Here is a 72,089-nt window from a genome sequence, read left to right on the forward strand (position 1 = left end):
GAAAGTTCTTGGGTTTCCTCTTAACGAAAGAGGAATAGAAGCCAACCCTGACAAGTGTGCCGCCATTTTGGCGATGAGGAGCCCGGCCACCGTGAAGGAAGTACAACAGCTTACGGATCGGATGGCCGCCCTGTCTCACTTCGTGTCGGCTAGCGGAGAGAAGGGCCATCCATATTTCCAGTGTTTGAGGCGCAATAACAAATTTCCTGGACGAAGGAGTGTGAGGAAGCCTTCGTCAAGCTTAAGGAATATCTGGCGAGCCCGCCGGTTTTGTGCAAACCGCTGGTGGGAACCCCTCTCAGGTTGTATTTTGCTGTAACTGAGAGGGCGGTGAGTGCGGTGCTCGCCCAGGACCAAGATCAGGCTCAAAAGCCTATTTATTTTGTTAGTAAGGTGCTGCAGGGCCCCGAAACGAGGTATCAGGCCCTGGAGAAGGCTGCACTGGCTGTGGTATTTTCGGCGAGAAGGTTGCGCCACTATTTCCACAGTTTTACGATACTGGTGATGACCGACTTGCCCATCCAGAAGGTCTTGAACAAGCCTGACGTTGCTGGGAGGATGGTGAAGTGGGCAGTGGAGCTGTCGGAGTTTGATATTAAGTATGAGCCCCGAGGTCCGATTAAGGGACAGATCTTCGCAGATTTCGTGGTCGAGCTCTCGTCTGAGCAGCACGACTTGAGGGGGACGACTTTCGTTAGGTGCTTTCAGTGGATGGATCGTCGAACCAGCAGGGTAGCGGTGCTGGGGTCATCTTGGAGGGACCCAACGGCGTGCTGATCGAACAATCTTTGAGGTTTGCCTTCAAAGCCAGCAACAATCAAGCAGAATATGAGGCGCTGATCGCCGGTATCTTGCTGGCTAAAGAGATGGGAGCTAAGGTGCTGATGGCTAAGAGTGACTCGCTGCTAGTCACGGGGCAAGTAACAGGCGAGTTCCAGGCTAAAGATCCACAAATGGCGGCTTACCTGGAGTATGTACGGGAATTGAAGAGTTCCTTTGTCTCCTTCGAAGTAGTGCATGTGCCCAGAGAGCAGAATGCCCGAGCTGACTTGCTGGCTAAGCTCGCCAGTTCAGGCAAGGGGGGTAGGCAGAGGACGGTGATTCAAGAAACTCTGAAGACGCCAGAGCATTTGTGGCAGATCACCTGGTTCTTCAGATAAGCAAGTCGACGGAGAAAGCGGCGAGGAGTCACAGATCCTGACTCAAGAGACCTTGAGGTCGCCAAGAATAAGGCATGTCGGGGAAAAGGTGAACATGACGCAGGTCTGCACGACCCATGAGCCAGACACCTGGGTAACACAGTACAAGCGTGCCTGGCGATGGCCTTCTCCCACTGGATCCGACAGAGGCTAGGAAGTAAAGAAAAATTCTAGCAAGTTACAATGATTGACGGCGAGTTGTACAGGTTTGGGTTCACTCACCCACTCCTGGATGTGTGCACGGGGAAAAATGTACAAGAATTATGGCAGAGCTCCATGCAGGGATATGCGGAAGCCACGTCGGGGGTCGAGCTCTGGCCGCAAGGACTCTCCGTGCAGGTTACTATTGGCCAACAATGAGAGAAGATTGCAAGAGGTATGCGCAGTGCTGCAAACAATGTCATCAGCACGCCGATTGGCACAAGGCGCCTCCTGAGGAGTTGAAGTCGATTTACAGCCCTTGGCCGTTTCATACATGGGGAATCGACATCTGGGACCATTCCCGCTGGCGATCAGGCAGATGAAGTACTTGGTGGTGGCATCGAATATTTCACCAAGTGGATCGAAGCAGAACCAGTGGCCCAGATCACCGCACACAAGATCGAAGGTTTCGTGTGGAAGAACATTGTGTGCCGGTTTGGTGTGCCCAAGCGCCTGGTGTCGGACAATGGGACTCAGTTTGCAAGTCACTTGTTGAAGAAGCTGTGTGAAGGGGTGGGAATTCAACAAGTGTTTGCATCCGTCGAGCACCCTAGACGAATGGCCAAGTAGAGTCAGCCAATCGGGTGTTGCTAAGAGGTTTGAAGAGAAGACTAGAGAAAGCCAAAGGAAGTTGGGCTGAGGAGGTACCCCGTGTAGTCTGGGCGTACCACACCACCGAGCAGTCAGGAACCCATGAGACCCCTTCAGCTTGGTCTATGGATGCGACGCAATGATTCCAGTAGAGATCCAGGAGAGCTCGCCGAGATTCCAAAACTTCGTGGAGGAAGACTCGAATGAGGAGCGAAGGTTGAACCTGACCTACTGGATGAGGTCAGGGAAGAGGCGAATTAAAAGCTGAGGCGGTGAAGAGAAGGATTGAACGAAGATATAACTCGAAGGTGATGCCAAGACAGTTCAGAGAGGGCGACCTGGTGATGAGGAAAGCCCACCAGTACGAGGTGGAGAATAAGCTGTCGCCTAAGTGGACGGGACCGTTCAGATAACCGAGGCGCTCGGGAACGGCGCCTACCGCTTAGAAACATTGGAAGGAGGGGCGATTCCCGCACTTGGAACGCCACGCACCTCAAGTTATATTACAGTTGAGAACTTTGTAAGTAAAGACGAACACGAAGTTATATTACAATGTTTCTGTTAAAACAGTTTGGAGGGGGCACTCTTTTTTCCCTAAGGAGGGTTTTTAATGAGGCCACCCAATAAAGAAGAGTTTTCGAAGTTTGAAGGTGTTTCAGATTGCCTGCTTGCTGTTTTCCAAAAGTTTTGAAGAAAGACCTTGTCACTTATATGTGATTTAAGGCAAGTTGAAGTTATTTGCATGCTTTCTAAAAAGTTTCTAAGTCCCCATCGTCTTTCGGCGATTGGCGGCATCAGTTAAAGTTAAGTCCTCATCGTCTTTCGGCGATCGGAGGCACCAGTTAAAAGACCTCAACGCCCTCGCGCGTTCTAAGGAGATAAAGACCTCCTCGCCGTCGAGCGAGTGCAGGCGAGGAAGAGTAAAAGCCTCAGTGTTCCGAGGAGAGAAGATATAGCCCTGGGGCAATGTAGAGGCACCAGTGAAAAGTCCTCAGTGTTTCTGGGGGAGAGGAGATGTAACCCCTGGGAAAATGTAGAGGCACGAGATAAAGACCTTCTCGCCGATGAGCGAGTTCAGGCGAGTTAAAGACCTTCTCGCCGATGAGCGAGTTCAGGCAAGATAAAATCCTTCTCGTCCGAACGAGTTCAGGTACGGTGTAAAGGGTGGAAGAAGTTTGGAGGGTGGCTAAGGTAGGCTCGAAGAGAACGCCTAGCCACCCGGTCTCTTGTTCTGAGCTCAGGGAGGTAGAGAAGGATCCGAAAGGCGCCTCTACCCCAGATAAAGGAACAATGGCCAAGTTGTGAAGCCAGGAGAAGCTGATATCGCCAAGAGTCTTTGGCGACCAGGAGAAATTCAAGCAATGCGAAAAGTCAAGACCCATTTTGATAAGGCAGATCAGATGAGCGGGTCTTAAGCCATTAGTTGAGTTGAAGTTCGTTATTTGAAAAGCGATTTTACGCTAAGGTTCATTACCTTGAGGTTACAAGTTGTTAGAGTGTTATTGTTCGAAAGCTGATGGTTCGTAGCGGGTAGATATAATTGCGCTTACGAAGTTATAAGTTAATTTCTTTGAAGTAAATTATACAAGAAGAGATAAAGCAGACAGAGAAGTTATAAGAAGAAGTGCAAAGACTTTATCATAAGGTACATCAGTTCAAGTACATATACAGAAAAGAGAAAGTTTATTACAATTATATCTAAAGGAAAAGCATAAGAATCGTGGATGGAGGGAAGCAATCAGTCTTCAGAAGGAACAACCTTCCCGTCCACCACCTCGTTGTTGAGAGACACCATGGAAAGATCCAAGTCGGGGTACAGGCAGGCGAACTGTTCCCGGGCGGCCTCAATCCAGCAGCGAGAATCTGGCAGAGCTCAACTCAAGTTCTTCAATCTGTTTCTTTAGCCCCTCGTTCTGCTGCTTCAGCTCTTCAGCTTGTTTCTTGAGTTCTTCAATTGTTTCCCGAGCTTGAAGAAGGTCTTCAGTAACCTTCTTGGATTCCGCCTGCACCTGGGCCAGCTCTGCGGCGATCTTCCCGTTTTCTTCGTTGGCTTCGGCGAGCTTGGCCATGGTGTCGTCTCTCTCCTTCTCCACCTTCCCCAAGAAGACATCCCGATCAGCTGACCTTTTCTCGAGGTTCTTTACCTTGGCGGCGTCTGCTTTGATCAACGCCTCCAGGTCAGCCACTTTGACGCGATAGGGTACCAGCTTGCTCTCCAGCTCGATCTTCTCTTGAGCCAAGAGCTGCACCTTATGGCGTAGATCAGTGGCCTCCTTGCGTGCCACCCGGAGCTCAGTGCTCATAGCATCTTCCACTCGGGAGTGATCGATCTCGGCGAGCGTTAGATTGCAGGATAACCTCTCCGCCTCAATCCTTATGGTGCGATTCTCCGCTCGGAGTGTGAAGATGTCATCCTGGAGCTTCTTGGTGGAACTCTCCACAGCTTTGGATATGATGGAGGGGAAATCCTCCGCCATCATCTTCAGTTTTGCTGAGAAGGGCTCCCACACCCTTTTGACCTCAAGAGAGAGGTTTGCTTGTGGAGGCACCGGGGGGCTTGTTGTTGGTTCTCGTCGCCACCTTCTTGAGTTGGTTGTGGAGTGAGTGCTTCTTGGCGTGGTGGCGACGTCGGGGATTCAGTGATGAGGATAGGCGAATTATGAGCACCCTCATCCCCGACTGGTGCAGCATTTGCGGTTGAGGCGTTTGAAGGAGGACCCCCTCCAGCTGATACATAGGGCGTGGAGGCGCTCGGGGGGTTCTCCATAAAGTTGGGCTCGGCAGCCTCAACCACAGGAAGTGCAGACGCCAGAGGAACTGCTTGGACTGGCGAGGTGGGAGCTGGGGCAGGAAGCAGTGTTGGAGGTGGAGCTGGTGTGGAAGGTGGTGTTGATGTTGGAAGAGGAGGTGGAACAGATGGTGAAGAAGGCGCCACCCTCTTCCTCTTGGTGATAAGGCCATCTCCAGTCGCCTCATCGTCTTCTTCGTCATCCTCTTGGACCACCTGAGGGGTTTTCCTCTTTGGCTTCCTGAGGATGAGCTTTTTGCGCTGATTGGCGGGCTGGGCCTCGGAAGGAGCTGGGCCTTTGGGGGGCGATCTGCCCTGTGCAGCGGCGATCTCCACCACTGAGTTTGGCATGGTTTGGGAACCCGACGCCAACCCATGGGTTCGGGCGAGTGCCCTCAACTCAGCCAGCTTTCCCTTGCCCAACATGAGGTCTGCATAATGCAAAGGAACATGGGTCAGCTTAGAGAGAAAGAAAAACGCATAAGTCAGTATGCAAGAAAAGCAGATAAGTGGTGCAGAAAATAAAACCAAAGTCTTGTGCACGGCAGACAAGACGCCCAGCAACAGTTAACAGAGGAATGGCACAAGGCAAAGACTTAAACATTGAGGCACTAACCTATGCGAGTCTCGAGTTGATCTTCGAAGAACTCGAAGGAGATGAGCGCAGTGGTAAGGAAAGTGATGTTGAGATCTGCCACGCTCTTCCAGAAGAGGCACAGATCTTTGTCCAAGGCTCCCATGTTGTCGGGGCTCCTTGGCCTCCTGAAGCTTCCCTTGGACTCTTTATTCCCCTTGTTTACCCAATACAAGAGGAAGTCGTCGAGCAGCAAGGCGTCCTTGTCGTTTGGGCGCACCTGGACAAACTTGCCTTTCCAATCCTTGTAGGATTGCTGGAAGATAGAGAAGATCGACCTTCCAGCAATCTCGTTCAGACTCACCCACAGACGATCTCCCGGGTGTTTAGCTTCAAACAAGAAGAGGAAAACGTCCACTGACGCTGGCAGCCCCAAATGTGCGCACATGATTTGGAACGCCCGCACGAATGCCCAGCTGTTGGGATGGAGCTGGGCGGCGGCGATGTCGAGCTCGGTGAGTAGTTCCCTTTCAAAACGAGTGAAGGGAAACCTAAGTTTCACCTTCTTGAACAGGGTGGTGTATACGAAGCAGAACAACCCGCCGTTGTTCCCTTTGTCGTCGGCGCACACTGGCATGTCGGGGGGGCAAGGTAGCACCATCACCTGGTCGTCATGCTCCTTGTGGAACGACAGGTGAGGCTCGTCCCCTTTCTTCAATCGAAGAACTGCCCCAGCAGAGTTTACTGAGGAGGTTTCCTTCAACAAGGTCGGGGTGGCCCATGGGTATAATTTTTTGAAGTCCGGGGAAGGAACGGAGGCTCCTCCGGCGACAGGTGGAGTAGCCTGAGCCAGGTTAGGGTGGGAGGTTGCAGGCCTCTCAGCCTGGGAAGAAGAAGCACCAAGTGCTCGCGGTGGGTTGTGAGCTTGAGATGAAGGGTTTCGTGACGAGGGAGGAGGATTTGGGGTGATCTTTGAGCGAGCCATCGCGGAAACTGCAAAGGAAAAAGAAAAGAAGAGGTGATCAGGGTTCGCAGAGGCTAACTCGATCGTGAAAGAAGGGTGAAAAACGAACGAACGAAGGTTCGTTGTAACGAAGACGAAGCCCTAAGTTACGAGAAAGGAGAAACAGAAGAAACAGCCCACAGCGTATGCACCAAACAGTTAATGGATGATGCGAATCGGTTAAAATGCAGGAAAAATCAGCAGAAGAAGTAAAGGGAGTACCTTTTATCATCGGAAGAGCGACGAAGGAAGTTGAGGATTCAGGAGGGTGAAGAGCGTCGTGAGCTTTTACAGAAGGAGCTTGAAGCGTTTGAGAAAGCAAGAAAGTGATGGAACAGTGGAGTGAAATGGGTTTAAGGGTTTTTCAAATGGGTTTTGGAAGCGCAAACGACAATTAAAGGTAACCGTTGATGAAGCCACGTGTCGAGCGATTGGAGGAGTGTTTGGTGGAGCGTCAGGAAAGCAGAAAGTACAACCGCTTGGAATTCTGCGCCAGCGCCACGTAGATCGGTATTGACGTGACTCCTTTAGTCTTTTCGCTGGACAAGTCTTCGCTTAATACTGGGGGGCTTGTGTACCGCCCTGGTAGTCGGAAGTGATGACGTGGCATCAAGCTATTGTATAGGCGTGTTGATGGGACGCCTGGCTGGCAGAAGGGAAGGAAGTCGGGGGGCTCATGTAGTCGCCAGTTATTAAGTTGGCGTGCTCCGATCTCCAGCACACCAGAACCGGCGGTCACCGGGTTAAAGATGAAGTCGCCAGATGTAAACCCAGGCGACCAAGTGATTAGAGATCGCCGAAACAAGGACATCGCCGAAGATGAAGGCAGATAGACATTTCCCAGCTGGCCAGAGGATGAAGTCGGGGGACAGCTTGCTTGAGCATACACGGTGAAACAGGTGGTGCAGATCATGAAGGCGGCCGGCGAGACCACAGGGAAGGTGTCTACGAAGGCACCCTAACTCGCCAATCCAGAAGGGATCGCCCTCCAAGACAACTATGCACTGAGTAGTATCATGCATAAGTAACTTAGCCAAAGGAGAGTCAGAAGTAGCGCCCAAGTCAAGGATGCTCCAGATGATGGCACGTGTACAGCTGGATGCGAGCCACGTGTCCAGATGTGTAACTGCCAGGAGAGAGAAAGTGTCCAGGTATATAAGAGTTTCCAACGAACTTCTGAGGTACGCACGTTCAAATTGTCTTCTTTACGCTTGCGAGTTCTTGAGTATACTGAGAGAGAACTGGTTCACGGTTCCTTAGAGTTCTTGAGTGTTACTCTTAGTAATTGGTGGTTCAGTCACTGACTTGGGCGTTGGAGTGCGATCGGCCGCAGCGGCGTCGTTTCGTCTTTTGCAGGTTCTTGAGGTGGATCGCGGCGAAGGACGGAGGCAAACACGGCGCATACGTCGATCCAAGTTTGACGAGGCAAAACTCCAGCGTTTTGATCAACAGGCAGGATCAGATACAATTATGTGTGGATCCAGCGGGTGATTTTAGCTGACAATTTGAAACTGACTCCTTGCATAACTAGGGATTAGATTAATACGCAGATGTAAGGCAGGAAAGTAGAAATAAAAGGATTTTAGATGACTACTATTCCTTCCAATTCATAATCAGAAGTGTAAATTAATTGGAACAAACTGTTAGGTGAGAATATGTGCACGTGAGCATTAATATATAGGTAATTTAACAATAACCATTTTTTACATTCCATAGTTAGTGATTTTTAATTATCATTTTAAAAACTATATTTAATATAACATTTAATTTACTCATAGTATAATTTTGTTGGGTTTGGGGAATTTATTTCATGTTTGGTAGATAGATAGGGAATAAGCTGAGCTGGTGTTGGTTTGCCTCTCATGATGTCTCTGTTTTCAAAGTTAAAATTCAATTTGACTAAACGTGAATGAATTCGGAAATAGAGATTATGCAGAACACAAGGTTAAGAAAACTGACGGGTGAGGTTACTTTCCTACTTATTTAACTAATTATTTATTTAGATGGAATCAAATGTATGCCAAAAAGTGGAAAAGGTGGATGAGTTATATAAACAAAATAATGAGGAAGGGTTAGTTTCATTCACTCATTAGGTGTGCAGCTACATGCAGCTACATGCATCATTTTGAGAAACTTGAGGAGTAGATTGAAGAATATGCATAGGGTACGGTTTTAAGTTTTATTTCTTTAATTTATGCTTTACTTAATATTTTTATTAAAGTTTTATATTTCTAAAGTGAAGTAAATCAATGACTTATATTATGTTAAAAGAGTAATCAATGACTTGATAATTAATATATATAAAATACGTTGTTGTATTAAGTTTAATGGTTGAAAATAAAATAACTGCATAAGTTTAATAATGTATTTGTGCTTTATTTATAAAAATGTAACATTCAAAATTGAAAATATTTCAGATTTTAAGTCTAAATAAGTTATTTTTACATATATGAATATTTATTTTCTTTTAAACTAAGAATTTGTTTTTAACTATAATAAATTTCACCGAAAACAAATGAGCATGCTTAGTGAGATTTGTATTTTGTTTCTAGCAAGATATATAAAATGGTTAATTTAGTTTTTAAATATGTTACAATTCAAATATTTCAATGTGCCGAAATAAACTGTTTCAATTTTTTTTTTAAATTAACCAAGAACAGAACAAAAAAAAAGCTAAAGAATAAAAAATAAAGAGAGTTACAATGAAGGAATAAAAGGAATATTTTATTCATACAAAACATTAACATCAAAGCTGTTTAATTAATAATTAATCATCATGTATATATTTAAATATTTTTGTCTACATTCTTCTACCTCAGTCTCTCTTAAAAAATAATCTATATCATTTCAGTTTAACCCTAGTTTTATGGATAATTGAAATTAATGTAGAGTAAAAATCATAGGTTTAAGTTGTAAATATAATTTTAAACTCAATAACCTAATTTCTTTAAGAATTAAAAGTTAAAAAAAAATATTCTAATCATTAGCGACAAAAAATGGTGGTCGCTATCACCTTTCATTTCAGCCACTGATTTAGCCACCGAAAATAGTAGTCGCTAATTTGGTTATGAATTTTGGTGACCAAATTTTCTGCGACCGATTTAGCCACCGAAAATGGTGGTCACTAATTTGGTTCCTGAATTTTGGTGACCAAATTGTCTGCAACCGATTTAGCCACTGAATATTCAGTCGCAAATGTGCGACCACTTTATAATTCGGTCGCTAAGATGCTTTGTGACTAGGGTTTTCGCTTCCAACTTTATTTGGTGGCCGTTTCGATCGCAGATATGTTTAGCGATCGATTATAGTGCTTTTAGCGACCGAATTTGGTGGTCGCTAAAAGTGATTTTTTTTGTAGTGACGTATCTATAAAAAGTATTTTAGTTGAATTTTTATTTTTCAGTATCAAATTAATTTTCATTATTAATAAATTTTAACATTTTCTCCATACCATTAATTAATACAAAACATAAATGCTCATAATATTTAATAGAGATAAATCAAGAAAAAAAAATTAAGTTGTATAAAACTTATAAAATAGATCAATAATTTATTTTAAAATGTGTTTTATATTAAGAATAGAAAGAAGCAGCTTAATGTGATCACTTATTAGTATAGAGTACATCTTTTGGATATTGCTATTGCTGCTATTTTGAATTCACTGCAAAATAAGCTTTGTTTATGAATATCTTTATGTGTATTATGTGATTTAGAAGAAGCTTCAATATATACAGCATGGAGCAGCAGCTAGCAACTAACTTGGAAAACAACTCATCATAAGTATAACCTAATGTTATCTACAATTCATCATCTGCATGATCCACACAGACTGTATAAACACAGAATGATTTATGCAGTGTACTTGAAAAATATACTTCTAAGTTTTAGCATGTGATTTGGCCAAAATCTTATTTCTTCATTTCTCATTATTTTCATCCCACATGCAAAGGGATATAGTACTTATATTCTAACCAACCAAGCGCCAACATTGACAATGGTGAAATAACTTCCAAATGACATTCAAAGGTTAATTCACTATAACACCAAGGGATTATATTCATACTTGTATTTTTTCCTCACACTAAGGTGAACACCAAACACTTCTTCCGATGTACCAAACATTTACTAATTGTAGTCACGTTCATCAGGTCATGCTTTAGCACCAAAAAATGATTGCTGGAAGAGCAGGGAAACAAAAGAAAGATTGTAAACATATCGCAAAATATTGTTCAATGTTTTATAGATAAGGACATGCTCTGTTATTGGCTACAAAAAGAATAAAACACAAGAATCTTCATAAGTTTCAATTTTGTTTTTGATAAGGGACATCAGCTCCACTATACATTAGGTAATCCCAAATCCATGAAAAGATCAACTATTTAAACTTATAATTATAATTAGGGAGTTTTTCTTATTTATTATTACAATCCTGATATATTGACACCCTCCGACAGTAACACACATTTGACGCTGCAGATAGTAGCGGAGTGAGATTGTGTGTGAATAAGCAGCGCGAGCTTATTACATCGGTTATTAGTAACAACTGATGTAATATATTTTTTTACTCAGAATAACACATATTACATCGATTCTTAGTAATAACCGATGCTTTTTCTCAAAATAATGCATATTACATTGGTTAAACCATATAACCGGTGTAATATATGACCCATATTCAGAAGACGTGGAAGATTGTTTCGATTGATGGTGGTGTTGGATCGAAGTGTTTCGTCTTCGATCCTCGCGACGAAGAACCTTACACCGGCTTTTCCGATAGACAGCGTTCTAAGAGTATTGTTTCGACGCCGACCAGTTCTGCGCTATCGTCCATGACAACAACCGCACGCGATCCTTGCTGTTAGCGCCAGAGTTGTTCTTGGTGCACCGTCACATCGAGTGCGGCAACGACCATCTCGGTGAGGCGCTGGAGATTCTTGACTGCATAGCGGTCGAGAGCGACGACATTGGCGATCTGGGAGGAGCTTGTCGAGCGACGGCTTAGCGATTCAACTTCACACACTGTTTTCAAACCCTACGTTCTTCCTCTTTCTATTTCCCAAAGTCACATCACCATCATGACATTTACAACAAAATTCTTGTCACATCATCCACCGTTTCCACGTTTGCAGCGTTAAGAGTGTATCACTTGACCGAAGGTGTTAACAAAATATTATTCTTATTGTTAAACATAGAGACATTACTTACTAGTCAAATATTAACATAATATAGATTTGTGGTCTTTTGTCCATGTTATTTATCTTATTTATCTCTACCTTTTGTCACATTGAATTCCTGTCAGACGAGAGCTAACAAATCTGCATAAAGTTGCCATTCTTTCTCTGTAAATATGGCTTACCAAAAATAATCATATTTTTTTGTAAACTCTATAGATTTGATCCATATATTCCTAATCTTCCAAGGAACTAACGCTACATTCTTAAAAGCTTGAATTTATGACGTAGCAAACGTGTTCAAAGAATCTGAGTGTGACATACAATGAGCTAAAGACACTGGGTTTGGGACTAACATTAATACCGCACCAGCCGTTAACCTAAATTACTGACTTAGTCCTTTGAAAAAAATTAGTGCATGAAGCTCCCACAAATTTAGGGTTCTATAAGGTTAGATGGAGACAACCTTATCCAAAGTGAGCAGAAAGGCTATTTCCACTTCTAGAATATAATAATACACTGAAGAAAAGATATTGTTATGCCCCGCCCTTAAGAATCCTGTTTTACACTTGAACTTGATATTACTTAATAGTCACGTTTTAACTATTTCCTCAAGGTTTTCAGCACATATCTATGCTTCAAACTCAAATTAATTTCTGCTACATTAATTTACCCTTTTTGTTGAATAGTTGCAAGGTATGGAATGGATTCAAGGAATCAAAATACCTGGGCTTTTGTTGGAGTACTAGGCTTAACTGTGGTAGTGCTCCCAAAGCGAAATATACTATAGGCTTTTTATCTACAGGCTTCAATATTTGAAAAGAGGAAACGAGTGACTCATCAACAGTCATCATTGCACCAGCATTGTCAAACTCTCCACAGTACTTAGGTGCCGAGAAGATAGTTACAAGTTGTCTGTCAGCAAAGAATTCATATCCGTCTTCAACAACCTGTGACATGGAACATATATAATCAGCATATTGTACATTTTGGATTTCCAGCATTATAATCACACATTGGAAAAGAATATGAAACCTGATGGGCCCTGCAAATCAAATCAAAATCATGCTTCTGAAGGAATTCTGTCACCCTGTCAACACCAAATGTATAGGAAACTCCACGTTCATTTTCTCCCCAACCCCGAATGTCATTGCTAGGATCAGACCAAAGGAGGTCACATAGTAGACCAGTTTCAGGCACTTCAGAAGGACGCGGCAAACTTTTTATCTGATTTAAATTGTGTAACTCAGGAGAGAGTCCACCTGCATGCAGAGTATTTTTTCATCAATTAGAGCTGCCACTGGCAAACAGTTGAAGCATTCTGTGAACACTTTCCAAAGCTTCACATTGAATCTTCGTTTACACTCGGCATAAAATCCAAAGAGTCACATTCATATTGTTAGCATTAAACTTAAAGTCGTCAGCCGTCTTCAGTTTTATTTTAACATTTGAATAGTCAATAATTATTATCTTTAATTCTAGTTTTGAATGTCATTTATACTATGATTTAAATGTAAATTATAGTTAGGTTTTATGAGAGAGAAGTTAAAATTTGAGAAGTCTATTGTAAAACTATTTAAAGAGATTGTATACTTATATTCTCTATGCACAAATATCTTGCTCTGTTTTATTCCCTCAACACCAACACATATCCCAAAATATGCGGGAAATATTTAAATATCTTCGACAAATAAGCTAAATACTTATTAACTGAAAGATGTTTACGAATATTCTCTAAATATTCTAATATACCGATATACCAATATACCTCCCTATTAGTCAAGGATCACGATGCATATCATTCAATAACTGATATCCGGCCTATCATGGTAAGGACCCATAACCAACACTATAAATAAAAGCCTCTGCGGAGGTGTAAGTTACACTTTAATTAGCTTTAAAGAATATATGAAAATCATAGCACTGACTTGAGCGTGTAATCGCAGGTACCTCCCCCGGCCTGACCGAGCATCAACATTGAAGGAAGGAGACTTGAAGAAATCTGAAGATCACCAACACGTAAGCAATTGTGCATCTAATTATAGGTACTATCTAGACCCCTCTTAAGTACAACATCAAAAATATAAAATTTATTATATTTTTTTTATCATCTTTTATTTGAAAACTAAAAATATAATTAATTTATTTTTATTAATTAAATAAAATATTTTATTATCAAAATGAGTTCAAAAGTAGGGAAGTAAGAGAATGTCAAACATCTTTATCCATATTAATTAAATCTGACTTCCACCTTGCATCGCTCGTGTTCATTGTCAGTGTCTGGATCCCTACCATACTCTTTGATCAGTCTCTTACGGCACAACTTCTTCATACGACCGCATAATTTCCATCAGTAACATCAAACTCACGCAATCGCCAATCTACACGACAACTTTCATTTTGATTATGGCACGTGTTATTCGACCTAACTTTCAGTTTAACAGTGAAAATTTAATTCCAATTCCTACTGTTCTGCCAACAACCACACCGCGCCATCAATTCCATCAACCCAGACATTCAAACCCTAAACCGGTAGATATTCTGTCTGCCATGGTTGCATTCATGAAAATGTAGCTTTTCGGTGTCAGTGAGCATGCTTCGTTGTTTCGCGTCAACTTCTATGGAATAGTCTCGTAAATTTCGGCAACAAATCAAGAGTTGTCGACATTCTTAGAGTAATTCACCACCACTATTACTCAATCTGACGACATTTTGACTTAACAACGATGTTCTTTCTTTAGTAAAAAGGAAAGAGAAACGTATTAATAAATATTTAGAGTAAAAAAAGTACATATTCCATAAAATATTATTTCATCATCATCTTTAAAATAGACCAAGTAAAACATGTTAGTGAATCTTTTGGATACAAGAATATAAAAAATTGAACTCAAAATAATATATTATTTCTTTATTTTTATATGTGTATTGTTAATTCTTATCAACATTATTATATATATATAAATATATTAAAATATGCTAAAAATAATTGATTATTTTATTATTATTATTATTGTTTAATTTTGTTTTTAAAATTGTCTTGAATAATCATGATGATAACAAAATTATAATTTGATAGTTCAATAGATTGTTTTGAAATATTATTAAGAGAGAAGAGTTGTTGGTAATATATAATCCTCTAGATATAGAAATTGAGAGAGCTTCAAAATGCAGTCAGCATTTATTTTCCTTCTCTCGTTCGCGCTCTTCCGCGTAAAGTCATATTTGACGTCGTCGAAGTTGTCGAAAAACTTATAGAGCAGTCTCCTTCAGCCACCACTGTCTTTGCTTTCTCCGATTCCTTGTTAAAAGAAATCTGGCCGACCCTCTCTTAACCTCTTTCGCTTCCACCTTGCGTCGTTCCCGCTCATCCTGTCTAGAATTCGACTCCTCACCATCGGCGCCAAGATCCCATCTTCGTCCGACCACCTAACGTCGATCAAGAACATCAAGCTCACCCAAACCCCAGTCTACGACGACGACTTTCTTCTAGTTTACGACGTTGACAGGTTCTTCGATCGTGGCTTTCCGTTTATGAATCAAAGACTTATTTCTTCCGACCACATTGGCAGTGCCTTTGATTCCTTCCACCAAGCGATTGAAACCCTAAAAACTGGAGTATCCACGGGCTTTTAGGGTTTGAATAACTTGGTGGTAGGAATCGAAGGTACATGCCAATGTTTTCTTGGTTTTTACATACTAGAGTCACTTAGCCCACTCAGGATGAGTGGAAAATTAAAAAGGCCTACGAGTCCAAAGTTAGAAAATGCTTTGTGACATGTTGACCAAAGCCAGGGCAAAGTTCGTTCGACCTACTTAGATAAGCGAACAAACATGGGTTGAACTTCTGAACTATTGGGATACCCAAAAGTTTAAAGAAACATCAACTCAGAATAAAATGAATCGGGCTTGAGTTTGGAGTGAGGGCATTGCACTCCACAGGTCAAAAATCACATTCATATATTGCAGTGACCTTGGTAAGTACTCGTCACTTTCTTACATGTAATTCATTTTACTTTTACAACATATACTACTTCTAATTGTACAACATTATTAGGAACATAAATATGGTCGTCCCTTGAACCCGATGAACTTTTTATGGCCACTCACACAAACAAAAAGGGTGATTGGGTTGATACTCATGAAACTTATGTAAGTTCTTGGTATAAATTTTTTTAATGTAATTTCCTAACATTTCCATCTCCTAATGAATATGTAGAAAAACTACCATGAACCTTCAAGAAAATAGTTCTCAGGGATCAACCTTTGATTTCCACCAAGTAGATCCAACAACCAAGCTTTAGGATTGAAAGGAAGCTACTAGAGGGAAGAGTAGATGTCGAGTTTATGGTATGGCAGACTTGGCTGGTAACTTCCGTTAAGGAGTCTCTTCCCTCACTCAACCCTCCTCCTTTGCTTCCACCACTAATCACTCTGATTAATTAGTTGAAAATCAACAAGTTCGTGCAAAAATTAATATGTATGGTCAAAAGTATGCATACTTGGAGGACGAAATGAAAGCTTAGGATGCAAGCTTTGTAAAGCTAATGACCGACCCTTACTCCTATAAAAGGAGGGCTTGGGTCCTTCATAATTCAGAATTGGAATTTGTACTATCAAAACTCTCCCAAATTGGTGATTGAGTGTAGTGAGAACTTGTCTTCTCCTCTTCCTAGTCTCATCTTGAGAGCCTTGGTTCCCTCAAGTGGCGGCATTTCACACTTATATTGGAGCATTCACACTTCAAGTGGCGTGATCATCAACCAAGAACTACAACCACATAAGTCTTCTTTCTTCTCCATCTTCTCCTTCCATTTTCGTGCTTATATGAACTCCTAAACATGTCTTAGGTTCCTTTCTTGCATTTCTATTCGGTGCTTTTGTTTTAAATCTTGTTTTGTTCGGTTCATCTTCTTCCTTGCTGGATTTAATCGGTTCTTCTTCATTTTCCATTGATTTGTTCGATGCATTTCATTTGTTTTGCAATTTAATCGGTTCAATTACTTTCCTACATCTTTTAATCGGTTCAATTGACAAGAAATGGGACTTCCATGTGAGTTTTGGTGTTTGGCGCAAGTTTTGGTGAGTTCTTGAAACATAGAACATTGATCCATTTCTATAAAAGTGCCTATTCAATCTCCAACTCAAGTTGATTCCATAAAATGTCAAAGAATCATCTATATCTTGCTATTGGAATCATATCAGGTTATCACCAATAATTGTTTTAAAATCCAAATCTAAGTAAAGTGTCACCATACAAATGAACAATCCTAAAATCAACTCACATCATGTGGTTATCAGAGCTTAGGTTCTTATGCTTAATTTGCTTGAGTTGATTTGAGACTTTACAATTTCTTTACATTCTAGCACCTTTACTTCTTGTCTTTAAATTCAAGTACCTTTACTTTCTTGTCTTTAAATTCAAGCACCTTTAAATTCTTGTCATTATTTTCTTGCTTTTAATTTTCCAACACCTTATTTTTTGCAGATTTTTTTTCGACCTTTCTTTATATTCATAGCATTTTTTTGTTTTGAATATGTTTCTTGTTATGTATTTTGTTGTCTTACGTTTTCCTTTGAGTCTTATGTTCATTAGTGTTCTAGGTGTCCTTGTTTTGATTATTCTTACTTGCTTTTAATTGTGAAGTTTACAAATTAATTAGAAACTTGTTTTAGTAGAAGTAGATTTAAAGTTCCAAACACATGATTTCAAGTGTTCAATTATAAAAAGGAGCTTGGCTCTTGTAAATACACATTAGATATTGAATTTTAAAGTAAAGTTACTCTTCTCAAATTGAGAGAGATTTTGTGAGACTTGTTCTCCTTCTCCTAGTCTTATCTTGTGAGTCTTTGGGAGCTCTCAAGTGGCGGCATTCCTCACTCATCTTGGAGCTATTCACTTTCCAAGTGGCGTGAACCATTCCCTTGGCATCAACCACATAAGTTTTCTTTCCAACCATTCATATTCTTCTTCCATTTCCATTCCATATCAAACTCTAAACATGATTTGTGATTGTTTCTTAATTTCTATTCGGTAGAACTTATGAAATTGTTGTTTTCAATTGGCAGTTTGTGGTTATTTCTTGTTTTAATCGGTTGGAATTTTTTGTTTGATGTTTCTAATCGGTTCATGGATCCTTAATTGTTTTTCAATGGGTTCATCTTCTTGATAATGGGTTTCTATTCGGTTTAGTGTGTTTGTATCATAGTTTCAATTCGATTTCTTGTTCTTGTTTGTGTTCTTGAGTTGCTTGAGAATCTTGATCCTAATTCTTAAAAGTGCCTATTAATGAATCATCTCCTAATCAACTCACATCACAAGCTTCATCCACATAAGCTTTCCTATCCTTCATCTATTCAATTGCAATTCCATTCCATTTCAATTCCTAAATATGTCTTGTGTTTGTGTTCTTGTTTCTATTCGGTTCATGCTTATTGTTTAGTGTTCTTCCTTTGAATTGTTGCGTTTCAATTCTGCAATTTACCACACCTTGTTTTGTCATTCATAATCACCTATAATTGTGTTTTTTCTTTGGTCTTATGGAAACAAACCTTCACATCTACTTACCAATTGGTAAGTTAATGTCCAGTGGGAATTTTCCTTAGACTTGTCACCTTAATTGCTTAATCAATCTCAATTCTAATTCTAAAAGTGTCACCTAAATGAATCAACCTAAAATAAACTCACATCATGTGGTCTCAAGAACTATGGTTGTGTTTATCTTTTTGAGTTGATTTGGCACTTTACATTCAAGCAATTTACATTCTAGCACCTTTAATTCTTGTCTTTAAATTCAAGTTTACTTTCTTGTTTTTAAATTCAATTACCTTTACTTTCTTGTCATTATTTTCTTGCTTTTAATTTTCCAGCACCTTAATTTCTTGCAGAATTCTTTTTTAAGTCCTTCTTATATTCATAGCATTTTTCATTTTGAATATATTCTTGTGATGTCTTTTATTGATCTTGCTTTTTACTTTGAGTCATATGTTCATTAGTGTTCTAGGTGTCCTTATTTTGATTTTTCTTACTTTGTTTTAATTGTGAAGTTTACACATTAATTAGAAACTTGTTTTAGTAGAAGTTGATTTAAAGTTCCAAACATATGATTTCAAGTGTTCAATTATCTGAATCCACCAAATTTTTGTGTGAAAATTGAATGTTCTTGAAAACTATGCATGATGCAAGCTATGTTCCTTCTTTGCCATAAGTCACTTTAGTATAAAAAAAATACAAAACAACAAGGTATTTTACCAAAACAGAAACAATAACGTTTTGTGCTAGCAAAGTGAATTTAAAAACAACAAAGCATTTGTTTCAAAAGGCATCTTGCTTATCATTTGGTATAGAAATTCATTTTCAAAACTATGGATTGAACTTGATTGGCAAATTGTTTTCAATTTTGTGGAATTTTTTATCCTTTTGCTTTAGCACTTTTCTATTTACAAAGTTTCATAGTTAAAAGTTTAGTGAGTTTCTTAGAGTCTTCTTTTGTGCTTTTCTTGATTGTCTTTTATTCAAAGTTTTGTCATATTTCTTTTCCAACTTTGGTTTAGCCTTGTACTGGCCAGACCTCGGACATCGGCTGAAGAGATCGGCATCAGACGTGACATCGGACCTCGGCGGTCCAGTCATATTAATGGGCCACGTAGGTGGGCCCCATAAATAATAATGAGTTATTATCCATACAAGAGAGGGACCTAAGTCACGAGAGGATTCATGCATGTGGTGTGTATAGCATGTTCAGGTCTAGCACAAGTAAATAACCCTTGGAGGCGCTAAGGCCCATTAGGGTTAGGGTTTCCAAGGGTAGACTGCATGCATAACACGTGAATACTTAGGGTACCCGTAGAACAAATGGCCCTGCAACGCTGGTACATGAGTTGGTACCCTGGCGGCCATACTGTTAGAGATTTTGCACTCTAGAAGAGGCAAGTCTTGTGCCGCGACTGCGCTAAGCTTGTGCAACGCGTCACAGGATTCCTCACCAGTAACCCTAATTCTACTAAAGGAAAGATCCTCGTGGGACAGGGAGTTGACCTAGATATAACCTATATAAAGGGTGGTAAGAACCATAGAAGAGGTACTCTGTTTCTAAGACTAAAACTGCTTTACATACTTTGTTGTTTCTTAGCCCAGTACTGACTTGATCGTCGGAGTACAATCAACAGGTAGGGCTCTCTCTGTTTCAACGAAGCCACCATCTGTCTATGAAGTCAACGACGGCTGAGTCAACCGGCGAGAACATTTGGCGCCCACCATGGGGCCCGATAAAACTAGGTCCCTTTCACAATCGTGTTGAGAGCCACCCAACAACATGAGGAGTACGAGGCAAGGTGCATCTGCACTAGAAGGAGGAGACAGTGTCTCCATTCAACAACTAATGAAGATCATTCGCGCTCTCCAACAGACTGTAGCGGCGTCCAAAGTTGACCAGGATAGGATTCTGGCTGAAGATTGAGCCGAGCAAGCGGCTAGCCAGAACCGCTACCAAAACGACTTGGCAGCGTCGCACGCAACCAACGAAGAACTACGCAGAGATTTCCAGCGCATGGGTGAGCACACAACTGGTGAGCAAATCCTGACCGTACCAGTTAGGGCTCGCCCCATGCCATTCTCACAAGCAATTATGGACATTGTGATACCAGCCAGCTTCATAGGTCCAAAGATCACCTTCACAGGTGTAGAGGACCCAGAAGCCCACATCACGGCTTTGCACACCCAGATGATGGTTTCGGGAGGCACCGACGCTATGCACTGTAAGCTATTTATGAGTACGTTCTCAGGCACAGCGTTGGACTGATTCATCAGTCTCCCTAATGGACACATCACCTCTTTCGACCAGTTCTCGACGTTATTCAGGGAACAATTCATCATCAACTAGGCTCCCCCTCCTGTCTCTTACGATCTCTTTGACGTAAAGCAATACCAGGGAGAGCCTTTGAAGGATTTCTTGAACAGGTTCGGGGCATTGGTGGTGAAGTTGCACACCAAAGATGAAGATATGACGGTACACGCATTCAGATGAAGGGTGTTGCCAAGACCTTTCAGTGATTCACTGATAAGGTGCCGCCCAAAGACGTTCAGTGAGATCCGACACAGAGTCGTCTTCCACATCGTTGCAGAAGAAGAGGTCATAGAGAAGCGCGGAAGCATCAGCTTGGTCCGACCTCGGGGAACTGGTCGTCTTCAGCCCCTAAGGGTATATGAGGCCACGACAGAAAACCCGGGGAAACAACCGTCATATGAAGGAAGGAAGCCTCAAACCAAGGCACGTGCGAGGGAGAACGCCTCCACCAGGCACAATTTTTGGATGGACCTCAAAGAGTTGATCGCCATCCCTAACATGGCAGACAGACTGAAGTCCCCACCGAAGACTGACAAGAGGCTAGGGCCCAACAAGGACGCCTGGTGCGAGTTCCACCAGGCCTATGGCCATGGCCTGCGCAACTGCTTGGCGTTGGGATTCCAGTTAGATGAACTGGTAAGGAATGGTTTCTTGAAGAAATACCTACAAGAACCGCATGGGGACCCGACGTCAGTGGCCCCAGCAGGAGATCAGGGGCATGAGGTGCCCATCCATGTAGAGATCAGAACCATCATTGGAGGATTCTCATGAGGAAGGTGCACCGCATCCCAGCATAAGAAATATGGCAGGAGAGTGATGACAGTAGAAGCACAAAAGTCGGACCAGGCACCCGAGCCCGACCTCGAACTCACCAAGACCGACTTATAGGATGTGGTCCTGCACGACAATGACCCAGTGGTAATCTCAGTAGTGACGGTGGGTAGAAAGGTACATCGCGTCCTCGTCGACCAAGGAAGTTCGACCGACGTGATGTTCTGGTCGACCTTCAACAAACTGCAGTTGTCTCCTGACCAGTTGAGGCCTTAAGATGGTTATCTGTATGGTTTTGTGGGAGACCAAGTAAAAGTGTGGGGGCACATAGAGTTGAGGACAACCTTCACTGGCGACACGACTTCCCGCACTACTAACATCAGGTACCTTGTTGTTAATGCTCCCTCAGCCTATAACATACTTTTGGGCAGGCCAGCTTTGAACAGGATTGGGGTAGTAGCCTCTTCGAGGCATATGAAGATGAAGTTGTCTTCCCTTGAAGGAGAGGTGATCATCATGAAGTCTGATCAAAAGGAGACTAAAAGGTGCTACGAGAACAGCCTCAAAACCAAGAGAGGAGTGTGCGCAGTCACCACCCAACCTCCAAGGGAAGAAGGGGTCACCCGCGTCGAGATCGCCCAAGAGAGACAACCTGAGCCCGTAGAAGAAGTGCTGGAGAGGGAGATCAGGGGTGAGAAGTTCAAGCTTGGCAAGTCTTTAGGCCAAGAAGCACAGGACTAGATTGTCGAGGTCATTGCACGGCACATGGATGCCTTCGCATGGTCTGCCTCAGACATGCCTGGCATTGACCTCGATTTCTTGTGTCATCACCTCACCATGGAGCCACAGGCCCGACCTGTCCGCCAGAGAAGGAGAAAGTTCAATGATGATAGGCATCAGGTCATCAGGGAAGAGACCCAGAAGTTGTTGAGCGTTGGCCACATCAGGGAGATTCAATACCCGGAGTGGCTGGCGAACGTAGTGTTGGTCAAGAAGGCCAGCGGGAAGTGGAGGATGTGCGTGGACTTCACAAATCTTAACAAAGCCTGCCCGAAGGACTCCTATCCGCTGCCCAGCATTGACGCCGTGGTAGATAGTGCCTCAGGATGTAGGCTTCTTAGCTTCCGGGATGCTTTCTCTGGGTATAACCAGATTCGAATGCATCCCAGGGACGAATGCAAGACAACGCTCATGACGGAGCTCTCCTATTATTGTTACAAAGTGATGCCTTTTGGGCTCAAGAACGCAGGGGCAACCTACCAGAGGTTGATGGATAGAGTACTTGCGCCCATGATAGGGCGGAATGTCCAGGCGTATGTGGATGACATGGTGGTCACCTCCCTGGTGAAGGATCAGCACGTCGCTAATTTGGAAGAGCTATTTACCACAATAGCTAAGTACAAATTAAAGTTGAACCCTGAAAAGTGTGTGTTTGGGGTAGAGGCAGACAAGTTCTTACGGTCCCTACTCACTCGGCGTGGGATAGAGGCGAACCCTGAGAAGTGCGCTGCAATCATAGCCATGCGCATTCCGATCTCAGTAAAGGAGGTGCAACAGTTGACAGGGGGTATGGTCGCTTTGTCTAGATTCGTGTTAGCAGGAAGAGATAAGGGGCATCCCTATTTCCAGTGCCTAAAGAGAAATAGCAAGTTTGTATGGACCAAGGAGTGTGAGGAGTCGTTCCTCAAGTTGAAGGAATACTTGGCCAGCCCACCGATACTGTGAAAGCCACAACTAGGCACCTTGCATCGTTTGAACTTCGCAGTCATAGACCGGGCGATCAGCTCGATCCTGGTTCAGAAGCAGGATCAGGTACAAAAGTCGATATATTTCGTGAGCAAAGTTTTGCAAGGGCCTGAGGTGAGATACCAGGCCATAGAAAAGGCAGCCCTAGCAGTAGTATTTTCAGCACAAAGACTTCACCACTATTTCCAGATCTTCACCATAATCGTGATGACAGACCTGCCAATTCGCAAGGTCTTATAAAACCCGATGTGGCGGTACGAATGGTGCATTGGGCGGTTGAGCTATCAGAGTTAGACGTACAGTATGAACCTAGAGGACCTATCAAAGGCCAGGTTTATGCTGACTTCGTAGTAGAGCTCTCCTCGGCAATCGCGCACAAAGAGGAAGCAGGTTTCAGGTGGGTCCTCTCTGTAGATGGGTCCTCTAACCAATAGGGTAGTGGGGCTGGTGTCATCTTGGAAGGACCAAATGGGTTCTTGATCGAGCAGGCCTTACGGTTTGCTTTCAAGGCCAGTAACAACCAGGCGGAGTATGAGGCCTTGATAGCTGGAATGTTGCTAGCCAAAGAGATGGGGGCGAAGAGTTTGCTGGTGAAGAGTGACTCCTTGTTAGTAACGGGGCAGGTTATGGGAGAATACCAGGCCAATGACCCCCAAATGGCAGCATACCTACAGTATGTCCAGATTCTCAAGGAGACTTTTGCGGTGTTCGAATTAGACACAGAAAATTTGGTAAACCAAACAGTCAGCACGTTTTTATGAAAAACAGAGGAACCTATACTGGAATGAAAAACAGAATTGAGAAACTTCAAAAGACACAATAGAATTGATGTTTAAGAACTTGTATAGATCTAATACACAAACATGAACTCAAAACTAAAAATAAAATGCACCAAAGGATCAAGAAAAACAGAAACCAAAATTTGTACTCAAATAAAAGCAATCAACCAAAGATAGCAAGAAAGTACTACTAGGAATTGATGACATTATAGGAAAAAACATGACTAGACAAAACAAGTATGGATTCAAAAATTAAAATGACTCAAGCACAATGCATTAACAACAATTAAAACAGCAAGAAATACTCAAAAAACACAAAAACAAAATCACTAATCACAAAAACAGAATCAAAGTGTGCAGCAACTCAAAATTTTTTTTGCACACAACCATAGCTCTAGATACCACATGATATGAGTTGGATTGAACATAGACACTTTTAAACTCATGAAAACAACATTATATGAGAATGAAAACAACAATTCAAGGATCAAAGAGTGCTTAAACAATGAAAACGAAATTACATCAACAAAACAACTAGCTGAAAACAGAAATGGAATCAAGGAAGCTTAAGGAGTCATCAATGGAGACATAGCTTTCCAAAATGATGATCCAAACTCAATAAGAGTGTTATCTCCTTGTAAACATCCATGGAACAAGATATTAAACGCAATTGAATTTAAAACAAAAGGTACATAATAGAAAAAAATGAAGAACAACACAAGGAACACAAGAACAATCGGTGGAAATGAGAAAAACATTAAAGAGATGCTAAACTACCGAATGAAATTGCAAAAGAAGATGAAAGGAATGACACTTATGGAATGAAGCTCGGCTGGAATGAGAATTTGGAACTGCATCACGCCACTTGGAGGTCTTGTTCCAAGATAAGTGAAAGGAAGTTGTCACTTGAAGCTCTCCAATGGCACACAAGATAAGGCTATGGAAGAAGGAGAAACCAAAACTCACAATTCTCTCTCAATTTGAGTAGAGTTTCTCTATATCCAATTTCCAATTCTGAATTTTACAAAGGCAAGCACCTTATTTATAGCCTAAGAGGTGCTGAAATGAGAAGCTAAATCAAATTCAAATTCCCCCCTAAATGACACTAAAATGGCGCCAACTAGAGCATGAGGAAGGTGTGACTTCCTTTCTAGTTTTGGCACCTCCTATATGACACCTACACCCCCCCCCCACTAAGTCACATGGACAATGTGACTCTCTCTAATACATTCACACCTATTTATTTAATATATGCACCCCTACACTATACAATAGAAATAAGAAGAGTCATCTTTTGACACTCTTGTCCCAAAGCTCTTGCCATGCTCCTAGTGATTCTTTGGGCTTGGGCCCCTTCTTGGGCTTGGGTGTCATGGGCTTGGGCGTCCTCTACTTGGTTTCCATCAAGAATGCCCGAGCTAACTTGCTAGCAAAGCTCGCCAGTTCAGGCAAGGGGGGCAGACAGAGGACAGTCATACAGGAGCCCCTGAGGACACCTCGAACCACCACAGACGGCCAACAAAAGTCCAACAAGAAGTCCAGCAAATAAGCACCTCGAAAGGTGTTAAGAAAGTCATTGGTCGTTGACTCAAGAAACGTTGAAACCGCCCAGAATAAGCACGTATGCGATATCAAGGGAAGAGTCAATGCACGTTTGCCTAGTTGAAGGAGGCGAAACTTGGATGACACCCTACCAACGCTACTTGGTTGATGGGATACTCCCGCTGGAACCCACAGAGCCCAGAGTAGTCAAGGAAAATTCGAGCAAATACACCTTGATTGACAGGGATTTGTTCAGACACGGGTATACTCACCCTACCCTGATATATGTAAGTGGTGAGCAGTGCACGCGCATTATGGCATAACTTCACGAAGGGATATGCGGGAGTCACATTGGTGGTCGAGCTCTCTCATCGAAGGCCATTCACGCTGGATACTACTAGCCAACCATGAGGGAAGACTGTACGAGGTATGCACAGCGGTGCAAATAGTGCCAACAACATGCTGGCTGGCACAAGGCACCCCCAGAAGAGTTGAGATCGATTCATAGCCCATGGTCGTTTCATACCTAGGGGTTCCCTCTAGCATTCGACAGATGAAGTACCTCGTGGTTGTCATTGAGTACTTTACAAAGTGGATAGAAGCTGAGCCAGTTGCACAAATCACAGCCCACAAGGTCCAACACTTTGTGTGGAAGAACATAGTATGCCGTTTTGGAGTCCCAAAACGTTTGGTGTCCGATAATGGCACCCAGTTTGCAAGCCAACAGTTGGGCAAGTTGCGCATAGAGCTTGGAGTAAAGCAGGTGTTTGCATCAGTCGAACACCCCTAGACAAACGGGCAGGTCGAGTTTGCCAACCAAGTTCTGCTCAGAGGTCTAAAGAGAAGGCTGGAGAAAGCCAAGGGGACTAGGGCATAAGAGGTTCCTAGAATTGTTTGGGCTTACCACACCACTCCCCAGTCCATTACCAAAGAGATACCCTTTAGCTTGGTGTATGTTTCGGACGCAATGATTCCTGTAGAAATCCAGGAGAGTTCACCATGTTTTTAGAACTTCGTGGCTGAAGAATCCAACGAAGAAAGAAATGTGAACCTGGACCTACTGGATGAAGTCAGGGAGGAGGCTCGCATCAAGGCTTCAAGAGAAAGGTGGAGTACAAGTACAACTCCAAGTTGAGACCTCGGCAGTTCTAGGTCGCCGACTTGGTGATGCGAAAATCCCACCCCTACCAGCTAGAAAACAAGTTATCTCCCAAGTGTGATAGAGGCGCTTGGGAACGGAGCCTACAAGCTTGAGACCCTAGAAGGTGGGACGATTCCTCGAACTTGGAACGGAGCAAATTTAAAGTTGTATTTCAGTTAATTATTTCATTATACATAGTTTAGGGGACACTCTTTTTTCCTTATCAGGGTTTTTTAACGAGGTCACCCAATAAAGTTCCAGTTAAAAGATATATCTTTGCAAATTTGTTGTACACTGAAGTAAGTGAACCCCTCTCTTGGGTTAGAAACACCAAGATTGGGAATAGTATGGTTCTTAGTGAGTCTCCCTCTTGCGTGGGAACGCCAAGGTCGAGACAGTATGGTTCCCAGATAAAATACTCCCTTGTCTTTATACGGAAAAGGCGAGGTCAGTAAGTGAACCTCTCCCTTGGGTTAGAAACACCAAGATTGGGAATAGTACGATTCATCTTTTGCCATCAGACATACATTTATTTTGGAAGCTGCAGAGGATGATCTAAAAGAGAACTTATCACTGTCCAGCCAAGCATTTCTTGAATCTTTATGAATTCTTTCAAGAGTGTCTCACATATCTTTAGCTGAAACACACTCTAAAACTCTAAGAAACTCATTAGAATCAAGAGCAGAAACAATGATGTTTTTAGCAATACAATCAAGATGATCTTTTTCACTTTCAAAGAAAAAAATATTAGTTTCAAGCAAAGGTATGAAAGAACTGTTTGTGATGACATCCTAGATTTTTCTATCTATAGAATCAACAAAAAAAATTTGTTCTTAAACACAACAGTTGATAGCTCAAACCACAAAATAAAGGTGGTCTATTAATAGAAACTTTTTCCCTAAAAGGTAACTTGTCAGCCATTAAAAACAAATTTGAAAAACAGGACTTGAGAAAATTTCAAGAACCTAGGTCTTGATGCCAATTGTAAAAATTAATGGCCTAAACAAGAGGGGGTGAATTGTTTAACAAAAGATTTTCGCAAATATTAGCTAAGAATGAAGATTTATGAAGAATTACAAAAACAACAATCAGGGAAGCCAAGAAATCAAAGTTGTTAAAACTGTTTGTAGAAAAACAATCGGTTGAAATTTTGATTTAACCGGTTGTTTAAAGCAGTGGAGACAAAAACCACATCAAACAGTTTGTAATGAGTGAGAGAGAGAAAGAGAGAAGATCACACAATCAATTATACTGGTTCACTCCTTAGAGCTACATCCTGTCCCCAGAAAACCACTTGGTATTTCACTAAGTAATCAACAACAAATTACAATCACACAACACCACATACCCTTTTTGCCTTTACACACACACAACCAGAACAATCCTCTGACTTGCAGATTTACTGTTTTTCAAGAATACAAATTGAAAACAATTACAAGAATAAAAGGAACATATTACATTTGGTGTACAGGAAATCACAGAGCTCCTAATTCACTTCTTGAATCAATGGCACAGCCTTAGGCAATCTAGCAAAGCTTGAATCAAATCTTCCTCAAAACAATTTCTTAATCTCTTTTTCTGTGTTTTCAAATATGGAGGGTAACCCAGTTTTATAGCTTTTCAAACTAGCTGCTTTAGGCAGTTAAACACGAGCCAAAACAGTTTCAAATCAACTGAAAACAGATTTAACAGGGTTTTGAAAAGCTGTTAAGAAATTCAAAAATCAACCGGTTGAAATGTCGTTTTAACCGGTTGAATTGGTTTTAGCAGTTAGTAAACCAAGTCAAAAACAGTTTGAAAACACTTCAAACAAGCTGGGTGGAAAACAACTGACTAAACCAAGAAATCAACCGGTTGTTTTTCACTTGGCTTAGAAAAACACTTTTCATTTTCAAAACCAGATTGATTCAGTGATTCTTTGGATTACGAATGAATTTTACAAATTCTAAACTACCTAGAAATAAACACCAAACTCAGTAGCACAAGCATCAAGCTCTCTTCACAGATTTGGAGGCATCAAAGCTTCATTTTCAACATGGTTTTCACCTGATGCACCACCCTCGAGTGCTTCTTTCTTGCGTTGTTGGAGCTACCTCCTCCAACGAATCCTCCAACGATTGTGTTGATGATCTGTTTGTCACCTTTTCTCTCATCCGGTCGTTTTCTTGTGCCCTCGGGCGGGAGTAGTCCTTTTGTCTTGTTGGCACCTTCATGGGGATCACTTGGCACCTTGGCTCCCGAGTACGAACCGACGGAGGTGCCCATCTTGGATAAGTTCTTCAATCTTATCTTCAATGCCTGGCATTCCTCGGTAGTATATCCATTGTTTTTGTGGTACCGACACCTACGAGTACAGTCGGCGTTATTAGGGCTTGCAGCCTTCCTTGGTGGTGGGATCAGCTCCGCACTTAGAGCCTCGTCCAAGATCATTCCCCTGTCGGCACTCAAGGGGGTGTATCTTATGAATCAGTGGCCCTGGTTGTCTTTACTCCTATCTCTTCGACTAGTAGTTGGTCGGCTTTGACACTCCTTCTTGTCCTTCACCTTGTCTCCACTAGCCTCCGATTGGGCCTGATTTCTGAAGTCCCTCAGTCCTCCAGCTGCATAAACTTGGTAGCCCTCCGCCTAAGCTCGTTCAAGCTTGCAGGCAGTTGCATGCACAAGCTATCAGCAAAAGGTCCTATTCGCAAGGTCGTCAGCATGTGATGCATTGCTACATCCGGGCTTAGGTTCTGGATGTTCATGGACACTTTAGTGAACATGTCCACAAACTTCCTCAATGATTCCTCATTCTCTTGACGGATGTTGACCAGGGCGATGGAGGTCAGATGGTGCGGTCAGCTGGTGGTGAACTGTGTCTCGAACTATGACACCAGTGTCTCAAAGTAGTCGTGGGGGGAGCTTTGTAAACCAACTCAAAGCCCCTCCTTTCAGCGATGCGGGAAACACTCAGCATAAGACCGCGTCGTCCAAGGTATACAAGCTCATATGCATGGTGTACGTGTCTTTGTGCTCGTTCAAGTCGGTCGTACAGTCATAACGATTATAGAGTCGATAAAAGGGTGTCGGCGGACAGAGTCCAAGGTACTGGTCGTGGGGATCGACTTGTTCGGATAGGACTTGTCGTCAACCTCTTGGAAGTGAATTTTTTCCTTCGGCTCCTCAACCGTCTTGGGGCTACTGAGGGTGGTGAAGGACCTCCCGACAAGATTGGTCGGTCCAGCGGACAGTCCGCCTTCTACAAACTTTCGTTTCATCTCTTCATTTTCCTTTCGGAGAGCCAGGATTTCAAACTCGTTCTTCCGAGTGATCCTCATTCCTTCTCTTCATCTTAGCCATCTCTCTCTGCAGAGACATCAACAATGCCATCTGCTCAACTTCGGACATCCTTTAACTAACCATGCTTCGGGTTGATACCATTTACTTTCTTCTTCGCTCTCGAACGGAGTTGGGGCCTAGAGAACGATTCAAGCTGCTCCTCTACCTAATCGGTCAGTCGGTCAAGTCTTCCCTCCTTCCTCTCAAAGCAGTCGTTTCACTCTCCTCTTTTAGCCCTACCTCTCGATCTCCACAAGTCTAGACTCGAATGGTACCAGCAAAATGCACTTTGACGCTCAAGTTAGAATTAAGTATTCAGCACTCGGTATCCTGAGCATTGTTTATGACATAGCTGACTCTTGGATTTTGTGTCTATTTATATGATTATTATGGGTCTTTTCTCATTGGGTCGGATTATGGAGTTAGGTCATGTTTAGGGATACATTACCTAGTGTTTGACTGTTGATTAGCCTTATTAATCTTGCTTAAGCATAATGATCTTTGTGGTGTTGGTCGGCATATCGAGACAAGGTCTCGATCGTACGGACTCTACTGGTACATCTCCAAAATTCATTTTCGAAAATTTTCCAAATTTTTTTTGTGGTTCAGAAAGCAAATCCATGGTGTGAACAGTAGTCTGGAGTTGTTTGGAAAATTTCATGAAGTTCTGTTGAGCTCTCCATTTGTGTTCACTTTTTATTTGAATTTGGCGCGTTGATTTCGGTTGAGATTTGGAGCATATCTTTATGAATATGCGAATAGAAGAAGTTTACTGTGTTTGTTGAAGCAGAATTTCAGTTTTCGTTTAACTCTGACGGTGTTGTTCGTGGACTGTTCATATTCATCAAATCCTCCTCTAGCAGCTTTCACTTTCTGCAAATTGAAGAGCGAAAACAGTTGTGGTTTTGAATCTAAGTAAATCGGTGCGAATTGCGGACGGCAGTATTGTGGTTTCCGGCGAACGGAATCAGTGAACGCAGTTTGTGTTTTCCGGCGACCTATATCAGTGAGTTTCCGCGTTTTCATTTGCGTTCTTCATCTTGTTCTTCATTCTTTTTGGAGCGATTTTGGAAATCTATGATTAGAATCGGTTTTGTACTGTTAAAGCATTGAAGCAAGTTGCTGGTGCTAATGCGAAACGAAAAAATTTCAGCGACGGAATATTGCAAACGGCAGTGGCGTTTTCCACGAAAACAGTGAAGCAAGTTTTACGTTTTTCGATGAGATAGGTGAACGGAGAACTGACATCGTTTTCTCAAACGATTCTAGCGGTATCGTTTTCGGTTGTTTGCGGTAGAGGAATTTCATTCCGGTTGCTAGAAATACAGTGCTTTGTTTCAAAAAAAAAGTTGATCTCTGCTGGAAATAAAATTTTCCTGAGTTTCAATTCAAGTTTTTGAAATTGAATGTTGTGGTACACAAGTAGATTGGTGAAGCAGGGGCACTTGAATTGACAACAATTTAGTTGATTCAAGTTTTGATATTCAGGTGTGTTGACAGACGTGTGGTTATTGGTGCAGATTTCACAAGTGCACTCTGAAAACATTTTATTCACTAAATGAAAATTAAATTGGTGCAGAACGTTCACTGGTTTTGATTAAAAAAAAAAGACAGAGTAGAATTGGCAGTTGTTGTACTGTGATTAAATTGAAGAACTATATGTTGTTGAAATACTGTAGAATTTTTGTTGATATAAATTTTCTGGACTTGATGCAAATTTGGTGAATACGTGTTTGATCTGGTTAAATTTCTCAACAATTTTTTTAGTAGGAGAAGCTTAAGCGTGAGAATTGGTGTGCACTGAATCAAGCATAGAAAAGTGATATGACAGAGAAATCCTTGATAGAACTAGGGATGGCAAAGCGAGGCGGGCCATGCGGGCTGGTCCGCGGTCCGCATGTAAAAAACGCGGGGCGGGCTAACCTTTTCAACCCGCTAACCCGCATTAGCCCGCCCCGCATTAGCTCGCAGCCCGCGCGGGCCAGCAACGGGGCGGGCTGGCCCGCTAACCCGCAAGAAAAAAAAAGTGTCATTTTTTTAATGTGTGCAGATGACGGGGAAGATTATAATTATGAAAAAATGGATGAAAATTCTTCTAAGGCGACATCCAATGTTATTGAAATGAAAGAATGTCAATAATGTTTATGTTTAATGTTTTTTAATTAATGTTTATGTTTATGTTTAATGTTTTAGAATTAGGTATGTTTAATGTTTTGGAAGTGGAAGAATAGTGATATTTGATATTTATCTTAATGTTTAATTTTTTGATGTTTGAAAAGGAAGAAAAAAAAATTTGGATTTGATAGTAACAAATATATAAGTTTAATTTGACAATTTTTTAAGAACAAAATATAAAAAAAAAATATTTAATTTTAAAAAAAAGAAATGCGGGCTGGCCTGCAAACCCGCGGGCCAGCTCTTATGCGGGGTGGGTCGGGAATTCTAACCCGCAATAACTTTGCGGGGCGGGCAACCCGCCCCACATTTTTGCGGGCCAAGTACGGAGCGGGCCAACCCACTCTGCATTTTTGCGGGCCAAGTACGGGGCAGGCCAATGCGGAACGGACTGACCCGCTTTGTGACCCCTAAATGGAACCCGTGGTTTGACTTTTCAACGTGTATTGATTGGTGAGAATTGGAGTGCAGAGAAGTTCATTGAAATCTAGTAAATTTCATTCCTAGAAATTCTACTAGCGGGACCCATGCCATTTACATTTCTTTGATTTAATTTGGTGGAGCTGCCACGGTGCTGTGCAAATGATGGAAGTGCAAATGATGGAAGTGCAAATTATCTTTAATTTCTAAAGCAATTGCTGGTAACTTTCGTGATTTGGTAAAAGCAACCTGATAATTATAGTGGGCCCAACAGATTATGGCTACTCAGCATATGTGTGAATTGGTATGATTTTTGGTTCCAAATTGCATGAAGCAGCATCATTTGGTTTAAAAAAAATCATCCTTTAACTTTTTTTTTAATCCATTCTAGAACCATTTTCTACGTAATTTTTGTTGAGTGGCTACTTGAAAATCTTTAATATCTTGCTTATCTTGAGTTTATAGATAATCTTTGTGTTTGTCATCTCTAATCTGTTTTGAGTTTTACTCTTCAAATTAAGTTTTTATTGCTTTTATTATTGACCTCTTGAAGTGAAGTAGATCTTTAATTTGTTCTTTGTGATAATTGAGTTAATTTCTAAGTAGCATCCTAAGAACTTTGTAAGGGGTACTCACCTTTAGAGGATAAACAAGTGGAGGCTTAGAGAGAAACACTTCTGAGAGAAGAGAAGAGAACTTTGAAGATTTTTTTAAAAAAAAATTGTGTGATTTCAATTTTTGTAATTTTTCCATTATCTTTACTTTAGGTGTCTTGGAATAGCCTTTAGTGTTCTTCCATCTACTACAATTTTTCTTTAATTTGCTTATTATATATATGCTTTAGACGGTGAGTGTGTCTTGAAGGTTCACAAGTGCCAACAAGCCTCACCATTAGGAGTTGTCTAGTTTAAATTTTTGCAATTTAAATTCTTAGTTTTTAAAACTTTCTTTTAGTTTCTTTCTTTAGAAAACTCTTTGTTTGTGTTGAAGAAATTTTCATTGGAAGAATATTTGTGAAGTGCATTGGGATAAGTTTTGGCTAGGAAAGACATGGTATTTAAGAGTATTCATTATGACCCACCTCTCTTTCCTGGGAATTTACCTTATGTGCTAAACTCACTTTCCTTCTTGTGAAAAATCTTTTAAATACAAAACTTAATATGTCTATGTATACTTCTCATCATTGTAGAAGTGAATCAAGTTCTTCAACAAAAAAATTGAAAAATATTTCTCAAGAACTTAAGTCACTTAAACTATGGAGGCAACAAGAGGTTATTCAAAAAGAAAAGAAAAAGATTGAAAGAGATGTTTGTCTTTCCATTCTTGAGAAGGAACTTAGAATTTTAAGTCAAAAAGATGAGAGAAAAATTAAAGAAAAACAAAGCATAGAACATCCAAAGAACCTGGAAAAAGAAAGGAAGGTAGGGTATATATATGAAAAATTTGGCCAAAAAGGTAATAGAGATGAGGAGTATAGTCATAAAAGAAAGATTTATAACCCTCATTTTCAAAGAAAGGAAAGGATGTGTTTTGAGCCTAGAAGTTTATATTATTCTATAGAGCTTGAATTATACATCCCCTACTTTGATGGAAATAAAAATGTTGAAGCATATTTAAAATGGGAGACAAAGGTTGATCAAATCTATGAAAAACACCAATTGGATGAATTTAGCAGATTTTCCATGGCTACCCTATGTTTTCAAGAATATGCCAGGTCTTGGTGGACACAAAGAGAAATTGATGTTAGAATTGGCAAAAAAACAGAAGTCATGAATTGTGATGAATTGAAGTTGTGTATGAGAAGAAAATTTGTTTCGGCTTCATATGTGAAAAAAAAAGCTTAGAAAAGAAATGAAAGAGCTTGTAGAAAAAGGAATAAACTTTATAAATGGAGGAAAAGAATATGTTAGAAGAGAAAAATTACAAGCTCGTAAAGAAAGAAAGGTACAGGAAAGAAGAGACAAAGAAAAAAAAATTAAAGGAAAATTCTTTTTTCTAGATTGAACCAAACATTGAGATAAATTCTTCTCCCATAGAAAACCCTTGTGAGAATATGCTTGAAGAAAAATCAATGTCTGGAGCTGAACCAGATATGAGATATAAACCTTTCCTCCACAAAAAAAGCCAAATGAGCGGTTGTTTGAAAAAGAAGAAGGGGAATCTAGAAAGGACAAGGAGTATCTTACAACACCTCCTACAAGCATAGTTGAAAAAGAATCCTTAAAGGGGGATTGCAATACTTTGAACTTTCTTTTTCCTTTAAATCATGATGTTTACTCTTATTCTTAAAAATCACAAAACCAACACTTTGTGATGTTGTTGCTTATTTTGGGCAATGAACAACACAAAGGAAACAAAAATATTTTTGAAAAGGGCCCTATTTCTTTCTCACAAAACTTTTATAAAAATAAAGGGCCTTATTTTCTTACTGTTTTATTTGGATACGGTTGTCTTAACTTTCTTATCTCACTTTTCTTTCATGTTTACTGTAGATTAATATTTGACCCGGAGGAAAATACTTAATCAAATAAAAAAATGTTGTTATCATTGAGCATCATTTAGATTTGAGGACAAATCCTTTTCAAGAGGGGGAGGATGATGGCAACCGTCCAGCTGCAAGAAGATAGACGAAGATCGAGCTTTAATGAAGAGTTTGTAGAGTCTTTTTTTTCTTCTTAGCCTTATAAAAATTGTATAAAGTAGTTAGGAATTTTTGGGCCTTGTATTTTGGGTCAAAGTAGAGAAAGATGTAAATAGAAAAGAAAGTGAAGTGTAAAATAGTAAAATAGGGGTGCAAATAGAAATGTAGCCAAGGAAGGCATGAGGCTCCACATGTCTTCTCCTCAATGAAGAGGATTTGCACAAATAAGGTGGTGACACTTGTCTTGCTCTCATTTGAGAGATTTTGGGAGACTTTCTCCTATAAATAGGAGTCTCTTGTACATGTATTTTCAACTTGGAATTAGTAATGAAATTTTGTCTATTTTTTGCCATTCTACTTATTCTTAAGTTCTCCCTAGGTTAGTCTACTTCAATACTTAGCCTAGACTTTTTCCTAGTGAGTTGGTCTCACCAGTTACTCTCACAAATTCCTAACTCCACTTCAATCCATGAAAATTCCTCTTGAGTTTTTTCAATGTTTCTGCTCCTCAGATTCTCCTTCATCATCCATCCAAAGAAGAAATTACAAAGATCACTAGTAGAAGAAGAGTGTTTTTCCATCAAATGTCCTCCGCACTCTTCCTCTTCAATGCTTCCAACTCCCTCCTTACTTCCAACATCATCTCGATGGGATCCTCCTAATGATTATCGACCTCATACGCTATGTGTTTTTCGTTGCTTACCATGTTTCTTGTGGTTACCATGTGTTTTTTCTGTTAAAGTTTTCACTTGGCTTCATGGTGTGCACCAAAATGTTCCTATAAAGTTTGCAGGAACATGTATTTTCACGTGCTCACTGGTTCTGAGTCTTTGCTATTTGTCGATTTCTTTAATCTTTGGTTCTTTCGATCTTCCCAATCTTCCCAATCCTCTCGGTTGCACGGATATATGCAATTATACTTCAATACTCAAGTTAGTTTTTAATTTTAAATTAGTTTAAATTGAAATAAGTATACAAGTTTTGGATTTGGATGGAATTTTCGAACCTTATATCGTGGATTTTCATCTATTTTTGAACCTTATGTTAAATATGTAATTTCTTCTATTAAGGTATAATTACCTTATTCGTCCCTACTTTATGGGTCAATAGTCAATTTAGTATAGTGGTTTTTAAAAAAATCAATTTTGTCCCTATATTTGTTTAAACGTATGCAAAATGGTCCTTTCCGTTAAGTTGCACCTTACAACGTCAAAGGTTGCTTATGTGGCAGAGAGATGAGATTGAAAAAGTGATGTGTCAATATCAAATGCTGACGTGGCAATTGAACCATTGAAATTTAGATTGGAACTCTATTGACCATCACTTTTCTCCACCTTCTACCACCACCCTTTTCCCTTTTCTTCCTCAGTCATTCACCTTCCACCACCGCCCTTTTTCCTTTTCTCCCTTTCTCTTCCACCATCTCCAGCACCTAAACTCGAATGAAAATGATCATATTGATGTATTTTGAAAAGTTAAAAGAAAAACTTGATTAAATTAAATAAATAGTTAGATTATAAACACCATTAAACCTTCCTTTTCTTTTTATACTTTCTTCCATGCTAATTAAGGATTTTCTGAATTGGAAAAGAAGTTATAATCATTCTGAGCGTTCTTGATATATTTATGCCAATGAAATAAATTCTTTCTCCCTCTCTTTAGAAACCCTATTGCACCCTTGTATATGTTGTAATTCTGGGGTAGTTTATATGTTGTAATTCACCCTTGTATTAAATCTCAAGCAATTAGCATCTCAATCTTTATGAAAGTAAAATGTTTTTCAAACTAAGTTGAAACAACCGATTGTTTTGTCGAAAAAACCGATTGTTTATACTTAGGTGTTTTGAGAAAGATTGAAAACTGTTTTTGAATGGTTGAAACTGTTAAGTACCAAAACAACCGATTGATTCGAGGAAACAACCGATTGTTTGTTTTGGAACCATAACAGAAAAACTATTGTTTTTTACTGCGCTTTAAATGATTTAACTGAATACGCTCCAGTCATTAAATGCTTTGACCAATATTTTAAAGCAATTTAAGAGTTTGTTAAGATTTGATAACAAACTATATCTTTGTATATATTCAGAAAAACAGATTTGATGATTAAGAATCTTTTGACAAAGTTTTTCTAAAGAGTTTTTCAAAGTGCTGAGATTGCTTAAGAGTTTGTGATTGATCAAGGTGCTGGAATAGGATTCTACTTGTATTGATTTCAGATATTCATCTGTAACAAGTGTAATCTTTGTAATCTGTTGAACAATTCGTTTCTGTGTTTTGCTGAGATTGGCTGTGTGTTCTTAAGGTGTTCAAGATCAGCAATCTTAGTGTTGGCCAAGGAGAGTGTGTTTCTTGAGGTGTTCAAGGTCATTCTCTTGGTTGTTGTGTAAGTGATCAAGGTGTGGTTGCTTAGTGGATATCCTCAGGGTTTTTGAGAAGACTGGATGTAGCTCTAGTTTGGAGTGAACCAGTATAAACAACTGTGTACAATCTCTCTATCTTTAACTCTTTAAATTCAGTTTATTTGTTGTTTGCTGGTATAAACAACCGATTGTTTTTCTGGTACTACAGCTTTTGCTTGCTGTTTTGGCTAACTGAATTGCTGAATCAATTGGTTTCTGAGATAAATTCATTCTAGCTTTGAAAAGTTTGCGAAAACTCTTTTAAACAATTCACCCCCCCCTCTAGTTTAAAGCCATCTTTTCTAACAATTTCCACCACCACCCTTTTCTCTTTTCTTCCTCCCTCCTCCACCTTCCACCACCACCCTTTTCTCTTTTCTCCCTCTCTCCTACACCATCTTCCAACTTGGATCACAACCTTTCTTACAAGTTTTCCCGATTCCATTTCAACCTTTGAAGCTGACATTATTTCCTATTCTTCTCCCAAGAGAAAACGGATACCCAGAAAACAATTTATAAAAAATGAGGAATGTATCAAAAACTGGACGAAACCCACGATTGAAAATCCAACAAAACGGGAAATCAATACCTAGAATATTAAGGAAATAATAATTATCAAATTATATGCAATATTTGACGATATTGTACCCAATTATATGCAATTAATTTCATAATTATAGAATCTCATGATTAGTATCCTACCTAATTAGATTGTAATTTGGGAGAGAGAAACTCCCTATATATTTCCTATACATGAGTGATGTAATATACACATAAGAGAATAAGAAACATCTCTTCTTCTTACCATTTTTTATCATTTTCTTATATGGTATCAGAGCACCGATCTTGGTGTCCTGACAGCCTCTCCATTTTTATCCCCTAAATAAAAAATCATGTTGGCAAAGAAGGCACCAGTAACGAGTCCGATAGAAACCTCGTACAACGCTTCAGTGCCGAGCAAATTCAGCAATTGGCAAGGCTATTTACTCGCTCAACAATAACGGTAAAAGTGACACGTTTGTTAGCTCTGCAGGTCTACTTGCCCATAACTCCTCTTCTAATTCTGCTTTTACGAAACCATGGATTTTGGATAGCGGAGCAACCCATCACATTGCATCTGATTTACAATTTTTCACACACACTTCATCATCATTTATTTCAAATGTTAATCTGCCCACAGGCTCAACTACGCCCATCTCATCTACAGGCACAATTAAATTCAATGACAAAATCACTCTCAAAGATGTTCTTTGTGTTCCTTCTTTTAATTTAAATCTCATGTCCATTAGTAAGATAACCAGTTCACTAAATTGTTGTGTCGTTTTTACTCCACATGGTTGCGTTTTACAGAACTTGGCTACGGGGAGGATGATTGGCTCGGGTAAACAACATGCAGGCTTATACTACATGTCCCCTCTTCCAAACCAAGCCCATGCATCTCAAATATCGACCGATCCTGATTTATGGCACAAGCGCCTTGGACATCCTTCTCCGGCGTGTCTACAACTTGTATCTTCCCTACTACCTATCCCTATCAGTAAAAATCTCATTCTCATTCATAATCATTGTAGTATTTGTCCCAAAGCTAAACAGACAAGGCTACCCTTTCCTTTAAGCACAATAAAATCTCATTCTCCATTTAATCTATTGCATTGTGACATTTGGGGTCCTCATAAAACCCCAACTCATTTTGGAAAACGTTTTTTTTCTCACTATAGTCGATGACTATACTAAATGTACTTGGCTATTTCTTATGAATCACAAATCTGAAACCCAACATCTCTTAGAGTAATTCATTACATTTGCACAAAATCAATTTCAGGCATCTATTAAAACCATCCGCGTTGACAACAGACTGGAATTTATTTCAATGTATGATTTTTTTTCTCAAAAAAGGTATTGAATGTCAACGCACTTGCGTTTACACTCCTCAACAAAATGGAGTAGTAGAACGCAAACATAGACATGTTTTAAACACATCACGAGCCCTCCTATTTCAGTCCAATTTACCATTAGAATTTTGGGGAGAATGCGTTTTAACCGCCACATATATCATTAATCGCTTGCCATCACCTTTACTAAAAAATAAATCACCTTTTGAGCTACTATATAATCAACCACCTTCACTTTCTCACCTAAAAACTTTTGGTTGCCTCTGTTACGCAATTGTTGTTTCACCTAAGCAAAAATTTGATCCGCGTGCCCGACAATGCATCTTCATTGGTTATCCTCACAGTCAAAAAACATACAAATTATTTGATATAGATGCAGACACTTTTTTTACAAGTCGGGATGTCATCTTCCATGAAACTGTTTTCCCATTCTGCCAACAGTCACAGACACAATCCTCACCTCCATTACAAGGTATTTTGCCCACTATTGACATTGACTTACCCACTCCTGTCCAACATTCACTCGATCAACCTTCTTCTCTTACTCATCACAATGCATCTGAACCTCCATCAAACCAACATTTTTCTCCTACTCGTCACAATACACCTGAACCTCCATCAAACCAACTCTCTTCTCCTACTCGTCACAATGCACCTGAACCTCCATCAAACCAACCTTCTTCTCCTACTCGTCATAATACACCTGAACCTCCAGTAGACCAACCTTCTTCTCCCATGCCAAGAAGTTTAGCACCCATTACCAAACCTTCTCCAACCGACCTTCTTGTTCGCCGATCCAGTCGCACATCAACCCAACCTTCCTGGCTTCAAGACTACGTAACGGGATCCCAAGCCAATCATTCGACCACTACCCAAGACTGACCGAATGGAACCAGGTATCCTATGCATCATTTTCTTTCTAATTCACGATTTTCTTCTACACATAGTGCATATCTTGCTAACATCACAGCCACCAAAGAACCTCACACTTATGCTCAAGCTATCCTTGATCCAAATTGGCGAAAAGCAATGGACGAAGAGCTTTCCGCCTTGCAATTAAATCAAGCGTGGACCTTGACACCGTTACCCGTGGGGCAGAAACCCATCGAATGCAAATGGGTCTATAAAATAAAGTACAACTCATATGGTAGCGTCGACAGATATAAGGCGCACCTTGTCGTAAAGGGGTACACTCAGATTGAAGGTGTCGACTATTCTGAAACTTTTTCACCAACAACAAAATTAACAACTTTGAGGTGTCTCCTCACCATTGCAGCAGCCAGAAATTGGTTTACTCACCAGCTAGATGTGCAAAATGCCTTCTTACATGGCACATTACATGAAATTATTTACATGGACTTGCCACCCGGACATCATCGACAGGGGGAGAACACTGTATGTCGACTCAACAAATCCCTTTATGGTCTCAAACAAGCATCTCGAACATGGTTTTCAACATTTTCTCATGTGATTAAATCTGTAGGATTTCAACAGTCCAAGACAAATTACTCTCTATTCACAAGACAAAATAACTCATCATTTACTGCCATTTTGATTTATGTGGATGATATTCTTTTGACAGGAAATGATTTGACAGAAATTCAGCGTGTTAAAGATTGTTTATTACAACAATTTCGCATTAAAGATCTTGGAGACCTAAAATATTTTCTAGGGATTGAATTTTCCCGTTCCAAAGCTGGTATTTACATGTCCCAAAAAAAATATGCGCTTGATATTTTGCAGGATACGAGACTCACAAGTGCTCGTCCAGACAAATTTCCAATGGAACAATACCTAAAACTCACACCAGACGATGGAGAGTTATTAAAGGATCCAGTCAAATACAGGCGACTCGTGGGACGACTGATATACCTCACGGTTACTCGACCTAACATAGCATTTTCGGTTCGGACCCTAAGTCAATATATACAGGATCCACGGAAACCTCATTGGGATGCCGCAATTCGAGTCCTAAAGTACATCAAAGGATCACCAGGACAAGGATTGCTATTGCCATCCGAAAACAATCTGACATTGACAACTTATTGCGACTCAGACTGGGGAGGTTGTCAGACAACTCAGAAATCAGTATCTGGATATTGCATTTTTCTTGGTTCCTCTATTATCTCATGGAAGTCAAAAAAATAGACAAACGTATCAAGATCATCAGCGAAAGCAGAATACCGCGCAATGGCCAATACTTGTTTGGAGATAGTTTGGTTGCGATATCTGTTGCAGGATTTAAAGGTGCCATGTAACTTGCCAGCTCAACTTTTCTGTGACAACCAAGCGACATTACATATAGTAGCAAACCCAGTATTTCATGAACGCACAAAATACATTGAGATAGACTGCCACATTGTGCGAGAAAAATTACAAGCTGGGATAATCAGTTCTTCATATGTACCGACACAGTATCAGCTCGCAGATATTTTTACGAAGGCATTGGGCAAGGAACGATTTTTGACGCTACGACACAAGTTGGGGGTTTTTGATTTTCACCTACCAACTTGAGGGGGAATATTAAGAAAATAATAATTATCAAATTATATGCAATTATTGTATGTAATATTTGACGATATTGTACCCAATTATATGCAATTAATTTAATAATTATAGAATCTCATGATTAGTATCCTACCTAATTAGATTGTAATTTGGGAGAGAGAAACTCCCTATATATTTCCTATAAGAAACATCTCTTCTTCTTACCATTTTTTATCATTTTCTTATATAGAAGATGAAAAGAGAAACCAACAACAGAAAAAAGGAGAAAGTGGAAGCAATTGGAAAAGAAATTAAAAAACCTAGATCGCAAAAATCAAAGAGGAAGAAAAAGCAAAAAGAAGATCTGAAAGGTTTGAAAGGGATTGGATTGCAGAGGAAGGTTGGAAGAAAGAAAGGTTCGGAAAGGAGCGACAAAGAGAAAGCGTGGTGACTGCAATGTTAGGGTTTCGAAGCTGACCATATTTAAACAAAAGGAAGAATATCAGTTTTACACATTGCAAGTCACATCCAAACTGCTTTTAAAGGGCTATTCAATATAACATAGAGCATATAACATAGAGCACGAAGGATAGATGAGCAACCCAAGAAGAAACTAAAACCTTTAAACCCGGTTAAACTCACTTTTCTGTTGCAACCCCGTACCGAATCGTATGATTGGAAAGCCCGACCACGCACGACGAAGGCAACGCCAAAGAGGATGGCTCTGTCGCGTCAAGAAGTGGTGGCGGCGCAACGGAGGGACAGAAGAGGATGTTTAATCAAACCCCTTTCTTCATCTCCATTTCCAATTTCAATGGTTCAATCGCCACGTCTGCATCTGATCTGACACATCACATTGGACCACCTGGCTGCTCTGATTTTGCATGCTTCCTCGCGAATTCTACATTTGTCTCGAAGTTCGTTGATAAGATCTAGGCCGACAGAGAGACTTTCCTTGTTCAGGTCAAGATCAAGGGTTTGTCGGTGGAGGGAAGGTTCTCCAATTTCGACGGGGATCATGGCTTCGGTGCCATATGTTAGGCTGTACGGCGTTTCTTGTGTGGTCGTCTGAGGGGTACAGCGATATGCCCACAACACTTCTAGGAGTTCTTCAGTCCAGTTACCCTTGGCTGGGCCAAGACGTTTCTTCAGCTCGTTCAGAATGACCTTGTTGGCGGCTTCTGCTTGGTCGTTTGTTTGTGGGTGTTCGACTGAACTGGCGATGTGTTTGATGTGGAGTTTCTCGTAAAATTCAGCTAACGTCCGGTCGGTAAACTGCCGACCGTTATCGGTGATGATGATCTGTGGGAGGCCGAAACGACAAACAATATTTTTCCATACGAAATTTTGGACATTGCGAGCGGTGATTGCGGTCAGAGGTTCGGCTTCAATCCACTTGGTAAAGTAGTCAATGCCGACCAGCAAGAATTTACACTGACCTTTACCAGGGGCGAAAGAGCCAATGATGTCCATACCCCATTGGACGAACGGCCAAGGTGATAACATAAAATGAAGTTCCTCAGGTTTTTGATGGGACAAAGTGCCAAACTCTTGGCATTTAAGGCATTTTTGGACGAAATTGGTGCAGTCGCCTTGGACGGTCGGTCAGTAGTATCCGGTCTGGAATACTTTGGCAGCCATTGTTCGCGCGCTGGAATGAGTTCCGCAAATTCCTTCGTGCAACTCTCGGACGACATAGGAAGCTTGGTCGGGTGTCAAACATTTGAGGAGTGATCGGGTATAACCTCGGCGGTAAAGGTCGTCGCCAATTAAGACGAAACGGGCGGCCTGCAGCTTCATGGTTTTTTCACCGAGAGGATTACATGTGCCGTCGAGTAAATATTGCTTAATTGGGGTAATCCATGTAGATTCCGCGTCGGTCGTGAGGCATTCTTGTAGGTCGATGCTTGGGCGTGCAAGCGTAACATGGATGACTGACCTATGCATTCCCTTACACTTCGTAGTTGCCAACCGTGATAAGGCGTCTGCGCGAGTATTGTGATCGCGTCGAACGTGTTGCATGGAAATTTCAGGAAAGGTGCTCATCAATTGTTTGACTAAGTGATAGTATCGCTGTAGAAAGCTTTCTCGGACTTCATATTCGTCATTAAGCTGGCCGATGACTAGCCTGGAATCACTTTTACAAATTAACTTTGTGATTTCCAATTCTTGAGCGAGGCGTAGACCGGCTAAAATGGCTTCATATTCGGCCTGATTGTTTGAAGTTTTGAAGTCGAATTTTAGGGCTTGCTCGATGACAATCTCGCCGGGGCCTTCCAAAACGACTCCAGCGCCGCACGACCTTTCGTTGGAGGAGCCGTCCACGTATAAGATCCACGATGAGTGTTCAGTCTCGGCTGAGGAAGGAGTGAGTTCAGCTGCGAAATCGGCAAGAGCTTGTGACTTGATGACTCCTCGTGGTTGGTACTGAATATGGAATTCGGATAATTCTATCGTCCATCCGATCATTCGTCCGGCTAAATCTGGTTTAGTGAGAATCTTTACGATGGGGTAATTTGTCCGAACAATAATACGATGATTTTGAAAATACATACGCATTCGTCGGGCAGTAATGATGAGAGCCATAGCCACCTTTTCGATAGTTTGGTATCGGATTTCGGCGCCATGGAGGGCGCGGCTAACGAAATAAACTGGTCGTTCTTCAAAATTAATTTCTTGCACTAAGACTGAACTAACGGCTTCGTGTGAAACGGCGAGGTAGACTATGATGGGTTCTCGGGCGTTCGATTTTTGGATGACCGGCGGGGAAGATAGAAAAGTTTTCAATTGGAGGAAAATTTCCTCGCATTCGGCCGACCACTCAAAGCGAGATGCTTTTTTCAATAATCGGACGATGGGTCTCGTTCGTTCTGCAAGTTTAGGAACAAATCTGGATAAGGCGGTGAGCCGGCCGATGAGTCTCTGAATTTCCTGAATGGAGTTGGGGCTTCTCATTTCGGAAATAGCTTTACATTTCTCAGGGTTGGCTTCTATGCCTCTATGGGTGAGCATAAAACCTAAGAACTTCCCCCCCTCGACGCCAAACGCACACTTGTCAGGATTGAGTCGCATCTGGTGCTGGCGGAGGGCCTGAAAAACTTCTTTTAGGTCAGCAATATGTTGCTTACATGAGTCGGACTTGACCACAATGTCATCGACATAGACTTCAACGTTCCTGCCGATCATGTCGTGGAATACATGGTTCATTAGTCTTTGATAAGTGGCCTCGGCATTTTTGAGTCCGAAGGGCATAACTTCATAGTAGAAATTATCGGAATCAGTCATGAAGGCTGTCTTCTTTCGGTCGGCTGGGTGCATTTGGATTTGATTATAACCTGAGTAGGCATCAAGGAAGCTGAGGATGTGATGTCCGGCCGCCCCATCAACGAGACGATCAATGGTAGGCAGAGGGTAAGAGTCTTTTGGGCATGCCTTATTGAGGTCCGTGTAGTCAACGCACATTCGCCATTTTCTGTTCGCTTTCTTTACCATAACCACGTTGGCTAGCCATGTGGTGTAATGGGCTTTCCGAATGAATCCGGCTTGTAACAATTTATCGGCTTCGTCACGTGCGGTTTGGCGTCGTTCCTCGCCTAGATGTCTTTTCTTTTGAGCTATTGGTCTAGCCTCTTTATACAGTGATAATCGATGAGTGATGACCTGTGGGTCTACGCCAGGCATGTCAGCGGCCGTCCATGCGAACAAATCGTCATTTTTGACAAGTGTCGTGTCGATGGCCATTCGGTCGTCTGGCTTCAGTGAAGTGCCGATATGTGTAGCATGGCGATCGTCGCGAAGTGGGAACGGATGCAAGTCTTCTCTTGCTTCCATACGGGGATCGTCCATACGAGGGTCGAGATCAACAAGGGCTATCATTTGTCGACGGGACATGCGCCATCCGGAATGTTGGGTCGGGGATCGTCCTCTTTTTTGCGGGGGTCGGTCGTCCGGATTGATCGTGTAGAGCCGTCGAGTTGGCTCACTTTTCAAACTTGCGACATAACATTCTCTAGCGGTTTTTTGATCGACATGGATTGTTGCAATGTCGTTATTTGCCGAAGGGAATTTCATGGCTAAGTGTGGGGTGGAAACAATGGCTTTCAATCTGTTGATGGACGGACGACCGAGCAGGATGTTGTAGGAAGTTTGGGCGTTCACCAGAAGATATCGTACGTTTATTGTTTTGTGGAGACCGTCTTCCTCACCAAAGGTTGTATATAAGTCTATATACCCCTTAGTGTCGACCCGTTCACCTGAGAACCCTACAATTTGTTCGTTATAGGGTTGAATATCTGATTCTGGGATGCGCATTTTCTTGAAGATTTCCCAGTATAATATGTCGACCGAGCTACCTTGGTCGACCAAAGTCTTGGCAATTGCGAACTTGTCAATTTCCACGGTGATTACCATAGGGTCGTTCTGGGCTGGATCTATGGTTGTGAAGTCGTCGTCAGTGAAAGTGATTGGAGGTATGTGTGGACGCCTCCTCGTGGTAGCATGAGCGGACTGGATGTCTCGGAGATGTTTCTTTCGGGCGGAATTCGAGCACCCGCCACCGGCAAAGCCCCCGGCTATGTAATTTACTTCGTGGTTCGGTTCGCCCAAGGTAACGGGTCCAACAATCATGTTGATGACTTCGCGGACTCGTTGGCGAGGGTGGGTGTTTCGGTCGGGACTTGTGCTGCGGGAGCGTGTACGCCGAACGGGGCTTTCACTGCGTTTCCGCGAAGCCTAGCTATGGTCAGTTCGACGTTTGTAATCGTTACGGTATGACCGGTCGACACCACGGGATGGACGGTCGGTACTCCATGGTGGGGATCTTGAATTCCTTGTCCTCTTGACGAACTGCCGCAAATGGCCAGCCTGGATGAGCTCTTCGATTTTGTCCTTCAACGCTTGACATCCTTCGATCGTGTGACCGAAATTCCGATGATACTGACAACGCTTAGCAGTATCTGCATTTGGTGGTGTTTGATACTGTTTTAGTGTCGGAATTAAATTCGTTTGCAGTGCTTCATCTAGGGCTCGTCCCCTCGGAACAGTTAAAGGGGTGTAACTGTTAAACCTGGGGATTCGGCCTCCTCTGTTCCGGTCGGACCTTGGGGTGGTTCGAACGGTCCGTTCGGTCTCGAATTCCCTTTCTTTGCTCGGGGTTTGATCTTTGAGAACTCCGGATCCAACAACTTTGAATCGTTGGTGATAGTCAATGTGTTCCTCAATTTGCATGAATTTGGTTGCTCGAGTTCGAAGATCTTCCATGTCTTGAGGCGGCTTTTTGATGAGACTTTCGGTAAAACGGCTCGGCCGGATGGCCGAAACTAAATGGTGTAACGCGACTTCCTGTTTGAGCCCTCGAATATTCATGCATGCCTTGTTGAATCTATCTAAAAAGGTTTTGAGAGATTCACCTTTTTCTTGTTGTACCGCTAGGAGAGACATGGAGGACATGTGATGCGGTCGGCTGGTGGCATATTGAGTGGAGAATTTCGCGGCTAGGATGTCAAAGTCGTCAATGGAGTTCGGAGGTAGCTCTGTAAACCAGGTAAGAGGTTCTCTCTGAAGCGACGTGGGGAATACTTTACACCACACATTATTATCTGTGGTATACAAAGTCATTTGCGTCTTGTAAACATTTAAATGCTCGTCCGAGTCGGTCGAGCCGTCATAGAGTTTAATGGCGAGGCCTCTCCATTTGTCAGGAAGTGGTGTGGTGATGATTTCGTCTGTAAAAGGATGACCCCTTTTACTTGACTTTCTTTCGACTGTTTCAGCTCTGGAAGCAGGATTGGTGTCAGCCGGTGTAGGTATGCGAGAGGCGGTTCGGTCGACCATATGGGATTGGCCTTCTCGTTTGGGATTATCGACCTGTCGCTGGAGTCGTGCATTCTGCTCTCTCAATAAGGTGATCTCTTCCTCTTGGCGGCGTCTATTCTCTTCGTGTTGACGACGGTCTTCCATCCCCTTTTGCTGCAGTTCCTCCATCTGAGTTTGGAGGGTTTGAATCATAGTCATCTGTTCTGCCATAGCGTCGTTGTTGTTCCTTGTCGCAACCATTATAGCTTTAAAAATTGAAATTTTGCCTCGGCCCCACGGTGGGCGCCAATTGTACCTGAACAGAGAGATGGGGCCCAGGCACGGTCGGTTGACATAGTATAGTTGCTGACGTGTCGGTCTTCTTCTCCTTCAGTCGGTCGCTCCTTCTTGGTGTCTCCTTCGGTCAGGCGGGGGAGGGTACCTGCGAAGGCACTCCGACGCTCAAGTAAGTATGAGATTCTAAGTGTGGTTTAGTAAGTGAATGAAAACGTACCTTTCTCTGGCTTGAGCACAGTATTTATAGGATTGCCTAATGGGCTTTCTATCCCTTGGGCTCAGGGTGGTTATGGATAGGTCTTGCCAGTCGTGCTCCGGAATACCCGGGGAACATATCTTCTTTCAACGCGCATTCCTTATTCTTCGAAGGTGTATCTTAACCACCTTAGCTTGTCACGAGTGCACTTACATTTATTATGCGTTCGGTCGGTCGACCACGTGTGCTCGTCCGGTACAATATATATATTATTTTTTTTATCATTAGGGACCGAATTAGGAGGACACATTGATATCTAATACTCACCGATCTCATAAGAAAACATGTTAAAAATAAAGTATATTAAAATGAGTTAAATCATATAAAAAATTAGATAATACAATTTTAATAATGATACAAATGTTTTATCTTGATTTAACAGTAAAATGTATATATATATATGCACAATAATTAAAGAAAAATCTATAATATTATTATTATTATTATTATTATAATATTTATTATTATAATATTTATTGCATCGAAGAGAAATATGAAAAAAAAGAAATGAGATCACAATCAAAGAGATAATTGGTTCAACCATATATATATATATATATATTTTGGTGTGTGGTCATTTATAAATTTATGATACTATTTTCAGTTTATATATTTACAAAATTATATAATAAAAATCAATTTTTTCATATTTTATTTGTTATTCATAATAAATAGTTTGCAATTATTTTCACAATAATTTTTCAAATTCCAATTTATTTATAATATACAATTTGATAAATTATTTAAAATGTGAATTTATTATATATTCTATTATATAAAAATTATTTTAAAAATAAACATGTATAGTACGGAAAAATATACCAGTTCTCACATAAAATTTAGATTAAGACCAGTTTAAGCATATATATTCAAACTATATTTTTAACATATTCAAATGGAGTTATAAATTAGTTTATTTTGATTTGATTTTTTTCTTCATCTATAATCAATTCTCCCTAGTTTTCTTGTACGCATCACAAGGTGAAATAAATAAATAAATAGAAAGAGAAATTGGGATATAGATACACTAAATTAACCTTACAGTAGTAGAGTAAATGCAGAAAGATTTAAGATATGCTTGTGGAGTATGCTCATATATGAAAAGTGGAAGAAAGAGAGAAATATGTCTTAATCAACAACAACAAACCTAATAATTGAATAATGAAGTAATGCATAGCACAAGCGTGTCTGGAACATCCACGAGGAGGCGAGTGAACATTGTTTACGCAAAGTCTGTTATTTATATTTTGTCGTAACAACCAAATACCTCTTTCCAATGGATTAATTAATTTAAAGGTTTGGAGAAGCACCCACCAACTCTGACCTTACAAATTAAAAGACAACCTCAAAAAACTGGAAACTAATCTAAAGTTAAAGCAGACCAAAACAGAGCATAATCTCTGTAAGAAGGAGAGAAGAGAGAAGAGGAGAGAAAGTTAAAGGCTTTTTCCTTTACTATTGATTGAAGAATCTCCCTCTCTCTCTCTCTCTCTCTTCTTGGACTCCTTTGAAGGAAGAAAAGAAAGAAAACCACCCTCTCTCTTCTTTTGGAAGAGGGTCTCTAAACAATACTTGTCTCTCTTAGAGATGTTTGGGTGCAAGAGTTTACTATGCTGGGACTGTGTCCCTGAATTTACTGACCCTGATCCACTTCCCTTCTCTCTGCCTTCACCCCTTCCTCAATGGCCACAAGGTATGTAAGTCCTTAGCATTGACTTTTTGAACAAGCTTTTCTGTTCTTTTCTTGAATTCACTCATGGGTTTCCTTTTTCACGCCCCTTTTTGTGGTAGAGTTACTGGGATTAGGAACTTTCGTTATTAATCACACGAGAGTCTAAACTTCATACATACTGTATCATTTGAAAAAACAGTTTTTGGTCTGTTAATTTTCATGAGTTATTCATAAACCAGACTTTTAGGATCGGTCGACTTTTTTGTTTTTTGGGGGGGAGGGGTGGGGGGTTCCAAAAGTGTAGAATTTGAGTAAACTACGGAGGTTATTGGATCAAAATTGATATTTGTTACTATTTATACGTCCTTTTCTTTTATCAATCATCTTGCAGTATATTCTGAAAACAATTATTTGTTTGAAAATAAGTTTCAAGAGAATTTATACACTTTCTGTTGACAGACTTGGGGACTGAGTAGATAAACTTATCCAAAAACTCTTATAACAGAAGAAAATACGAAGAAAAAAAACGAACAAAGTTTCTCTATAAACTAATTTGTTCATGGATAAGCCAAAAGTATTTTTTTTTATTGATGCAACAGAATTCTACAAAATTGCCCATTTATGAGCTAGTTTTAGCATATAGAGAACTTATTTTATTTTCCCTTCTTATTTTCTTATACCTTAAGTATTTTTGCAGGTTTATCCGCACATATCTTTAAATTGATCACCTTTAGTAAATTCACAAGGATGTTGAGAAAAGCCGATTGCATAGCCTAAAGAAATTAAAAAAAAATTCGATGCGTTGTTATTAATTTGACTGCACATATACCATCAGTATGAACTGAGAGGATGCCTTGTTTTACTTTATTTATATATAAAATTTGTTTGGATGTGAAGTAGTGTCATTAATTCCATGATTGTCTCGTTGACCATCTTCCATCACTTATTGCTTCACTTCAAAAGTCCTTTAAAAGATCTTGTTTTTTAAGGAGGGAAAAGGTTCATGATGTTACCCTTTTTTCAACCCTCCTACTGGAATCTCGTATCTTCTGACTTCACACTAAATGTTTTGTCAAAAGTTGTGAAGCTTATTGATGGTTTCCTTTGAGAATTAAACAATATCAATTACTGCTGCACTTTGTGCAGAACTTACAGTTATCCAAATCTTCCAATCATACAATGCTAAGCCTAGCTTGTACTTTTGCTTGATACTTATGCAATTGTGCATCAAGTAAGCATCTTTACTGCAGACAAGATAATTGAATTATTTCTGTCAATGAGCTTTTAATTCTGTTTGGTTCTAACTAATTGATCTTCTCCGGTTATGCTGTCAAATCTTTGTGGCTTTAATATCTTATTTATCTAAACCTGTGAGTGATCTGGCCAGGTGGTAGTTTTGCAAGTGGAAGAATATGCCTTGGAGAAATAGAAGTTTTGAAAGTAGAGAAGTTTGAGAAGGTTTGGAGATGCACAGGTTTGCGTGGGAAATCGTTGGGTTTCACATTTTATAGACCTTTGGAAATTCCTGAAGGCTTTTTCTGCCTTGGTTACTACTGTCAGTCTAATGACCAGCCATTAAGAGGATATGTTCTTGTGGCACGGGAAACTAATGCCTCTGTGTTGGAATCTCCTGCTCTAGAAAAACCACTTGGCTACTCATTAGTATGGAGCATTGATTCACATGATGAATGTGTTTACTTTTGGTTGCCAAACCCTCCAACTGGTTATAAAGCCATGGGCATAGTAGTTACTAGCAGTCCTAATGAACCTGAAGTTGAAGAAGTTAGATGCACGCGAGCTGATCTCACAGAAACTTGTGAGACTTCTGATCTATTACTTACTGTAAAGTCAAAATATGCAAAAAAGGCATTTCAGGTTTGGAATACAGAACCCTGTGATAGAGGTATGTTAGCTAGCGGTGTGTCTGTTGGGACATTCTTCTGTGGTAGTGCCTACTTTGATTCTGAAGAAGTGGTGGATATTGCATGCTTGAAGAATCTTGATTCTTCCTTGCATGCGATGCCAAATCAGAACCAGATTCATGCACTTATTCAGCATTATGGTCCCACTGTATACTTTCATCCTGATGAGAAGTACTTGCCATCATCAGTGCAATGGTTTTTTAAGAATGGTGCAGTTTTGTATACTGCTGGAAGTAGCAAGGGTAAAGCTATAGAATATAAGGGCACAAATTTACCTAGTGGAGGAACTAATGATGGTGCCTTTTGGATTGATTTGCCTACCGATCAAGATGCAAGAAACAATCTAAAGAAGGGAAACATAGAGAGTGCAGAACTCTATGTTCATGTAAAGCCAGCATTAGGAGGAGCCTTTACTGATATTGTGATGTGGGTTTTTTGCCCCTTCAATGGACCTGCAACCCTTAAAGTGGCACTTATGAACATTGAGATGAGCAAGGTAGGTGAACATGTAGGTGACTGGGAGCACTTCACCCTTCGTATAAGCAACTTCACCGGAGAACTATGGTCTGTATTCTTCTCTCAGCATAGTGGAGGTCAATGGGTAAATGCATTTGATCTGGAGTTTATCAAGGGAAATAAGCCTATAGTTTATTCATCAAAAGATGGCCATGCTAGTTTCCCTCATCCTGGGACTTATCTTCAAGGACCATCCAAACTAGGAATAGGAGTACGCAATGACGCAGCTCAAAGCAAATTTATTGTGGATTCAAGCATCAAATATCAGGTTGTTGCAGCCGAGTACCTTGGTGAAGGAGTCATTACAGAACCATGTTGGTTGCTATATATGAGAGAGTGGGGTCCTACAATTGTATATGATTCACGTTCTGAGATAGACAAGATAATAGATATGCTTCCACCATTTGTTAGATTTTCTGTGGAGAACTTATTTGAACTATTTCCAACAGAGCTTTATGGTGAGGAGGGGCCAACAGGTCCAAAGGAGAAGGATAATTGGCTAGGAGATGAATATTGCTAGTTCTGCTTCAGGCTACCATCTTGCCGTCTTACTTAGCCACTAGCCATGCCTTTTTAACTCTCCATCTTAAAGCTGTTGTTTTTCCTGTCTCATTTTAACAGGAAAGGAATTCAAACTGATAACTAGTGTCTTCATTTCTTGGTAATAGAATGTGTTCAATGTGTCACTGTGGAAGAGGAGAAGAGGAGATCATCATCTATCAGTTGTAAAGGGGGTGTACCATACATAGTATCAACTTATGTGATTATTGGTAACGTGAAGAACTATAGTTCTCTGATGTTTTAGTTGCTTAAAAGAATATACATAAGCACACAAAAATTTGTGAGAAGAATGACAGCAATGTACATTCTGATACACTCTTTATTTGATGAGTTTCTCTAATTATTTTGAGATTCTTAATAAATTTAATCAACGGAAAAAAGAGTGAAATAGAAAGTGTGTTCAAGACAAAAAAGAAAACTATGAACATGTACTCGGTTGTATACTCATTTGTGAACTTCGTGTTTAGTGGGAAATATAAGAAATTTTAGCTAGTATTTGGAATGTTGGTGATCATGAAATTGGAATATCTTTGCTGTAGTTTTATATTAATAAACTTCAGTTGGTTTGATTGGAATTGGGAATTTTTGTCTCATCTTGGAAAGTCTACCTGTCAACCCTGTCATAAAATACGTTTTTAACTGTCCAACCCTGTCATAAAATAAATAAGTTTATGAATGAAAGAAAAAAATATTTTCGCATCGTGCCATTTTTTTAAGTGTAAACTCGACTTTTTGTGTTGTGGGAAAATGAAGGGTATTTCTTCCTCCACCCCATCAGAAAGGACTACAATAATTCTGGAAGATTTTAAATAAATCCTAACCCAGCGTAGCATGTCCCTCTCTCTTCTTTGCGTTCTTTGTTGACACTGTTTCCTGGGAATTCCTTGCGATTTTGGTGCGCTCTCTGTGGACATATTTATGTGTATTCTGGTTTATTGCGGTGGTTAGTGAGAGGGTTTGGAGTCGTGTTGTTCAGGGGAGAAGAAAGGTAAGGTTTTGTTTTTTATAAATAACAAATTTGGAAGCCATTTGGGGAAGTGCATGCATTTTGTGTTCTGGGAAGGGTATTTCAGAATGATTTTTTTCTCTTCAGGATTTCCAATTCCAGGAATAACTTTGCATTACGTACACCCCATTCTAGAATGCGTTTTTTTGGCTTATGGATTTGTGATTCTGGAATTTATTTTACCTGTTTCAGATTACCTATTCTAGAAGTCATTCTCAAAACCTAATTTTCGGAAACCTACACGTCCCCATAACCATCCACATTAGTTCAACACAACTCATTGCTTACCGGAAACCACTAATGAAGCCTTCAAAAACAACCCAACACCTCCATTGTAGCTCTTTCGAACTCAATGTTTGATGCAGAAATCTTCACGATCCCGCCTGTAACCCACACACTCTATGGAAACTACATTTTCAAATTAAAATGTGAAGGGTAATTTTAATATTTCAAAAAATAATTGGATGCAGGAAGAAGAATGATGGGGTGCAGTAAGAAACAGTCGAAAATGAATGTTCAATTTAATAATTTTTAAATAATTAGGATCCTGCGCAATTTAGAAGTTTTTTTCATGTAACAATCATTGAAAAACAAATTTACCTTATTTTTAGGCTAATTTTCCCTACACCATATCACTTATTACATGCCCCCAACACTTAGATAGGGTTTTACTATTTTGTCCTTAGTCATTTAAAATAAGACTTAGGGTTGAAGTGTAGCACGGTTCATTCCACGGTAAGCGATTTTGGTGCATGACGGAACACGGAGACTCAGCGATGGAGGGCGAGAGTTGTGGTGCTTGATTGGAGTGCTTCAGTAGTGGTCATCGTAGAAGTGGTCATTGAAGAAGAAAGGAAAGTTTTTCATGGAAACTGATGCTTTTCGGATATGGTTATCCGAATGTAGAGTTTTGTTTAGGTTGGACTCCGGATGTCGAAATTTGGAGGTGTCCCAGATGACGTGATCCGGAAGAACCAAATGTAAGCAAAGGAGTCCGGATAAGTAAATCCATAAACATCCTAGAAATGAAAATTCAGAAGAAAAAATGCATTGTGTTATGGATAAAGAAATCTAGAAGTGTTCCAAATATGTAAATTTGGAATTTGTTGTATTTTTTCTTTCATTTGAGGTCATGGTGAGGACTAGAGGAGGAGGATTGATGGAAGAAGGCTAAGCTCAGGCCCAACAACTAGGTCAATGGTAAGGAAGATTAAAGAAGACTAGGACTCTACTACTGATGGTAGAGAAAATTTCCTATACATGTTCAAAAATGTCATAAACTTAGTGTAGAGTAGAATTTATTTTCTTGTCAAAGTAGAATAAGAATTTTACTTCTATTTTTTTGGGATATAATTAGGTTGAATTAAGACAACTAAAAACCAACCTAGGTTAAATTAGGGTTTCTAGAAACACCTACTTTAACCTTGGCCGGTCCTTTAGACCTAATTTGAGCACATGATACACACCATGTCACGCCTTCCATGTGAGCTCAAAATAGACGCCTAATTCAAACCATTTTCCATTTGAATTTCCCACCAAGTTTGTACACCAATGGCCAGACCCTAAAACTATATAAAGGGGTGCTTGACTCATGTTTTTGTAAGATTAATGAATGAGTGAAATTGCTACCAAAGTTGTTAACCTTTCTCACTCCCTTGTCTTGTCTCTTTTGGATAGACACTTTAGTCTTCTTCTTCACCTAGCTCAAGTGGTATGGCCCAACCAATCACTCTCCTTACCTATAAAGCACCTTCAAGGAATCCATAGCTCCATGAGAGTCATCCTTGCACGTTTCCTCCATTGAAGCTTTTGCAAATCATCCAACAATTCAAGAAATCAATTCGGTCATGAAGGAACATTTTCCATCAAGGATCTTCTAAGGTAGATCGCGTGCGACCAATTGCATCTGTGAGAAGAAAGCATGGTGGTGTTAGTAATTCAATTGGAAATGAGGAATTTGAAGACAATGTTGAACATGAAGAAGTAGAAATTGAGGATGAAAGCTATCCAGGAGGGCCAGCGAACAAGTCATTGTTGATTAATTATGAAGATCATATGGTGTGACAATTATGGGATGGTTTGGTAAGTAATGAAGATTTAATATATGACTAGTTAATTGAGTGTGTTATGTATGTATTTGTTGATGATATTTGTTGATTATTGTAGGATCCTGATGAACTTAAAGTTGTTTCTCATGAGAGAATGGTGAATAAGTTGGGAGAACCACATGAGCGCATAGAGGTTGCAGTGTAAATGTCTGGCTTAGGTGGTCTCTTTCATGCAAGCTATGGGAATGTAGGTAGAAGATTGCCTTTTGCATTCGTAGAGATATGGCATGTAGAGACTAACACATTTCATTTACCTATTGGGGAGATGACCACCACCTTTGATGATGTGTCAAATTTTTTGCATCTACCCATTGTTGGCCAATTTTATACGCACCAGAGATTAGATGCAGATGGAGTGAATGACTTGTTGGCAGAACCCCTACGTGTTTGCCGTGGAGTTGCAACTGAAGAGACAAGGCACTGTCGGGGAGCTCATGTGCGCCTCAGCTGGTTGAGAGATGTGTATGAGAAGGCAATGGACTGTAGCAGCCATAGCGTATTTGTTTCACTGACAAGTGTGCTACTTCAGTCAGTTTCATATACTTGGGATTTTTTGTATATTTAAGGCTGACGGGGGGATATGCTTGGGCAACAACCACATTAACCCACATGTATGAGCAACTAGAAGATTGTAGCTACGCAAAGACTATGCAACTAACTAGTTATGCAACTTTGTTGTAAAGTTGGATTTATGAGCATTTTCTCTTTACAGGCATGAGACATATGCAATTCGAGTATTCTGAAGAGGAATCCCGTTGTATGATGTATGAACCAGGAAAAGTTACTTTAGTTGTAGTTGTGTGGTTGCAGCTAGATACAATCCTTATTCTTAGGTTATATCAAGTTTGGAAGTTGGAGACAATTGCACTTGCCTGAACGTGTTCTCCATCAGTATGGATACGTGCAGAAGATGTCTCGGTACCCATCTATAGTTAAAGATGGCAATTTGATTACAAATGAAGTGGATTGACAATGGTGGTTGCATTTCAATGATTATGTCATACAAGATATGGACTTAGCACCTCATCTCGACGCTTGCGTTGAACAATATATCAAGTGGTTTTGATTTGTATCGAATCCATGTGTCATTGACATGGCTGAGGATGACCGTCTTAGGGTCATACCCTCAGAAGCACCTGCATACGAAATAGTTCCAACGCATCCTCGGGAGACGCATGTTGAACATCCTGCTCAGTGGGATGTATGAACCATTTATAATTTTTTTTTATTTATGTTGATTTGTGTCTAACATTATGATATTCATGGTTGTGGGGTATTTGCCATAGAATTACACAATCATTGCAACAATTAATTAATGATGGTCATTTAGTGGAGGGCACCCCTGTATGGAAAGGAATACAAGCAGTCTTGAAGTTAGCACGAGGAACGACGAATGATAGAGTTGTTTATGTTAGAGGGCATATGTAGGAGTGATTGAGGTATTATTCATGCATTAGAGCAATTGGTTTTGTTGTAATAGTTGCATTCATGAACGTTGTTGTTTGAACTTCAACTATGAATTCATTTTGTTTTAATGTCAATTGGTTTATATTTAAGTGTATTTGGTGTGTGATTTTGTTTATATTATTTAAATTTTGTGCATTCAAAGTAGCAAAAATACAAGTTATTACTAGCAAACACAACTTTATGAATATGATGATATGTAAGCTTGCTACTATGGATATGACCATCCGTAGGCATTGGAGTGCATTATGGATAATGAAATTCGTAAGCATGGACATGCATTCTAGATAACAAAATTCGTAAATATAAATATGAATTCCAGATAATGAAATTCATAGTCTTTCTAGTGCATTCTAGATAATCAAATTCGTAGGCATGTTAATGCATTCTGGATTCGTATATCCGGTGGATAGGTGAAAAATGTTTTCTCATGTGAAAGAACAATCACATTTCCTAGTTTCACTTCGACTGATATCTATGTCCTTTTTTATCTACCTCCTCTCTCACAACCTAATAATATGTATGTCATCCTTTCTCGTAGCTCGATCCATGTATCCGACCTTAATATAACAATAACAAATCCATAATTATAGGCAACACTTCTTGTCAACTCTAAGAGCTCATCTCGATTAGCAAATACCTACAATAACATATGCTAAACTTATATATCATTCATAAAGTACACTTCACACATCATGACTAAAATAAAAACACATTTGATATTACCTCATTTGTAGTGAACATCTCACTACACTCATGTGCCCTACGTTCATTATTTAATGCATTATAAGATATTGACTACTCCAGATCAACATCATCTAATTCATCTCACAGGATAATCTCCCCTAAAATTTTCATGCATGAATCTACGGTATCCATTAACACTACTGTATAAAAAAATACATGTCAGGAAGCTTAACATTTCAGACATCCATGTTTGCAACACAAATAATCCATTTCTGGATCTACTCATCTGAAACTGCTAATTGACTTTCGGATATCACGATCTATAACGTTATTAACACACCCAACAATGACTTTCAGACACCGAAATCCGGAGGCCTCTTTATACATTCTGGATGTGTATATCCATAATCTACACTTAATAGTTCTAAATATCTACATTCTTAAGTCACTTTCCAAACACCGATATCCAAAAAAACAGTTTTGCGCCATTGCCTCTACATCCATCATGCATAATGAAAATGCTTACCTCAAAACACAACTCTACTGTACCTAACAACAATGCATCGATCTCTATCACCATAACAAACGACTACACCACCACCTCCACTAAAGACGCCTACACCATCTACACGAACTCCTCTCCAGGTTTTTTTTTCAAATAAAAGTGACAAGGATCCTTTAAGGATTTAAAAAGGTAGGATTCACGTGAAAGGAGAATTAGTCTATTTTTATAATGAATTCCACTTCATGGTGATGAATCTCTAAACTTTTTTTAGTAATTAAAATTAAGTCAGAATTAAGTTATTTGCAAATCTAATTTTCCTAAAAAAATATTAAAACTAAAATAGTAGAAATTTTAATTTTATTAAATTACTTATTTAATATTTTTTTATATAAAATACTTAAATAAAATAATTTGATTGATAAATCTATTTGCATACTTTATAATCACTATTTACTTTACTCTTTGTTTTAACTTGAAGTAGTAAATTCTTCTTATCACCTTATTGAATAATATTTGTGTTTTTAAAGATTATTTTAAAACTTTAATTTGAGTTATTTCAGTAATGAAAAGATAATTACTAATATATTAAAAAAATTAAATACTTGTTTATAATAATAACACAAATTATTCATTTAAATTATAATATAAATTTTGAATTGTTATTAAATAAATTTTCACAATTAAACAACTTCAATATTATTTATTTTAAATCACAACACTTTACATAAAAATTGATATTTTTAAAAAATAATGAATACTTTAAAAAATAACTGTAACATAGCTATCACATCACAATTTAATTTAATATATTACTCCATATATTACATAATTTACTTAATAAATTTATGCAAATCATTAAAAGATCTAACAAAGATGTAAAATATTATTAATTTTAATTAATATTTTTATTCTATTTTATAAAAAGAAAATCTTCTTTATCTCTTTTTCAAATATTCTTTTATTATTTTACTTTAATACAATAAATTTTACAAATATCTAATCAATTTGAAAATAAATATTTATCAAACTTAACTAATTCATTTATACATATTTATTCAATTTGAAAATAAATATTTATCACACTTAACAAAAATATATATCTAAAATGAATAAATTATTATAAACAAGATATTACGATAAATTTAATTTGTTAATTATGTATATACTATTCCATATTTTATATAATTGGGTTAATAAATATATTCAATTATAAATACACTCAAATTATTAATTTAAAATAATATTTAAATTTATAATTTTTATTACTACATAACTTCATATTTTTAACAAAATCTCAACATTAACTATATTTAAAAATATATTTTAATTTATTACGAAAATAAATTAAAAATAATACTAACGTTGTAAAATATAACTATTTTAATTATTATATTTTTAAAATTATAAATTTCTCATAACGTCAGGTTTAAAAAAAATGAAATACTGTATTAGAATTCACTTACTTTGAAATAGTTTTGAAAAATGTAACATTTATTGTATTTTTGGGCGTCTATAGTTATAAAGTGCTGTCTAATAGGTTAAAACGTATAATATGTTACAATAACTATTTACTTAAATGTTTAATAATATATTATCAGTTATGTAAAGTCATGGATCTGATCTGATGAAATATAATAAATGGTTTATTTTCCAATCTTCAACTCATCATAGTCTCATTACACCCGAGTCTGGGAGCATGTAAGGTCATGGTTTGGCCTGATAGTTGGTATCTAACGTTATGGGTCATTTTCTAACCTGTGTATCTAACGTTATAAAGAATTACAAGTCAAGAGATCTCAATCAATTAGCTTTAATAACTCAATTAAGACAGAATCATGACTAAAGACGGAGATGTTACAATGCATCTAAAACACAATGCACTTCCAACTCATATTTTATACTATACTTATTATATTTTATTCTCTTATTGACTTGGGCCTTGGAGTTTAACCGACCTCAACTACATGCTCGGGTTAAGAGACATGCCTCTTGACTAGAACATTTGACAACGCCTACCGTGGGACTAGGTAAAACTTTTCCTACCTCCACAATATCTATGTAAAGATTTTCCTTATTCCACCAGGCAACACACATCACCGAACCATTTTTCCTTGCAAACCACGTTTTGTTCACCAAAGTTACGTTCCGATCACAATTTCTACAATGGTAAGTATTTTTGGTTTGTCTTGCTTTACTTTTTTAATGTTATCTAGCACTAATTTTTTATATTCAATTTAATACTCTTTTATGCATTAAAGATGGTTCACATCAAACTATGTTAGCGTTTGATAATTGTCCCGCTTTCTATATTTTATTTTATAATTTTCATGATAACAACTAAGGACAACTAAGGATGATCCGTTGGTTAAATTTTATAAGAAGAGAAATCATAAATATTTGAAGGCTCAAATCACTTTGGATAATAATAAAAATTATTTTCATGGATTAGGTTATGTTATTATAATGGATAGACCAACTTATATTTGATACATAATTATATCAATCACTTTGGATAATAATAAAAATTATTTTCATGGATTAGGTTATGTTATTATAATGGATAGACCAACTTATATTTAATACATAATTATATCGCATGAATTTATTTTCTATTTTAAAATATTAAGAATTAGTTTAGTTAATGAAACATTATTTTGATGATAATTTATAAGCATTTTATTTTACTTATTATATTTATTGAAACAATTTACGTATTGATTAAATAATTCAAGAAATTAAAAAAGAAAAAGATAATTTTTTTTTTAATTTGATGTCATGTTAATAAACTGGAAATTTATACTCATTATTATGATTTTTTTCTGAATATTATTTGATTTTATTACTTATTTATTAATATAACTTATCCATTTATTCATACCTTTTTTTTTCTCAAGTTTTTAAGATTATTTCATTTGTTGTTATAAAAAATTACTGTATTATTATGTCGTCTTTATTGAAGAAAGCGTATAGAAATAAGTGAAAGAGAGAAAAATAATGATAGAGGTATGTTTACTTCTTTTAATTTTTATTCTTTATCTTAATTGGGAATGCATAGACTATTCATTCACATTATTTTGCATATCGGGTTGACACGTTGTACTAGTGATTGATTATATTGTTTCATTATTAAATATATTTTGACCAACAAAAGATAATAATGAATATCATAAATTTTGAAAATTCATTTGATAGAAAGTTTATTAAATTAAAAATGTCGAAATTTAAGAATTAAAAATAACATTTACAAAAAATATAAAATATTTATGTTTTTGAACATTTTCTCTTACTATGACCATTCCGTTGGAGAGTGTTCATTTAATTGTTTCTAAATGGTTGGATAGGAGACCTATACCAAGAACCTAAAACGTGACTAATCTACACTTTTATTATATCTAATTAAATATTTGTAAAATTTATGATGATTTGTCTAATTCATATTTGGTACAATTTGATTGGAAAATTGTTCATTTAATATACTACATGGTGTACAAGTTTGCAATTTGTAGGGGATCGACTTTGGTCTATTCATCTGAAGAAAAAACCATGGACTAGTGTTAACCCTCCATGGTGTCGAGTCGGAGATGCTCAGTCCATTAAAAACCATGGACTGGTGTTCACCCTCCATGGTGTCGAGCTAAATGCTCGGTCCAATAAAAAAACCATGGAAGCGTTCTTACCCTCTATGGTGTTGAGCGGAGCCTCGGTCCATTACCATGGACTGGTGTTCACCCTCCATAGTGTCGAGCTAGATGCTCGGTCCAATAAAATAACCATGGAAGGGTTCTTACCCTCCATGGTGCTGAGCGGATCATCGATCCATTAAAAACCATGGACTGGTGTTCACCCTCCATGGTGCCGAGCGGAGCCTCGATCCAATAAAAACCATGGACTGGTGTTTACTCTCCATGGTGTCAAGCGGAGCCTCGATCCAATAAAAACCATGGACTGGTGTTCACCCTCCATGTTGTTGAGCTAGATGTTTAATCTAATAAAAACAATGGGAGGGTTTTTACCCTCCATGGTGTCGAGTGAAGCCTCATTCTATTAAAAACCATGGACTGGTGTTCACCCTCCATGGTGCCGAGTGGATCCTCGGTCCATTCATCAATAGATAAAACCATAAAAGAAGAGTACGTCGATTTATAAACATGACTTCGGTCTACACTAAAGGTACAAATAACTTTGTAAAAACATATTATCCATGAGTTGCTTGTATGAGTCATTTCAAATTTTGTAGAAGTGGAAGACAAGCAGGATAATTATGAGCCCCTCAAAGGCAACGTTTTTATCATAAGTATGGTCATAATTTGTATGTTAATGATGTATATATTCAAAATATGAGCAGAATAAAAACGGCTTTTAGTCTCATTGGCCTACGCCTGAGGTTGGGCGGCATGTAAGGTCATGGGCCTAACTTGATGGAATATAACAAATGGCTCATCTTCCGACCTTCAACTCACCATAACCTCATTAACCTACGCCTGAAACTGGGGGGCATGTAAGGTCATTTATGGGTCATTTCCCGACCTTTGTATCTAACGTTATGAGGGAGCACAAGTCAAGAGATCTCAATCAATTAGCCTTAATTACTCAATTAAGATAGGATCATGACTAAAGGCGGAACGGTTACAATTCAATCTTATATATACCAGATTATACTATACAGAAAGCATAATCTAAGACACAATGCCGGGAGTACTTCCAACTCATATTTTATACTATACTTATTATATCTTATGTTCTTACTGACTTAAGCGTTAGAGTATCTTTTGTAGGTGGAGCCCCATTGGAGTTTAACCGACCTTAACTACATGTTTTGGTTAAGAGACATCCCTCTTGACTAGAACAAGTTAAAATAAAACAAGACTGTGAAGTATGAATAATTTTTTTTGTACTTTTAATTTACCAATAAGATTTTATTAAATTTATACTGTAATCAGTCAAGTGGTTTACAATGAACCCCTAGTAACATCCTTTTAAAAAAGAGGCTACTGTCATTCTCATGATTATTACATCAGGTGTTCCACAACCGTCTCATCCTATACCATCCATCATTTTCAAAGCCAAAACCACACCAAGAAAGAATACCTTTGTTGCCATTTTGTCATATTTTTACGATTGCTCCTTTCTTTTTCTCTTTTCTTTTTTCATTTTTTCTTTCTTTCTTTCCCCTTCACCCTTTTTCCTCTTTTTCGTTTTCCCGCATTAAAGAACATACTTGCAGTGGCTTATTTCTTAAAAATAAATGAAGAAAGGAGGAACCTTAGATCAAAACCAATAAATTTGACATCATACAGGAATAGAAATGTAACTGTTCTTGTTGGGGTTCGACCCAATCATTGGGTTCAACGAGTGGTTTTTTAATCCGTAGAGAATGTCAAATTACCAACTTGAACCGGTCATAGTGTTCAACGAGTGCGTTTCCGTAAAATTGTCGAATAACCAGTTCAGTCCGATCATTGGGTTCAGTAGTGGTTTTTAAATTTGTAGAGAACATTGAACTGCCAACTCAGATCGATCATAGGGTTCAACGAGTGGCGTTTCTATAGAAATGTCAAATAACCAGCTCAACTTGATCATTAGGATCAACGAGTGGTTTTTTAATCTATATAGAACGTCAAACTAGCAACTTGGACCGATCATAGGGTTCGACGAGTGGCGTTTCTGTAGAAATGTCGAATAACTAGCTCGACCTGATCATTCGGTTTGACAAGAGGTTTTTTAATCCGTAGAGAATCGAACTACTAACTCAGACTGATCATAGGGTTCGACGAGTGGCATTTCCGTAGAAATGTGGAATAACCAGCTCAGCTCGATCATTGGGTTCCATAAGTGATTTTTTAATTCGTATAGAACGTTGAACTGCCAACTTGAACCAATCATAGGGTTCGACAAGTGGCGTTTCTATAGAAATGTCGAATAACCAGTTTGGCCTGATCATTGGGTTCGGGGAGTGATTTTTTAATCTGTATAGAACGTCAAACTGCCAACTTGGACTGATCATAGGGTTCGACAAGTGGTGTTTCCGTAGAAATGTCGAATAACCAACTCAGCCTGATCATTGGGTTCGACGAGTGGTTTTTTAATCTGTAGAGAACGTCGAACTGCCAACTCGAACTGATCATAGGGTTCGACGAGTGTCATTTTTGTAGAAATGTCAAATACCAGCTCGACCCGATTATTAGGTTCAACGAGTGGTTTTTTAATTCGTAAAGAACATCAAATGCCAACTCGGACCGATCATAGAATTCGACAAGTGACGTTTTCGTAGAAATGTTGCATAACCAACTCGATCAGATTATTGGATTCGGCAAGTGGTTTTTTAATTCGTAAAGAACGTCGAATGCCAACTCAAACCAATCATAGGGTTCGACGAGTGATGTTTCAAAAGAAATATCGTGTGACCAACTCGAACTTGAGTTTTCTTGATATTGTTAAACTACATAAAGAGAGTAAGAGTAACAGTAAGAGTATCTCCACATCTGCTTATTTTTAGTCTGTAAAAATGTTCTGGCCGGTTGACCTGGGTCGTCTTTATGCGTGGCTTGTTCTAACGAGCTAGGGCACCTTCGTTCTGCCTCGTCTGTGTGTACCTGAAAAAGAAGAACAAAGGGGCGCCCTCGCGGCTGTTTGCACTCCGACGCTCAAGTCAGCTAGCGAGAAACACCAAAGTAACTAGAAACTGTATAATAATCTCAACAACTGGAACTGTGTGACTAAACTGTGTGACCCTAATTGCCTTGTGCTCACAATTGGGTGTGCCGTCAAGAACAACTAGGGACTAATGTTCTGAGCAACTTTATGAGAACTAGGTTAAAACTCATGCAACTGTGAAAACGTACCTCACTAGGGCTTCTTCGTGCCCTTTATATAGGTGGAAACTAGGGTTTACCTTTGCGTTGCTTGCTATTATCTAGGGTTCCTTGGAGAAGGTCCTTGCGCTGCTACTCCTAGGATCTGAGCGTATCTGGCACATGGACTTCCCTTATCTAGAGTGCAATGATTAACCTTGTGGCCCTTTGGGTTCTAACTTGGGCGCCGTATCTCTTGTGCCATCATACTATTTAGGTGCCCTAATTAATCACGTGTCATGCATGCAGTCTTCCTTGAAGATCTTTTATGAGCACGTGGGCATAGTCACGTGCCCTTTTGACTTGATCGTTTATTCTGTGCGGAGGGACCCACAGTGCCGCCACCCAACTTAGGGTTATCCCATCATGTGGCCCCCCCTTTCTGTGAAATGCTTATGTCATGCGGGTTGACTCTTCGGGCGATGTCTTCCTTAGGCGATGTCTTACTTAGGCGATGTCCGCTTAGGCGATGTCTTTCTCTCGGATAGTGACACGTCTCGACGATATCCGATTATGCATATGCAGAACGCCGCTTCTACATATGGCGACTATGTTGACTTTTTGACCACCTACCTTTCACTTGTCCACGTCATCACACCTGATGACCTGGTCGGTACACAAGCCCCCCAGTCTTGAGCTGATAACTTGCTTTCAGCGAAAAGACTAAAGCTTGCCCCCTGCTGCCCTTGCGGCGTTTTGATGACGTGTCATCCTCCGACCGATTGACGTGACATTTTTGCATCGCCGGCGCAACGTACCCTCGAGGACTCTGACGATGTGATATTCTCTGAGTGAGACAGATGGCACTTTAATTCGTACTTTTACCTCGCGACACGTGGCCCAATCATAAGGCGCTTGCTTTAACGCCTTTTACCACTTCAATCGTGATGCTTGAATCTTGAAAACCCCGCATCTCAACTTACTGATTCTACTTCTTTCGCATCTTCCTTGCACTATTCATCTTCTTCCCAAGAACTCCTTGTTCCACGTTCTTTCTTTGTGACCTTTCCTTCTATTGTGTTACCCTTGACCTCCAGTTTCCTCACTGCCAGCACATACTAAAATGTCCACCAACCTTTCTTCCTCCCGAGTGAGTCACAAGGATCTTTATCCCTGGGCTTCGAGTGAACTCCTTGACGAGTATTCTTGCTTACTTTCTACCAGGGCCCTGAGGGAACACGTGGGGGAAGCGTGTTCCTATGACCATCGTGCCTTCGCAAAGAGGCACGATGATGACATCGTCGTGCTCCCTTGTTCCACGGGGGAGCCGGTGTGCGGGGATGAACGATCCAATAATGGGGTCCCCTTTTTCTATTTTTACCAAGTAGTTTTTAAGTGCGTCGGCGTACGCCTTCCCTTTTCCAGGTTCGAGAGGGAGCTGTTAACGGAGATGAACACCGCTCCAGCCCAACTGTACCCTAACAGTTGGGCCTTCGTGAAGGCCTTTGACATTTTGTTTGGCTTCCTTGGATGTGCACCTTCTGTGGACATTTTTCTTCACTTCTTTGAGGTGAAGAGGCAGAGAAACAATCTTTGGGTAACTCTTAGCAATGTCCCTGGTAGGATTCTTTTGACTCCTTTCCAGCAAGCCTTCACAAGGTGGAAAGGCAGGTTCTTTAAGGTATGCTGTTCCAGCTTGGTGCCTTCTGCTCTGGACGGCTTTCCTTTGTACTGGACAAAGGACGCCAGGGCCTTGAAATCTAAATCTCTTAAGAAACTGTCTTCAAGCGATCAGGAAGCTTGCAAGATCCTGGCGGGTGTTGGAGGATTTGATGCGGCTGCTTTAATAAGCTTGGAGTATAATGCCGAGCTTCTGGAAAGATATATATGTGCGTGAGGCTTTCCTTATGACCTTCCCACTTCTTGTTGGATCTCTTGTATGATTTTGCTTGGAAATACTTTCTTTCACGTATGTCTCTTACTAAACTTTACTCCTTTCTTTCACGTAGGTTCAAAGATAAACGACCATCAGAGGACGCTTCTGACTCGGGCTTTGCAGTTCGGGGACGAGGCTTCTTCATCATATTGCTCAAACTCTGGGGGCCACTGATGAGCGATATGTTTCTCGCTTCTCGTACAACATTAGGATGTGTGCGTAGGGTTATATATTTCATCTTGCACTTGTCATAAACTCCGTTTGTAACCTTAACGCTGGTTTACTTTTCCTTCACGTTAAATGTTGTTCGACTTATTTTGCATGCTTACGTTCTTTGCCACGTCGCGCGTGTTACCTCTGACATTCCCTTCGTTATGCTTGGCGTGAATTCTTTAGATAGCGTTTGCTTATTTCCTTATTCCTTAAATACCTTACTCATGATCACTTCATCCATGGCTCTGCTCGACCTTCGTTTTTCGTGCGGGATGCTCGCTCGTTTGAGTTTTCTTATTCGAAACCTCGGCGTTTTCGCCCCCAAGCTCATCGGGACAGTCGGCGATGTCTTGCTTGTAGCGGTGTCAGATCGCCTGGTTTCTACTTTGGCGACGATACTGCCGGTGGTCGCACATGTTGAAGACCGCCTCTGCGTGACCGGCGACTATGCGTACTTTTTGGTCCCGTTATCGCCCTTGATGATTCGACTGGCGTGCGGGTTGCGATTCTTTTTGCGGAGGGATAAGTTAACTGCGGCGATCTACGTGGCTTCGCGCGCCAAGGCCCACGCTGGTTACTGACTTGACACTTCACCAACCCTCTCCCATCAAATGACACGTGGACTTATCGATGGTTGTTATTTCGTGTCGTTTGCGCTTCCTGTAACCTTCGAAACTCTAAACTTCTCGCGCCACTCCACTGTTACATTATCTTTCTTCTTCGCTTTCAAACTTTCGATACGCTCTGGTGAACGCTTCGTCTCCCTAATCATCATTTCCTCGCGCGCTCCTTCGATCAAAAAGGTAAACCTTTTATCACTTTCGTTGGTGCTCACCGCATTTTAATCGGCTTGCATCATCCCTTAACTGCTTGAAGCATACGTTGTGGGTTGTTTGTTCTCTGTTTTGCTTTTTCCTGCGTTTTAGGTTTTTCTTTTCCTTTCTGCGACCCCCTTTGTTCATGCTGATTTCCCTTCTTGTTTCCGAATCGAATCATTCTTTTTATCGACCCTCCGCTTTCCTTTTCTTACTCTCCTTTCGTCTTTCCTGCAGTTTTCGATGGCTCGTACAGGGGCCACACCTGCCTCCTCTCGAAACCCTCCTCCAAAATCTCGCAAACAACCTTCGTCAGGAAACCCCTCCACATCTCGTAACCCACCTAGGGATCCTGCCATCCTTTCAAACCGGGCTCAGAGGCCTGCGCCTTCTCGTCCTAACCAATCGCAATCAACTCCCCCACAAACTAGTGCCACCGCACGCCCCATTCCTGATTACAAACTGTTGCACCCATGGGCTCCTCCAGCTCTGCTGAACGAGACTTCCTTGATTAACTCTGAGGCCGATATTCTTCGCTTGAGAGATAAGACCCACCTCACATTCCATAAGGAGCATGACGACAAGGTTGTTATTCGTCCTTGTCCTCCCGGGGAACCTGTTTGTATTGATAACGATGGCAACGATGGCCACCCTTTCTGCTTTGTCTATGCAACCGTGTTTAAGAAGGTTAAGTTCAGGTTCCCCTTTACTCGCTTTGAGAGGGAGCTCCTGACCGAGCTTGATATTGCCCCTGCCCAGCTGCATCCCAACGGCTGGGCGTTTGTCAGGGCATACCAAATTGTTTGTGCGCACCTAGGCCATCCAGCCTCTGTAGATGTGTTCTTGTTTCTGTTTGAGGCTAAAAACCCAGGGGACCGCCTATGGGTAAGCTTCAATGGGATTACTGGGAGATCCATCCTTTCCATCTTCCAACAATCTTATAAGGATTGGAAAGGTAAGTTCGTTTGTGTTTGCTGTAATGATCAAAATCCCACACTTCTCGATGGGTTCCCCTTGTACTGGGTTGACAAGGGAAAAAAGGATTCCCAGGATCATTTTTGGAAAGCTAGGAGTCCAGAGAAGATGGGGGAGCTCGATAGAGACTTGTGCAACTTCTGGAAAGAAGTTGCCTCCACCAATACTACCTTACTCACCCCTTCAATCATCAAGTTCGAATTCTATGAGGATCAACTAGACTTTTACATAGGTTTGTCCCTCCACTCTATCTGGATTTTTCTTCCTGTGCCAAGTCTGCTTTACTTTTTTATCAAACTTGTTCGTATTACACTGTCCTGCGCTCACTTTTGTGTTGCTAATTACCTGTATCTGTAACTGGATTGATTTGTGAACATTGATCACTTCGTGCAGATACAATGTTGGGGAAAGATCATATGGCCAGACTGCGTTCTATAGTCAAACGCCACAAACTCGCCGCGGGTTCTCAAACCGTCCCGAATTCTGTAGCGGAAGCCGCCGTTGCTCGAGGCGAGCTTCCTCCCGTGGGCTCATCTTCCCTTATCGCCCCTCCTGCCCCTGCGAGAAAGAAATTGCCACCAAAGAGGGCCAAGAGGAAGAATCCCACAATGGTGTCGGATGAGGAGGATGACGAGAGCACTGAAGTTGGACTTATCTGTAAAAGGAACAGGGCAACCGTCACCAAGCTACCCGCAAACGAGAGTACAGGCCCAGATTATGCAGAGAATCCCCCCAGCGTCTCCACACCCTTTGAGAGTGCTGGGGATGCTCTACCATCGAACACTTCAGCTGCTAGAGGTGTTCTGGAGCAGGCTGCGGACATTCAGTGGTCTCCCCAGCCTGTAGTGGAGCCAGACGTATCGCCGCCACGTCCTGATGTTTCCCTGGTCGTCCACACTTATGAAGGTGGCGGCGAGAACCAACCCTCGACTCCTCTCCCAATCCCTGCTCTTCCAGCCCCTGTCGAGGAGGTCTTGAAAGCCCACGCCGCTTACCTTAGCGCTATGACTACCGAGTGCATAGAGAAACGCCTTTACCAGATGATGGGCGAGGCTTTAAGGGACTCCTTGAGCCAATATGAATCCGAAGCCGGTGCTGCGAAGGACCAAGTCCAACAACTTAAGCGTGATCTTACGATGCGGGGATTGAAGTTTTCGCGGTTAGAGAATGCTCTGAAGGACGAGTTGCGGAGCGAACGTAAAAACAGCGCTGAACTAGACAAAAAGCTCAACGTCAAACTCTTAGAGGTCACCGAACTCGAGGGCAGACTCGTGCATCAGCAGGAGAAGATAGCGGACCTGGAGGAGACTCTCAAGGCTAAAAAGGCCTACGCGGATGAGCTCGAGGCCAAGTCAATTGAGAGGGAGGACCTGCTGGGTAAAATCGAAGTTGACAAGGATCAAAAGGCCAAGGAACTGATCGAGAAAGATAAGGAGCTGAACGAGTCTGCAGCAAAGCTTCTTCAACAGGTGACTTGCGAACTGAGTCCCGTTATCTGACACCAAACGCTTGGGCACACCGAAACGACACACAATATTCTTCCATACGAAATTCTGAATCTTGTGCGCGGTGATCTGGGCTACTGGTTCCGCTTCAATCCACTTCGTGAAGTATTCGACTGCCACAACCAAATACTTCATCTGCCTAATCGCCAATGGGAAGGGTCCCAGAATATCGATTCCCCATGTGTGGAAAGGCCAGGGACTTTAGATTGACTTTAACTCTTCCGGAGGCGCCTTGTGCCAATCGGCGTGCTCCTGGCACTGCTTGCAACGTTGGGCATATCTCTTGCAGTCTTCCCTCATTGTCGGCCAATAATAACCTGCACGGATGGTTCTCGTCGCCAAGGCTCGACCTCCGATGTGACTCCCACAAATCCCCTCATGGAGCTCGGCCATAATTCTCGAGCACTTCTCTCCATGCACACATACTAAAAGGGGGTGTGTGAACCCAAACCTGTACAATTCGCCATCGATGAGGGTGAACTTGTTGGAGTTCTTTTTTACCTTCCTAGCTTCCGTCGGGTCCATTGGGAGTACGCCATCTGCCATGTAGCGCTGGTATGGCGTTATCCATGTGTCTGGCTCGTGGACGGCGCAAACTTGCATCATCTTTGTCTTTCCCACTGGATGCACTCTAACCCTTGGCGTCCTCAAGGTCTCCTGAGATAGAGATTTATGACCCCTCGCCATCCCTTCCCTTGACTTGCAGACTTGGAGAACTTGGTGGTCCGTCACGAACGCTCGAGGTGTCTTTAGGGTTTCTTGTATGACAATCCTCTGCCTGCCCCCCTTGCCCGAACTGGCGAGCTTGGCTAGCAAGTCAGCTCGGGCGTTCTGTTCTCTCGGCACATGCACTACTTCGAACAAGAAAAAAGACCACCTCAACTCCTGCACATACTCCAGATAAGCTGCCATCTGCGGATCCTTAGCCTGGAACTCGCCAGTTACTTGGCCCGTGATTAGCAATGAATAGCTCTTGGCCATCAGCACCCTTGCTCCCATCTCTTTTGCCAACAAGATACCAGCGATCAAAGCCTCATATTCCGCTTGGTTATTGTTGGCTTTAAAGGCAAACCTTAGGGACTGCTCTATCAACACGCCGTTGGGTCCTTCTAGAATTATCCCGGCCCCACTACCCAACTGGTTAGAGGACCCATCCACTGAGAGCACCCAACGAAAACCATCTCCGACGTTCTGCGCTGTTTCAGAAGATAGCTCGACCACGAAGTCAGCGAAGATTTGCCCCTTGATCGGTCCCCGGGGCTCATACTTGATGTCGAACTCCGACAACTCTACCGCCCATTTTTACCATTCTCCCAGCCACATCTGGTTTCTTCAGAACCTTCTGGATAGGTAAGTCGGTCATCACCAACACTGTAAAACTCTGGA

General features: G+C 40.4%; 3 protein-coding genes and 2 pseudogenes across 3 annotated transcripts; 3 read left to right on the forward strand and 2 right to left on the reverse strand.

Moving 5' to 3' along the window:
* Nucleotides 1-11,807: 11,807 nt before the first annotated feature.
* Nucleotides 11,808-12,909, reverse strand: LOC137817238 (serine/threonine-protein phosphatase PP1-like; annotated as a pseudogene).
* Nucleotides 12,910-13,933: 1,024 nt separating this feature from the next.
* LOC137817243 (uncharacterized) lies at nt 13,934-15,160 on the forward strand (annotated as a pseudogene).
* Nucleotides 15,161-23,147: 7,987 nt separating this feature from the next.
* On the forward strand, nt 23,148-42,132 carry LOC137817244 (uncharacterized). The gene is made up of 3 exons (XM_068620496.1): nt 23,148-23,219; nt 23,322-23,618; nt 41,932-42,132. Exons 1-3 carry the CDS (start codon nt 23,148-23,150, stop codon nt 42,130-42,132), a joined length of 570 nt encoding a protein of 189 aa, XP_068476597.1.
* Nucleotides 42,133-46,412: 4,280 nt separating this feature from the next.
* On the reverse strand, nt 46,413-47,735 carry LOC137817245 (uncharacterized). Its single transcript, XM_068620497.1, has one exon. The coding sequence runs from the start codon at nt 47,733-47,735 to the stop codon at nt 46,413-46,415; it is 1,323 nt and encodes a 440-aa protein (XP_068476598.1).
* A 1,501-nt stretch (nt 47,736-49,236) lies between these two features.
* LOC137817237 (hypothetical protein At1g04090-like) lies at nt 49,237-53,038 on the forward strand. Its single transcript, XM_068620484.1, has 2 exons — nt 49,237-49,720; nt 51,087-53,038. The coding sequence occupies exons 1-2, from the start codon at nt 49,615-49,617 to the stop codon at nt 52,655-52,657; spliced, it is 1,677 nt and encodes a 558-aa protein (XP_068476585.1). The 5' UTR covers nt 49,237-49,614; the 3' UTR covers nt 52,658-53,038.
* The last annotated feature ends 19,051 nt before the right edge of the window (nt 53,039-72,089 follow it).

The sequence above is a fragment of the Phaseolus vulgaris genome, unplaced genomic scaffold (genome assembly GCF_000499845.2).
Source record: "Phaseolus vulgaris cultivar G19833 unplaced genomic scaffold, P. vulgaris v2.0 scaffold_23, whole genome shotgun sequence".
In the NCBI taxonomy this organism is placed as follows: domain Eukaryota; kingdom Viridiplantae; phylum Streptophyta; class Magnoliopsida; order Fabales; family Fabaceae; genus Phaseolus; species Phaseolus vulgaris.

Coding starts and splice junctions, on each gene's coding strand:
- LOC137817237 (XM_068620484.1), top strand. CDS start 49,615: ATGTTTGGGTGCAAGAGTTTACTATGCTGGGACTGTGTCCCTGAATTT. Junction 49,721..51,086: donor CCTTCCTCAATGGCCACAAG/GTATGTAAGTCC, acceptor TGATCTGGCCAG/GTGGTAGTTTTGCAAGTGGA.
- LOC137817245 (XM_068620497.1), bottom strand. CDS start 47,735: ATGGTTGCGACAAGGAACAACAACGACGCTATGGCAGAACAGATGACT.
- LOC137817244 (XM_068620496.1), top strand. CDS start 23,148: ATGGTGCATTGGGCGGTTGAGCTATCAGAGTTAGACGTACAGTATGAA. Junction 23,220..23,321: donor GAGGACCTATCAAAGGCCAG/GTTTATGCTGAC, acceptor TCTAACCAATAG/GGTAGTGGGGCTGGTGTCAT. Junction 23,619..41,931: donor AATTAGACACAGAAAATTTG/GTAAACCAAACA, acceptor TTTCTTATATAG/AAGATGAAAAGAGAAACCAA.